Here is a 60,948-nt window from a genome sequence, read left to right as displayed (position 1 = left end):
TTTTCAAACCCCCAGATGGCCGGAAACGGCACTTTCCGAGTGTTTTATGCTGCGAATACCCAGCCCTAAAATATGGGTCTCAAGCCTGCAATTTCTCAGATTGCACGTAAAAGTCTGTAAAAACATTGTAATTTGTATATTCGATGGTTTTTAAGAGAGTAGCTATTACTCGTAGTGTACTCGCAAAGATGTTTTTGAGTGTAGTAAGGGCAGTGGCGGAGCTAGAGTATTGGTCAGGGAGGGCAAGAATGGTCTGTAGGGGCGCTTTCGACACTATCTAAGCGGAGCGCCACCACAGGTTGGCGCGGAGCGTACAGAAAATTTTTGAGTAAAGATACTCCCTAGATTGCAGGAAATGACCCTTTCCGGGGCCTTGCTAATTTGCAGATAAACGGAGAATAAATAGGTGTCGTCGCCATTTTGTCGGAAAATTAAATCAACAGAATATGACAAATGTCAATAGGTATATGAAAGCGCAATAAAATAGTCAAAAATCGCGAATAAGTAAAAAGTAGTGAAAAGCTGAAAAGGGCGCCAGCAGTCCATTTGAGTCCGTCAGGGGGGGGGGGGCATCCGCCCCCTGACTGTATATATGGACGCTCCGCCACTAAGTAAGGGGATGTTGGAGAACTGGCTGAAATGAGGCAAGTCATTGGCCTAAGACGAAGTTGTGTTACGCTTACCGGTACTCACACTCACTGCTTCCACTTTTCACTGCTTCCAACCGCGTGAAGACGCGGTTGGGGTGACAATGTGGTCTATAGCCAGGGGACGGGCCGAGGGTCCCCCAGCAATTACCAAAATTATTACACCTATAGAGTATACGTGTGCATCGGACAGATCGACAAGTATGCATTGAAAAATGGGCAGATGCACGTTTCGGAGCCTTGGTAAATATTGGGGGGGCTTATCATGCATTTGCCCCCTCAACTTTTTTATTGGGGGGCTGAACCCCCCCCAAGCCCCCCCGGTTCCGCCGCCACTGCGTTTGTCAGCACTGCTTATAGAAGATGTTTACCAATTATGCATATTAACGTTTCAGTCCTGTCAGTATATTCAGAGCTCAATGTAAATTACGTTATGAGATAATACCTCCCTGCGTCCCCCCTTCCCCTCAAGTAGCGAATCAGATTTTCTATTTCTTATATGTAAGTGTGCAGTCTGTTTGTTACAACAAATCTCATCGAAAATAAAACATTTGATCATTACAGCGAGTCTAATTCAGCTGTGATATTCCTTACTAACCTCACGAGACTGTGTTTTTTTTTCTAGACCTTCTCCGATTCTGTGCTGCATCCTGACAAAAAAGAAAAGAAAAGAAATTCCATTTTTCCATTCTAACAGGATGATTCGAGAGAAAGCTTCGGATTACCTTCATTGCCTTCTTCAAACTATTGTCCGATCTTCTTCTTACTTACAAGAGTTTGTAGGGAGTATCCTAACTTTGTTATATTTCAATACACTTTTTGATGTAAAACGTTCAACTATTGGGTATGCAATTTACTACAACTGCTATTACAGAAAAATAGTGATGGCCATTACTTGTAACAGACTCCCGCCAGAGGTACAGGTAGTAATGCATCTCCAGATCGATTCAGTGAATAAATAAAGCTTTTGTTTTGTTTAGCCAGACGCCCTCTATTTACATAGTAGTAGAAGTAGTAACGGGAATGGATTTCTGTACTGATCTCATTTTGACATTTAATTTATTGCTATGAAATATTCAGTATAATTCATCGTATTAATTTGAAATATTGTTGACATTTTGATCTCAGTTGATACTAATGATTTAATTATACACTACATGTGTTCCCTCTGACTGATGGGTGTAATGACTAGATGTTATGTAATATGTGTGTTGTCTCTACTCTTCAACATTAAAGGTATCAATATGTGACAAAAGGAGAAACCAAACATTAGTTTTAACGTATATACAGAGATTCTAAACAACTCAGCAGAGAGTCGATTTGTGAGAACTTTATAAAAGTTGAGCGACTTAAACAGATTACCATATAATAACACAAAACACCACCCAACTTAATATTTTCGGACAGCGTTCAATATCTGATTTACTCCATGAATAGTAAATTTAACTCTATTGCACATTTTATGACAGTTATGTCAACTGAGATAACATCATAAGCTTCAAATGCTCAACAGAATATCTCATCCTCGTATAATATGAGCGCTGAGATAACATCTGAGGCTCATCAATATAAATGACTGGACTTTCAAGTCTAATATACAGACCATTAGTTCAGTTCCTTCAATGTAAACCAAAACTCAGTGTGAAACATAACAATGACAAATTGTACTGGATGTCATTCAGAGATGTTATGTTGTTTATATCAAGTTATGTTAATGTTTATATTGAATATTTAAAAATTAAATGCCGAGTATTGGAAAATAAAATGGAATGATGCCTTACTTTTGACATTTTGTTGGAAATGTTGAGGAGTCACCTCACATCCACGTAAGTTCATCTTTATTAAATACCTACGCCGTTGCTATCATGTCGGTTTGGTCTAAAGAGACCCTCATTGTAACTTACCTGATGCACGTGATCCCTCAGATACTAAAACATTAATATTTTATATTGTTTCTAATTTCCTAATATTTGGTATAACAATTAACAGCTTGGTTTGCTTACATTCCGCAGTGAATGGTTTCTACTTCGAGTTAGTCATTTCATGCCACAGTAGACGCTCTAGTATCACAATGAATATTAATGATGATATAACTCAACGAATACCCTCGCAGCCCAGTAATCTGGGTACTCACAATACCAATAGAGCGGACTAGTTTATCTCTTCAATTTCATTAATTAATGTGTTCCTGTTTGACGGGTATGTGATGATGCTTACATGCACACTTTATTGCTACGTTTACCGAATTTATGTGAGAAGCTCAGCTCCTCCTTAGCCATTCCCAACCCTTCCCCGACCTTGGAGAATGATTCTAATGACCTCATATTATCAAAGAATACCGGAGTAGAGAATACCTGAGTAGAGATTTTTGGGAGATTTGAGTATAGACTTTTAGAATTAGCAGTTTTATTTGTGTGTAGAGAAATTTGTTACACTATGGTAACACTGTTGAATCGTCTTCTGACATTTAATAATGTGTATATATATATATTTTTTTTATTTAACAAACATTCCTTTCACAGTCAATAACCTGTGAAAAGTTGCTTCGCGAAGAAATGAAAGAACAGAGGATTTACTATAAGAAAATTAAAAATTGTTTCTTTGATACGTTTTGAACATAGTAACGAATAATGATAGCCTATGCACATCAGCAGAGTGAAATGAAATAATCACTAAGCATTCAGTGGTGGGGGGGGGGGGGGGGAGTGGTTGGCAGCTGAATTTTAATAATTATGTTTTTAGATTGTAACACACCAGAACATCTGACTAACCCATCTAGTATTTAAATGTCTATCCGTTTTTTTTTTTACAATTTCTCTGAGTTGTGCGCAGAAGGAAGAATATTTAGGCCGCATCCAAACTTGACATTGAGAACAGTGCTATCATCATTACGAGATATAAACTTGTAACTGCCCTATCTGAATTCCCTGTTGAATACACGACAATTATAAATCTTTCCCCCTGATAAGAAACAAAGTCTAATACTCTTTCTTTTAATTTCCGTTTCATATTAATTAATACCTCTTTGTCTGTTATTAAAGTTACCGTTAACAATTAACAGACACAATAATCTATGTCTTTCTTACCTCTCCTCTAAGTAGATTGCCCTTGAAGTCACAGGCCTGAAAGGAAAAGAAATATTATATTCATGAGATTTTGAAATTGAATTTCAGAAAAATATAACATGGCGAAGCAAAAACTAAATAAGTTAGAATGATATATCTTCAGAAATATCACAGTAAACTATTCCTGGCAGGTAAACGCACATCTACATTGAACACCCTAAAGTCAATAAAGGAGACAGACTTGTCATTGTAAGATACACGGACTTAATAACATGAATATCAACATCAGCTTTAAAGGGAAGACATAGTTAGTTTTAAACCCGTCATCAAACACTGAGTGACGTCATTAAACACCGAGTGACGTCATAATGATGAACTTCTCACGAGAAGGGAAAAGAGGTCAGTATTCAAAGATAGACCCCAGAACATCGTGGTTTGATCGATGTAATGGCAAATATAAAGCAAATATTGTTTAGCCCACAAAGCATCATATTAGTTACCCCCTTCACCCCCCCCCCACAACCCCATCGCATCTCCATTCGTCTTAGATATTCTGTTTATATAGTATTGCTGATCGTGAAGAGAAATCCATGACAGTTAAGGCAATTCAGTTGTATGATGAACACATACATTTCGAGACACAAGTGGAGAATTAAATAGACTAGTCTAGATCTGTTAATATTGAAAACAAAATCATGCAATATAATAAACCCTGCACAGATTGCTTATTTCTAAATTTACCTTGTTCGTGTATGTTTAATTGATAGTTTGTACATGTGCACATAATCAGTTTTCCAATAGTTCACTCTTTCTGGCAATGAACATTTAGACCAGGAAGCGGCGGCCTGTAAATTTAGGAATATTTAGAGTGACTTTATGTAACCGATACGCCCTGTGTGTCTGTTAGATTAGTATTAGCAGTAAACGCGTGAGCTCGTCATTGCTGTGTCTCTATGTATTGGCTGGATTTGGTTTGGGTTGCTCATATACTCTATGGAACTCTGTTCAGACTCGAAAGTACCATACTCGAACCAAGTGATCTCGGACTCGGCTCGGGGATAAGGAATAATTTGACTCTACCACATCAGAGTGATTCTCATTCTATAAGATACAGACATATTGAATGGTTCTGATGGAAAGAGTATTAACAACAATAGGTACCATGTGAGGATACAAGGCCCGGATGTTGCATTATATTATCGTCAGCACTTCAATATAATTATGAAGATACAACATTAGTCAATTTGCCGGGTGCACAATTTTACAAAATCAACCACATTACCAGGTACTTTGAACACCCCCCCCCTCTCCTTCCACTCGGGCCCAAGGTCCTACGAGGTAATGTTAAATATATATATATATTTAGCAGTTATTCAAAAGACAAAATCTACAATTATTTTAAAACCACTATAACTTCAGATTCACTGTTGACTTTTTTGTATCAAAATGCTGCTGCTTACTCATAGTACTGTACATACAGAAAATGGTACAAAACGACGTTTCTTGAAAATGAAATAAGAACCTTAAATTTAATCTTTTAGTTAAACTTTTTAAGTAGTCACCTCTCCTTTAATATTCCTAGTAAGTTAAAGTACATCAAGTTGATGAAACTTACCTAAAATCCATTTGTTTCTTAGTTTCAAGTTAAACTCAGATACATCCTTTCACATATAGGCTTGCTAGGACCCACACATTCATATCAGTCACGAATATATATATATATACATTAATCTAAATAAATAATGAAATGTAATCAATATGGATCCCTTAAATCCTATTACAACTCAAAGTACCAGAACTGAGTCACATTTAATGATTGTTGTATTGGACATGTTGTATGGGACAAACTATTTTCTCAATCTAATTAAACGATAAATACCTCACTAGTATAGGTAGCAGTCATGTGGTTGTAACAACATACCTAGATCTCTTAGTTTGTTTCAGGAGTATCCAGTTATGTGTGATTATTATATGGATTGGTCAACCTATTACGTAGCATGCAGCTTTATTTAATTTTATCAAAACGTTTACGCATTGACTTAATTCTCAACATTAGTTGAGTTAAACATTAAGAAAGTATAGAAATCAACTTAGAATAAGTTTTTAGGAGTCATATTCCACATACATCTGTTCCTAATACAAACTTCTAAATTTTCCCCACCTCCATCCTGTGCATTTGACCAATTCGCAAAGTACCATAGAAATGGTTACATTTAGTTTGATCAGTAATTACATGAATCAAGACCAACAATTTAAAGTAATATATCTGTTAGTGTTAAAGTGATGCATGGAAGACCCACGTCTCACACCATCAGAAACAACTAAAAAACCTAAACATGACTAGTTTAAACCAGGGAGCTACGGAAGCGTAGAAGGAACATGGTGATGAAAGAAAACAAACTCGTCAAAACGACAAAATTATTAAATTTGCCGAGATGCAACAAGACGTCAAAATGACAAAAATCTGAAAATTGACGTTTTGGCGAGATACAGTAACTCATCAAAACGTCAATTTTCAAAATTTTGTCATTTTGACGACTTATTGTGCAGTATCTCGGCAAAATGTCAATTTTCAGAACTTTTGTTATTTTGACGAGTTGTTAGACTCGGCAAAACGTCAATTTTCTGAATTTTGTCATTTTGACGAGTTTTATTCTCTTTCATCACCATGGCCCTTCTACGCTTTCGTAGGGAGCTGCTACACTAAGATAAATGGTCAGTTAAACGGACTGTTACGACTGTTGTTATGTGTTATGATGAAAAATTACAAAGAAATGACAAGAACATACCTGTTCAATATGATTTATAACATTCTACTGTTTCATCTCAGAATGAACGTGAAGTTTATTGGATGCAAATTCACAACCTCGAATAATAATAAAACAGCATGTGTCAAAAACGATTGTACAATATATAGCAAACCTGTCCAAAAGTCAATCTTTTAGCTATAACTATATGTTTGCAATATCAAACTGACATGGACATTGTACGGGTGTGTCAATATAGAACTGAACGCTGAATGATATTATTTAGATCATGTTTGCACGCAGGATTCCATTGGATCTCTCCACAACCCCCATACCCCTCCCCTTACCCCCTTGGAAGTAGGAGCGGGTAGGTGTCTGAAAGTTCTTTCTTTACATGGAAACTTCAAATATTACCAGCAACACGTAACCTTTATAGATAATGTATCACTATATTGATTTATTTTTACTGACTGGGAACTGAAAACAGTGCTAGGGCAGCATAACGCAAACAAGCTGACCAGATTTGCATTATGAGCAATAGCTGAATGAAAGGTGATGAAACTCTTTACCTGCCATTGACCGGTTTGTAGATTTAGACGACGAGACCTGCCAAAGTCGATTTTATTCCAAACTGATGAAAAACATAAAAGAGAGATATGTAAATGATAAGTGCATACTAAATCATTGTTGGTCTGGAATGAAATCATAAACATTATATTCACGAGATTTATGTTGGCTCTCAATGATAACTTCATATTAGCTAAGTAATCAATCTAGTTGATTCCTTAAGTTTGATCTTATTAGTTTACTATCATGATCATATCAGTAATATAGCTGATCAGCTAACAACCCTTATATATTAGTAAGACTACCGATCAGTTTACTATCATTATCATCTCGGTTGTATACCTGATCAGTTTACAACTATTATGGGATTAGTTATAACATTAATTAATTAAGTTAGAATTAATTAAGTTAGAATTGTTATCATCTCATTAACATATCTGATCAATTATACAATTATCCTATATGAAAGCATATGCTCCCTTTCAAATAGAATATTGGACTAAATTAAGAAACCAAATTAGGATAGTCGAGAATTCGATGCTCAGATTAAAACTAATAATCCATGAGACGATGAACGGATCAGAGAACAATAAACATCAGTGACGTCATCACAAATCACGAGAGCCATACTTAAACACTGCTAAAAAAAAAAATTGTCAAAAGAAGAAAAGGGAATTTGTTTAATAGAAATTTAAAGTTATATTATGTACGTAAAAGAATAAACAAAACATTTTCATAACAACGTAAACAGTCTCTATGTTGAAGGACTGCTGGATCTAAGTGCATTCCAGTTCGGTAAAGGAAGGTTGTTTGTGTTACACTCAGGGTTCTTTTGTTTAATATTCTTCAAACTGTACTAAGGATAAAGCATATGTGTAGGAACACGGTGCAGATGACCACGGATACCTCACTTTGCAAAGTGGATATGAATGAGGAGGGTGGGGTGGTGTGAAGGGGGGGGGGAATAATATGTTATGAGAGTGTCCGAAAATGAAAATACAAATTTAAGTTTGATACACTTAGTTACTAGCCCAAATATCAACGTTTCCGAAAACTAATTAAGTACTGCACAAATTTATGTTACTTTGACCTCATATTTTATGAATCTCTCTCTCTAAGCTGTTATCACGAGATAATTTAGTAACTATTATCGGGGTAAATGCGTTGTTTACACTAACTACTTCTATCTTTGAGATTGATCAATGATGACATCATCAGCAGTGACGTCACTCCACCATGAACAATGGGAATCTCGATGTGTCCTTTAAACGCAGAACAGTGAAAGAGCGTACAATGTGTACGAGTCTGAGAAATAATATTGAGGGGTGGAGATAGCTTTGTGTGTATTAACATAACTATTGATTAAATAAAATAATGAATTTAGGTAGAATCTCAGTATAGATGAGTTATTCTACAGAGAAATGAAACATTTGATTGCTCTGTCGTGGTTTGTCTTTCAGAACATCAATAAGGCCGTGACAAAGCTACAACACAAACTAAACAGAAATATCAGCAGCAATTGTATACAATTACAATACTTGTTGAATTGAAATAAAACATACCATTGCAACAATTCTTTGTTTCTGTTTGTTTACATTTTCTGATTCCGGATTTTGAATGCGAGCCGATACTTTTGCAGCCGATCTTAGAAATGTATTATAGTTGCATTGCGCACTCTATAAAATAATAACCCGTTTTACCGGTTGAGATCTACCCATCTGCTATAGCTAACTGCACGTCCCTATCTATGTTTACGGTTAAGATTCGGTAACAATACTGGTGACGATATGACAAATGCTCCTTTACATTAAACTCAAGAAACACGTATCTAATTTAAATAACCACGATAATTCCTTTTTTCACAAGAGACTACCATAGCCTGCAGCATGTGATAATTAACATGATCCGAGCGAAGGATGAAAACTTTCTCTTGAGCATTATTTTTATTTAATGAGTAAGAACATTCTAGGCCAGAGTCGGTTACCTGGGTACCCGACCGAACATTCGTGTACCCGAATCGAAAACACACAGAACGGGTACCCGTTTTCTGAGGGGGGGGGGGGCGGATGGGATCTCGTAACTGCTACGGGAGTGCTTTCATGATTTCATGTTTTGATTATTCAAGACACGCGAATGCGGAAGATTAATTTAATGAAATAACTTTCTTGTAGTATAGATAGTTGTTTTAATTGCTTACTATTTCCAGTTTTAGCCATTCGTAATGGTTCTTTTTCCTGTGTGGATAAAATCACTCAACACTGAACACGAAAATATTATACCGGTGAAAACTACTCAAAATTGAAATCTTTAATCCATCGCAGCAGCAACTGTGTACGTACGATATTATATTACCTCTTTAAAACATAGCACATACTTTCCAAACAATTGGTAATAATATCTAATTGAAAATTGTATACATGGCTACTTTTTTTGTATGTGCGTGTGTGTAAAACACGATGTGGTGTTAGGCTAGCATGTGGTCGAAGATAGCAGTTATAATGAACGTATTCCATGCATAGTTTAGTTCCAGCCAACTGCCTTACAATTTGAGCAAATAAGCAGATTCTTAGGCTAGATTTCCTCATTGACTTAGGCTGGTGGTTGACTACCATGTGGTCAAAGATAGCAGCACTATGAAAGTTTTCGGTGAATATTTTAGTACCAGCTAACTGCGACACAATTTAAGCGAATAAACAGATGGTTAGGCTAGATTTCCATGTTGACTCTTTGTGATTTTAGGCTACCATGTGGTCGGAGATTTGTGGGGATTTTACGCAAACATAGTTTGTCGAGTGCACGTGTCTTTGATGTCATCAAGCAGCTAACTCTGGTAGTCCATAGCAAGTGCTTTCCTCTCATAGTTGTGGCTACTGTATACGTTCGTGCATGCGTAAATATTGGAATTCTCAAAATTGCTATATTTTTTTATTCACTTATTAATAGAAGGAAAGACTGGCAAGGAAATTTATGGGATGTTGAGATGGTTTATAGACGGGATAACAAAGCAAAAATAATCGCACTTTTACTAAACGTTTATTCCAATGCGAATGTTTTAGCGATGAATCGCGCTACACGGTCACAGCCGTTATGTATGTTTAATCCACGTTGAGAGCTGAAATTTATTACGGGAAATCCCGTCTAGGCAACTTTTGACATGCGGGATTTGAAATCAAATTGTGTGAATCGCACATTCCCGCGGCTCATGCGAACCCTGGATCGTAGTCAAAGAAACAGTCGCAAATATGTTTTTGCAAGGTTTTTTCTATATTTTATGTCCATTATATTATTTATTATACATCAAAAGATGAAACTCCAGTTGTTCGTAACAACAGGAGTATCGCTTGAAAACGTGTATTTCGGAGATGTAATGTAAGGTGGCATAGTGATCTTCCATTTATGTACATTTTACATTGTGTTTGGCTAATGACGTACACAACATTAAAGTAAGTGTCACGAACGACTTTATTCATTGTACGTGTATTCAGTATATGCTGGTCAGGGTGATAAGTAGGTCACACGTCGTGACTGACAACTTGTGCGTTTTTTTCTCGAAGCGACCAGAAATGATGGCGCTATTCGGTATTAGCGATCACAAATTTCCAGAATATACGGGAAGTTATTTTTAGCAGGTGACCGGATATCGTCGACCAATGAACGTTGAACTATCAGTCGTATCTTCGAGACATGGATGATTCTCGATGTTTTTCCGTCAGGATTCCTGGAAAAGAACTTTCGGGAGATTAAACCCGGCTATATATAAGAAGAGATATTTTCGGTGATTTAGGAGTTTAGTTTTCCGATCTATTGTGAAAAGAAATTCATCTGAGATAAAAGATTAATAATCGAGGGGACGGACGGAGGAACCGGTGGACTGTTTGTTTATTAGATTGGTGCGTCGTTTAACCGGGACAGGCGTGACTTCGGCAGAGTTTTTTCGGAGTTCACCCAGGAGGAAGCCATCCTTGGGATACAAACGTTGAGTCGAATTGGACCAGCGGGGAACGGTTTTGCTCCTGACCAAGTCACGGGATACCAGCCTACGAGGGAGAATCCCGACATCGTTGTTGGTGACGCAAGGAGGTCAGAACAGCTACGAAAGGAACCGAGAGCCGGCACGCGCCGCGTAAGATAAGTTAAGTAATCTTTTAAAAATTTAACGGCCGTATAATATTGTAAAATCTGTCTGTAATATTCCAAATTTCTAGTACCAATAATCCTTGTACAAATCAGTAGAGATCGTATCATTGTAAATATATCGTTTTTGTTAACTTTCAGAAACATCTCAGTAGTCTTTTGGTCCTTTGAGTTTACTTCCCTGAAATCTATCTAAAATTGTATTTTTATCGGCTTTGAAGGCCAAAGGAAAAACCCGGGGTCGCAACAGAGGGGGCGCTAGAAGGTGCCATTTTGTACGCACATATACTGTAGCTTCTTAGTCAAATCACCCCACCCCCACCATAAAAAAGAGATACCATAACAATTAACTTGTAAATATCACATGATCAAGAAGCGCGGCGTAAAATATGAGTACCCCCCTCCTGCACTCGAACATTCAGCTGTATTCGTTTCTTCCTAGTAATGCGTTCGGTTAGTTTTAACTAAAATATTAAGTAAAAACTTCGACAGATAACACGTGTAAAATGAAATCAAGTATACTTCGTTACCTCATAAAGTAAATAATACCGATGTAAAACTGTACTGAATCGATACACAATATGTAATATTGATGGCTTGAAAATTAAACTAGTAATCATCTATAGATGTGATAAGCATATAAAGCCTGTTTTATGCACATTTCGCTTTGTATGCAGATTTACAGACCAAACATGTAAATTATATATTTTTCTTTGATAATTTAATGTTATTAAAGGGTGTGATGCGAAGTCCCCTGAAGCTGCAGAACTTTAAGATAGGGTTGTCAGGAAGAAGATTAACCGCAAAATTGTACAGAACGTTTCTGAGAGCTCAAGCAGGGTCGAGGGGCTTACTTTGGAATATATTTCAAGCCCTGGCTGGTTCCACTAGGGGAAGCCCCCTGAAGTTTTGGCATTTGGTGATATCCCTTGTTCTCTCGCATAGCGAGTTTAAAGTACTAAAACACAAAACAGATGTAATCAATAAATGATAGTTATCTTTAATTTATTCCAAGCAGGCTGGTGGGAATCCGCTGGACTTAAGCTGCACCCTTTGAAGGTATTTTTCGTTCTCTTTAAGAAATTTGGAAACACAGAAATCTATCTATGAGAAGAACTCAATTTTCAGCGGATAGTATTGTTATGCCCCGTTCTGGGGGGGGGGGGGGTGTGGTCAGGGAGACGAAGCCTTTGGAAGTAGCTTCATTCTTTTAGCCAAATATTATCCAAATCTGTGGAAATATAGACGTATGGGAGTAACAGACAGACCGATTCAGTTTTCTTTTCTTCGTTATTGTATTATAACTGTACTTTTGTAAGTATATAACTAAAACAACTCACATTTTATTTCTAGTATTTTTTTTCAAGACAAATCATGCATGGATGTTAATGTTTGCCAATACATGTATATTGTACTCTTTTCAAGCGCCGATCAAGGGGGTAATGGGGTGTTTCCCCAGCCCCCCACCCCACCACCACGCATTTAAAATTAACTTAAAATAGTTAAAATACAATGTTGCATTAGACTTAGGTATTGGACATAAGTCAAGTCATATAAGTCTTACCATGCCTCAGAAGGTATCATTTGAAGTCTAAAATTCTCATTTTTCTGGGGAAAAAAGTTGATGTGTTTTAATTTGTGTTTTTAAGGGGGGGGGGGGTTGACAGACTCCGAGGGGCACAACATTACTTCAAAACCTTACACAATCATTGTCGCTGTGTAATTAAGTTTCCCAAAGAGTATGATACCACTACTTTTTGGAAAGAAATTTAAAGCATCAATTGATGTAATGGCTGCTCACAAAACATCTTATAGTGCAATGATCTCGAAAAAGCGAAATGAAAGGAACATGACTTATCTCTTAAATCAGCTAAGCCTAGCAATATTAGTTGTTACATTTCTATTTATTCAGTTCGTTGTTTACTATCACAAGACTCTGTTCTGGGTGTCTCCTTCATATACACTGGCAACCATATGTTGCTGATTCATTACTCTCTTGTATGTGAATCAACAACAATCAACAAGTCAAAAGAAATTCATATAGTTGGTAAAGCCTTAATTAAATTAAGAAATGTTAAGTGTGTCCATTGTGACGTCATTGTGACAATACCTTTCACATTTCTTGATTTCAAGGATGGTGGAATGGATCCAACCGGAATAGTGTCTGGCAGATCGTACCAATTAAACCTATGGAGAGAAGTAGAGTAATCATCGTGTAAGATGTAGAAGACGTAGAGGAATGTCCTCCTAATCAGGTTTATTGTTAACTAAATCAATGAAGATAAACGAAGTAGACAATAAATAACAAGGAAATAAATCACATCTGATTGATCATTATCATCAGAATTAATTATGATCACAAGTCTTGTGTTTCAACGATTCTAAGAAAAATAAATTAGAATGGATATAGATAAAAATTATGATAGTTGGAACTGCTGTATGTAAATTATATCCGGTTGATAATAATTGTGAAAAGTATAGCCGTCCACATTATCAGAATTGGCTACATTGTTTATATGTTTAACTTTACAATTAGTATAAAGTTGTTCAAGCATATATAGAAATACAACATTGTAAACAACAATCAGAGTAGTACAGGTTCCTTGTAACAAATGCTCGAATCACGTGGTTTACATCGTATGTTACTTTCGGTAAATTAATTTATCTTATAGTTCGTCTTTGTGAATCCTTCTCAATATATATGAGAGCTAAAATGTCTTTGATTGTTAGAGGTCACTGGTAAAATATAAAATCTTAAATCTAAAAATTATGAATCTTAAAGATTAAATATTGTTTTTGAATCTTAAAATAGTTTAAGATGCTACATATTAAATGTTAACTTAATGGATGTATGACAAACCTGCAAACACTTGTACTGAAACGGAGAAAGAATTCAAAGGAGGGGGATAGGGGGGTCGAGGACTTAGCAACATTATTTAATGGGTGCAACAACTGGTCCTCCCGGGTTATATTGCACTAGAAAGAACACAAAATGTTACTATTACATCAAAGATGCAGATATAACAAAGTTATCTACGTATTTATTCAATATCAACCTTCAATAATGTTATCACATTGTACGAGTTGTTATTTTGTCATTGATCCAAATCAAATTGTACAAAATTATAACATATTTTGTGGAGTTGATAAGAGTTTCCTTAACCACTATCAATTTTTCGTATTTAACTATGTTCTCAATGAGCTGAATGTGTCCAAAATATCCGACCTTCTTGATAACAATGAGTTGTTACAACTTCCTGTACTTTATTAAGAACTACACTAATACGATTTTCTTTGATTCGCAAAAGAAAAGTTTTATAGAATATGTTTTTAGAATAGTTTTAGAATATGGAGGCACAAACACTGAGGGGCAGGGAAGAATGTGACTTTGATTTTACGCAAGAAACCACTAGACTGTCAAATTATCTGAAACCTCTCAAAATTAATACTCTGTGCATTATTTTCCACCAATTCCAGTATTTGAATGTTTTCAACAAAAGTTGTCTTTATATCATTACTTTTGAACTGCATATTTTATCATTAATAATTTGAAGCCAAATAGTAATCTTTTAGACATGAAAGCACTTGTTACAAAAACACAACAAGAGGGCACTTTAAATTACAAAGTAACTGGTAAGTTCCATTAACAAAGGGAAGCCACTTTTCAGGGTATCCAGAAGATAAGAGGAGCATGCTCACTATCAACTTCCCCCACCCCCACGCCCACTCTCTGTCACGGCTCCGTCGCCGCTGACACGGTAAACGGACGGTTTCATCGCAAACAATTGCAGTCAAGTTTACACAAAGTGCCTTCATACTGGTAACTTGACCTACAAATAAATACACCAAAGATATATGGATCGTGTTGTGGGGAGTTTACAACTCTGGTTTTTACCTCTTTTTCAGCAATGTAGTTTGGTTTTGTTTGGTCATATCTTTCTAAATATTATTATTTTCTGGCAAAACCATCAAATTTAGACCACAAACAGATCTTGCAAGGGGCCGATATGAATTAACCGGGCTGGTGCTAGGGGTAGATGGAGGACCGGTGTGAAACCTTGAACCTTTGTGGTAGCATATGATTATTCATAATGATTGTTATGATTGCTATGAGTTTGGTGAAATACATACATTATTAAGGAGAAATGCATTATAGTATCACCCTCCCCGTACATTATGGCGACTCATCAAGCCAAGCACTATTTCAGTCTGTCTCAACTAAACCAAATGCCGATACCTTAATACTGAAACCAGTACAGTATGTATTATGTGAAATGAATATTTGACAGCCCTGCTAATATGTTGTTCACTTGGAGTTTGGCGAGCATGAAATGAAATTATCTGGTTTAACCGGTAACAGATAGTGCAAATAACCAATTAATATGTTCAAGTCTAGCTCAATATCGTCCTACCTTATACCTGCATTGTACATCTCTATGTAAGACACCATTCCGGCCAATGGAAAGAAAATATATAAGTTGCGTACCTTGTATCAAATTAGCATAATAAACGTATATTTACTGAACTGTTGCAATATTTACTTTCATGTCAATGGTTAAATTTATAATCGTTTGTTTTCTGTATCTATTCATTGACTGGTTGCAAGATTCGCTTTGGAATATTTCATTAATATTTTATATACTGTAAGGGCTAAAGCGGACATAACAACTCGATGTACACATGTAGTCAATATAACGTAAGTATTGCTGAACTTTAAATTATGTATATTGCTACAGCATTGAAAACTATGTATTTAAGGTTATATTTTAAGAAAAGGGGTCTCCCCGTTTAGACCCTTCCCAACGGACGCAAGTCATATTTGGAACCCCCTCCCTACCTCCCCCTTCTTCCCAAATATAAAAATGGGACAGAAAGTAGACACTATAATGGTGCTGCGAAAAGTCATATCAATGTAAACAAAACTTAAGTTTTCTGGCTATTGACAAAAGACGAACCTTTTCCCTCACATCAATGAGGCTGGTAATGTGACTGGTTGAAATATCAATAAAGTAAAATATAAATGATGTTAATGTTTTAAGTATAAACTTGGGAAAAACAACCAATATCGGTAAGAAGTATATTACAAAGCGTTGGGAATTCATTTCAGTCTTTGTATCAATGTCGAGAGAGAAAACTGGACATTTTTCGAAAAGTACTATTTTAGTATAGTTTGCGTGAAAGATGGAAAGGTCTGGTCGATACAGTATAGCCTTTCATCAAGTTAAGCCGTCATGGTCTTAGTTTAATTGGATCATAATTCTCGGCTTCTTCACACCCTATTTTAAATTTATCTTACAAAATTACATTGTTTTATATTAAATAATGCGCAACTTTAGACCTAAACTGAGGTGAGCGTGCATCGGAGTGGCGAGTGGCAGTTTCATGCACATACATATTCCCCTTTAATGATGTTATGGTAGTAAAAAATACAATTTAACTTCATAATTATCTCCATTAGAATTATTTATCTTCTTTTTTTATATCTTTTATTTATGAACTTATTTTGAGTAACTATTTATTATAATGCGACAATGAAAACTGTTTTATTGGTTGCTCGTATAAATCCCAGTTTAACTAGAGAGTACAGTATTATAGTCTGATCACAATGTGTTGGGTTTTTAAGTAAAGATTTATATGTTTTTGCTATTTTATTGCCATCATTTTACTTCTTTTTTAGTACTAACGATTTTCAATCTCTTTCGTTGAAACAAAATCTTAAATGGATTGTACATTATTGAAAAAGTTTCAGCTTGAGAAGTCACATTTATTACTTACAAACTCAAAACACTATTTTAAAATGTTCATTTAACTCTTTACATTTTTTAAATTCAAACTACTTGCGTAAATGTATTTGGTTTTGTCCTAATAAACATTCCTGTTATTCTAAAACTTAATTCTTACTAAAATGTTAACAATAAACTGAACAAAGAACGTTTTAAACATACCCCACCCTACACCACTTTCTTACCAGCACCCTCTTAAAATATTCTCTATTAATCCATTATATGTTGTTTTATTTCACAACATCCTACATAATTCCTTTTACGATGACCTAATTATTGAAATAATCCAACTAAACTAATTAAATTTAATCCAGACATTAAAATACAGCAGACTTTACATTCTCTATTGTTTGTTTAATATTGATAACTTTTATTAATTAAATTAATTCCCAGTTTTATTGTTATGATGATTCTAGCATCTACACCGGAATACTTACTGCAGCTTCGTCAAGATTGTACACTGTGAGGAGTAAGACAAGATGGCCGCCCACTCTTCATTAGTTAGTTTCCTGTCTCCCTCACCGATCCACAGTTTCTGGAGAGAACTCAGGATAGAGAGAGAGAGACCAGACTGAAGGATAAGGTTCAGACCAGACTCATCAACTCTAGGAGAGCAGGACTGTAGCAACACACAGGAGATAGGAATCTAGAATGAAAGAATAGAGTTACTGATAATAGAGTAGATAGAGATAAATATATTTGATTTGATAAGGATTACAATAATTATTATGATATTATAAATAATAAAAATAACGAAACAAAGAAAAAGGCAAATAAAGCGATAAACTAAGACATTTAGGTCGTGTTTATTTGAGAAAAAAAAGGAATAAATAAATGAAAAGGAAACAAGGAATTGATTTTAAAGGTCAAGTTACACGTAGACTTGACTTTACATAATATTAAACTTAACAATTCTTACATTAAGAAAAACCCAACACCGCGATTTTTTTCCGTCTCCAAAGGGGTAGAAATCGGTAAAAAGTACTATTACGTAATAGATTCAGTGACGTCACGGGGGTAGCGCAGAAGAGTACAAACTGTATATGTTCTGCGCAGTGCATTGGGTATGTAGAAATCTCAAACTTCTCGAAAATATTACCTTTTTTCAGCAGTCTGTTACAAGAAAGTTAAGATTTGGATGAAGATGAAAAATCACAAATTGATACATAAGACATCGAACAAAACATCTAGTGACATCTTTTTTTCATAAATTCCTTGCATTTTCTTCCTATCAAGCAACATAAACTTCGCAAAAATCGGCTAGATTGACTCGTTCAGGGAAAGTCGAAAACAAATGACGTCATTTGTTTACCAAGTCGAAAGTGCATGATATCGTCGCATGGAACTGCTTAATGCTACTACATACAGTTTCTATACACGCACTGTAGTACGCATATATACACAGCACAGCATACACAGCATAGCTTATACATATCGCGAAATGGCTGCCGGTGGCATTGACACACAGTATTCAGATAGCAATTGATAGCGAAGAAGGCAGGGAAATGGAGGACATGGTCGACGATCGTGGGGAAGTTTTTCCCTACATGTTCGAACCGGAGACCAGCGAAGAGGAAGCGGGATCGGACAGCGATGTCGAAATTGATCGTCTTGGTGGAACACAATGGTAACGTTACGCCTAGCGTTCTATACTGTATATGATAGTTGTGTTACTAAGTTAGGCCTAGAACCGATAAATGTTTCCTAACTTTGCTCATACTCTTAGCTAGCCAATTTGTTGATGGCCCAGCAAAATTAACATGAGAGTGGGGTTGAGTTAAGTTAAGGAAGTTACTATTTACCTTAAAAGTTGTGGCAGCACATGCCCCAGGAACATTTCACACAGACATATTTCATTTGGTTAGTAGATTGAAGGAGCCAACTGGAAGGGTGCACAACAAATTCAGGGGTGGTCTATTTTTAATTTCCTAGCATTTGTAGTGGCAAATTAGTGAAGTTACCACAAATCAGGGAAAGGGTGGAGGAGGGAGAAGGTGGCACCTCACACCAGCTTTTCGTCATTTCCGCTTAAGCTAATTTCATAACCAGATTTTCTCAATCTAGGGAATGGATTCAGAAGTGGGAAAAAGAGTTGGAAACGAGGCAACATCGGCCTGTTTTTTTCTATTTTGACATGTTAGTATGCCCCAATAATTGAGGCCGGTAAAAAGTCATTGAAAATTGGCTCTTTAGCATTTGAACTGGTTTGTATTGTTTACAGGTGTCATTGTGGCCAGTGTGCAGCTGTGATGCCTACAGCAAGGGAGTGTAGATGCTGCAGGGAAATAGAAAAAGTAAGGAATGTGATGGATGAAGGTGCTACGTGCATCACCTTACACCCAGGTTTTGAAGCTGTGTGCCTGAACCCATGGGTGCAACAGACAGCCTACTACGTGTACCGTCAACAGTATGGTGGCCGTGCACATGAAAATAGCATCCATGAGTAAGTAGAGAATACATTATTTTTGTTGTATACCTTTATTCAATGCTCTGACCTGCTGTTGAATGATGTAACAATACCGAGGGTGTGCTTGTATTCATAGTTTAGTTTTGTTGTGAAGGATAAGATATAGATTAGATCAAGAAAATGTGTGCACCATGTTCAAAACCTGCTTCTGATTAGGACATTTTGTGCAAAAACAAAAACTGGTGCTATATCCTTGAGGTTAACCCTTATCATGCTGACTGACATAGTAGTCATTAACACTGAGCCACGGAACCAAATGCCACACAAAACATGTCCAGTATGCTTGGGCATGATCCATTTACAAATTTGAGTCACCGAGATTCAGTGATCAGTTTGTGTAAATTCCATAGCTAGGCCTAAACTTTGGGGGAGGCAGATTTAGGGGCCAATCAAAATTCTGGAAATCATATGGAGATTTATTTTAAAATTGACGTCCCCAGATGGCTACCAAGTTTTTGTGTGTCTTCATCTTTCATAGCTGGTTTTTATATGACTATTTTACAGGAAATACAGACACACAGCATACAGACAACTTGTACGGATGTGCTGGCAGTTTTTAGGGAAGGAGGTTTGTGTTGTTCTCCCATCCTGTGCAGTAAGGAGGATTCGAGCAGCTTTTCCATCTGAACAGTATGAAGGGTTGAAATTACCAAGACTGTGAGAATGTGGACTTTGTATGCCAAGTCAAACTATCATTTCTGCAAAGTTTAATGAAACAGGGTTCAGTCCTGTCTGTTTTGTGGCTGAATGGTGAACATTTTGGAATTCCAGGATACATTTTCTGGTTCATGGTATTAACTTCAATCTTGGATGAAATTTTACATTTTCAAGTTTGGGAAGTACATAACAGTAATAAATAATAAAAACTCAAGTTAATTTTTTTTTATGTATTCTCTCTTGTAACAAAAGCTGTAACTTTTAGTAGCCTGCCAACAAAATCTGGATGATTGAAATCTCAAATATACTAGGTTAAAATAGAAGAACAGTTTAAATAAAGTAGCCTAAACCACTATGTCAATGGGATCTGGAGAGCTCAGGCTTTCATTTTAATAAAAGTGTAATGAAAATCAATCTGAAATTGTTCATTAATCCATGGAATATCAAGGTGACTTGATCATAAATGGGACAAAAAAAAAATCACATTTTATCCCATGCGGGGAACAAACAGCAAATTTCTGTCAATCCATTTCGAGAAACAAAAAATTGGCAACATGTTTGAAACACCAAATATTAAGTCAGCATGAATTTGATATTTATGAAGTCTAAGCTCTCTAGAGAGGAATACTTGTCTTTGGAACTTTTGTTTAAATATAATGTAGCGACTTGTTAATTAACACTACCTTGCAGCTGTACCAAAACAATATGTGAACAGACAATTTACAATGTCGATTGCTCCCCACTACAATGAAACAAAATTAGAAATTGGGAGGCCATCAACCACTTCAGCAAAGCTTTTGAAATCTGCTTCGCGGTTGTTTTATGGCATGCTCATTGTTTGGATGAACACAGGAGCTTGCAAGTGGTGGTGGCTCTTTTCTGACAGGAACAGGACACTCCTCTCCCAGAGTTCCACTTCTGCAAAAGTTGTGCAAGCAGTCAAAAAGTTCCCATACGTAATCTGTAGAACAGTAAAGATATGAAGAATAATAGTTCATAAAAACATACCATTTAGATAGAGGCATTCCAATCACTCCATTTCGGTCAAAAGTCATGGCACAATGCACAGTTGACAGTCAAGTCTTTGGATGCCCAACTAAGGCGACAGCTGATACACCTCGATTGGTGTGGATACATGGGTCAGGTTTTACCTGACAACTTGTGCCTGAACAATTCCAATATATTTTTGACTGATTACAACAAAAACCATACACCTGTTTGTGCACCTAATATTATGGATTATGTAATCTTCAGGAGGATGTGTAGTCATTGTCTCAGTAGATTAACCAATGTTTATGTAGTAAATGTAAACATGTGGACAGAGTAACATCCTGTCCCATCCCCTTGTAATCCATGGTAAAAGAGTGTATAGGACATGGTTTCCCAAACCTGGGGTCGCGACCCCAACTGGGGTCGCGAAGCAATTCTTGTGGGGTCGCAGGCTTGTTTCAAAATATTAAAAAAAATCCGAGGGTACCCAAAATTTACCCGAATTTGAACGTTCGCAGTCAAAATCCTACAAAATTCACCCTGAAAACTCATATTTAGGGTTTTATTAGCGGCCGTTCTAGCGTTTTTCCTGAGTGAATCTGGCGTTTTTTGCTCAATTGTCGCTGGCCACCCTGCTTCTGTATATTCACTATATTGTTTTCACATACAACTACAGTACTGTACTACAGGTACATGTGGGCCTGCACAACTTCATTATTCCGGAGACACAAACTTGGGGTCGCGCTCGGATGGCGCTACATGAAATGGGGTCCCCGCCTTGAAAAGTTTGGGAACCACTGGTATAGGATGTAACTTTCACCATTTGTATTCAGTAGCAGATATCCAGCCAAGTGAAGATATAATATACTCTGTTAAATCTAACTACTTGTTTGTGCCTTTATTTCTTGTTCACATACCGCTGTGCCAACTCTACCAGATACAGCATGTATACGCTAATTGAAGTAAAGACTGATGGCCTCACCACACATTCCAGACTGCCCCACAGTGTTGGTGTCAAAATTAATAATGATCCTCTTTCCAGAAAGTGATAGCACCAATTGATTTGCCAGACTAATCTACTATCAATCTTGAAAATTGCCTTGAAGCGTCATCTTTGTCATGTTCAGATTCATCAGATGAGTGAACTGATGGAGTGTAGTCCGGACTACTTGGCGGTTTTTCGGTGTATCCCGATGAGGATGCCACAGCAGCAGACGGACCATCATTGCCACTGTGAGATGGCCCTGGTTGCATTGATGGTGTTTTTGTCTCTGTTGGTCCAGTCAGCAACTTCAATGGTGGTAGGGGGACCAGTGAACACTGGACTTCTACATGTGTTACATTCACTGAAAATTAGAATAAACGCTTATTATACCACACACATACAGTAGGCTGCTCTTGAACAGGGGTCAGCTGCCTAGATGGTTCACTTGTCTTTTCTCAAGGAGAGCATATCCTCCTACATTATGTGGCTGCAAAAATATGGGCCACTCACACCATGAGCATTGCAAATGACGAACAGCTTGGTTTCATATAGTATAACTACAATCTCCCTTCTCTCAGTAACTATAGATGTAGCCTATATATTTTCCTGTGAAGCCATCAGGCATAGCCTCCTCAACCATTCTCGTCAGGCAGGAGGATATGATGGATAAAATACAATGTATGTTATCCCCTAGTCAGCCTGCCCCGGTGTGCAGTTTTAATTGCTATTTTGCTTTCAACAAGTACTGTTTCTAAAATTTTGGCCCCTGTACTCACTTCTGCTATAGAATACTCTATAGATGTATGAAAGTTTTCCATTCTTCCTTGTATTACCCTAGTTTACACTTCTCCACCACATTTCCACCCCCACCTCCCCCCATCCATCACTCTATTTATTCCTATTTATGGGGACCTTTTGGGCGTAATACTGCTGCCTCCTTTTTGTCTGGTAGCTTGCCCCCCATTTACATGCCTCGATGTTTTACTGGTGGAGATTCCTAGTATCCCGTTCAAAACTGACTACTTAAATCTTTAATGCCTGTCACCACCCTCCCATCACCCATTTCCCAACTGTTTTTCGGTAATTACAAGCACATGTATAAGATCATGCTACCTTTAGATGGAGATGTACATTCTGCAAAATCTTGTCTTTGCATTTTCACTGCAGTTGGTTGGGGAACAGCTTCTAGATTAATCTAAGTAGTAAAAATTGGGAAAGAAAATAACAAGGAAGTTATGAAAGTGCATTTAAAAAAGCAGTTTGATTATTTTTGAAAGCATGTGCACCTGTCACAAGCGTTTCCTCTTGTAACAAAAATTGCAGCCCTACCACCAAAAATGGCAAAATACAAGGATGTCATTTACTGTGCAACATATGAGCCATGACTCTGAGTATGAAGATAGGTGGGAGCACATTATTGGGCAAAATGACATGTAAACATCTGATGCTTGTCATTCTGGATTCTTCATGATGTACCACTTATCAAATGCTTTAGTAAGCCCTAGCCTACGCCTCACTTTATCGTCGCCATACCTAATTTAGGGCCTAACTACCTGAACGAAATTATAAGAATTAACCTACTGTAATAATACTAAGTTAGTCCTTGTAGTAGGCTTAGGCCAGAAAATACACTTACTCTTTTCCGATCCAGCTTCGCAACTACTGGGCTACTTGTTTCTATATCTCCTCGAGATTTGAAGAAACTTTCTCCAAATAGAGAAGTAACGGCATTGTCTTGTAGAGGGCGAGCTGTTGGTGTTCCAAATCCAAGTTGCGCGGATAGGCGATAGGAAACGAAACTTTAACTAGTGAAGTGCGCACTGCACACATAAGATTCGCTCGAAGGTCCAAGCCAATCTTTACTTAGGCAGCTAGGCTGGCTGAGTGCACTGGTACTAAGCTATCGCTGTATACAGTGTTTGACGAACACGAAACTTTCTTGTACTGTTGTGCACCCATTCTCATATATTTTGTTTACTGTCCGTGACATATTGTTTACGGCTTTGATCTCGGTAAGCATATTAGGCCTACTTAGTTTTGGTAACATTGGCGGTTCCCCCGTGACGTCATTATCTTACGGAATTAGCTTGGTTATTAACTTAATTAAAACAGCAAAGAAACAATCGTGGAACTCCAAATTTGGAGTATAGGGTTTTGATATGTAGCTTCTCAATTTGTGCAAGTTTGAAAGGAATCTATTACGTGTCACTTGACCTTTACAGGGGAGTCAAATACAAACAGAAATAAATGGATTCGATTAGAGGTAATAAAATCGGTAATGTAGGATTAAAGGATTAGTTTTGTTGTTTTACGATAACATGATGAATTAAAGGTTTTATATTAAGTAAGGTTTTATCAAATTAGAATCTATGATGAAATGAATAGAATGAAGCAAGTTTAATTTATTAATTAACTGGAAACAAATCTCAAAGACGGGTTGAGAATTTTACAAAAATTGGCTAATCAATATTTGAGATTATACTTTTGAAGGAAAATATTGATGTAATAGGTTGTGTTTTTATTTAGAACTTTCATTTGGAAATTGTAATTTTGAATGTGAATGTCACTAATATAATATGATTTATGAAAAGGAAGCCTTTATTTCAAATATTGCAATGGTATTAATAAAGTTTAAGGATTTTTTTCAGAATTATATTTAAATAAATAAGTTGTTACTGATAATTTAGATGCAATTTCGAGAAGCAGATGCAGATCAAATTCATGTTTCAAGAGAGAAAGGGTGATGAGGCTTAAATTAATATTTTAATTACCGAATTATTTAATTATTGAACTTTATTTACTTCCAGTTAATAGGATTGTTTAAATGATGTATATCTGTGTTTAGATCTCTTTCCTCTAAAAGCTAATAAATTTTAATTAAATAACATCATATGGAAGTTACCGATAGTCTCCTGAACTATCAACTTCATCCCTGAGTTACGGTTTGAGTGTAACTTAACTTCTAGTGCATTTCTTCGAAATATTACATTTTTCTTTCTATGTGTTTGTAGTTATTCCTAAATTGGGTAATGTTTATGATTTTAACTTTCTAAAATTAATCGGTCTTTCAACTATATAACACCATCCGCTTTTAACATTTTCTTTACAAATATTATTGTTATCTTTGAAACATTTCCTATGCTTGGGGGTTTAATTATACAAATTAATTACTACGTTTCAGTTTAATCGGGTTGATGGGATCTTTATTGTAATATCTTCTGTTATGATGGAGTTCAGCGGGTGCAAACAGTTAGCAGACAAATGTAGATTAACAAACACAAGAGATAGATCAAGTGTTTTATGGGAAGATGGCGCCCTTTTAACGCTAAGGGACGGTCAGAGCTATACGGCTCTGATTAACGTCTGCTATAGATTGTTGCAGGGTAAAACAAGTGGCTCACTTTCAATGTTAAAACCATTTTACTTTTTAAATTTCAAATGACCATAGCTCTGATGGTTGGAAAATTACTTCAGACAGCCTGTTCAGTCAAAACTGCAGGTTTCTTACATAACTGGCTGAACGATTGAGTTAGTTAGGTCATTACAATAATCATTGTGGAATGTTATAGATTGGCACAAGTATGAAAGCCCATACGGCTATGTTATGTACGATTAGGCACGAGTTGGACCATTCCTTTGTGATTTAAGATGTTTGGAAGGGATAACAAAATCCTACATTTTGTTTAGGAATAATTTTGCTTAGCTATAATGCAGTAATTGTTCTCGAAGTATAGCTTAGACATCAGCTTACCGAGAAAGTTAGGCGCTGGCTTATTCTTCGCTTAATTTAAGAACCTTAAACAGAACTCAGTTCCCGATTGCTTTTAATCAATTCTTTTATAGTAAAGATATGCTTTAACTTGGGCATTTCTGAAAATCAGCCAACAGTTAGGCTAAGATCTTTATTATTTATTACTAAGATTCATCGCTAAGCATGTCCTCTTTAAATTCTAAGTAGTACTTCTAGATTTAATTGACAATATTTGAGATGACTAAAACGCAGAAAGCGCGGAAACGAGGGGAATTTGTCAAAAGATGGTGACGAAGTCTTTTGGGCGGATTTCAGCCTATATGCGCCAGGGTTGCTGGTTTTAAGCTACTTCACTGAATGTAGGTCGAAACGCCGAAATCTTAAAGTTTACAATGGATGAGTTAGATTATTTTGTCAAGGGAGGTAGTTTTGTGAGCGCTTTTCAGCCAATTTTCGCAAGGAGGTGTGGGAAAGGGCTTTTTATTTTTTTACTAAATGCAAATCGAAATCGCGGAAATGTTTTTTACACGATGAATGACGAAACTCGATGATTTTGTCGAGGGAGGTGAACAGTTTTTGGCGCGTTTCAGCCATTATGTGCCAGGAAAGGGTGGGGGAGCGCTGGGGTTATATTTTTGTTTTCACTAAAGGCAGGTAAAAAACGAGGTTTTTTTCATAATGGCGGAAAGTCTCTTAACGCAGGGAAAGTGAACACATATTTAAGGCATATTTAAGCAAATATTATACAAGAATTGGTTCGGTTTGAAGCTTCTTTTCCTCACGAAATGCAGGCCGAAAACACGAAAAAAAAATTATATTAAGGCGAAACTTGAGGATTTCGTCACGCAAGGGTGAAGTTTTTTGAGCGCATTTCATCCATCATGCGCCTGGACGTGTTGGGATTTGTTCACTAAATACGCGGAAATGTTTTTTTTTTTACAATGGAGGAAATTCTATAAATGGAGGAAAAGTGTAAACAAAAAATTGGCGCATTTCAGCCAATATTTGTCAAAAAGGAGTTGGGCATGAATCTGTTTTCACTAAATGCAGGTCAAAAAGGCGGAAATGTTTTACAAAGGTGGAACAATATATGTGATTTTATCAAGGGACGGAAAAGGGTTTCGGGGCGCATTTCAGCTAATATGCTGGAGGTTGAATCTGTTGTCTCTAAATGCAGATCGAAACGCGGATTTCATTTTTTACAAAAGCGGAATTTGAAGATTTTTTCAAGGGAGGGTGAGAAAGCGATTTGGGCACATTTCAGCCAATATGCGATAGAGAGGGAACGGGGTTGTCTCGTCTTAAAACAGGTGGAAAAAACCGTGGAAATATATTGGTTTTTATCAATGCCGGAAATTCTGTAGATGCAGGAAAGCGATGAAGTGTTTTGTTAGCATTCCATCCAATATACGCCGGGACGAAGCTATTTTCTATAAGTGCAGGCCGAAGACGCGGAAATCATTTTTTAACGATTTTTGAGAAAAAAATATACATAAAAAATGCAAAAGACAGTACCAGGTTGCATCTACTGTAAGGACCCTTAATTATTTGTTAAAAGTCAAAGGGGAAAGGGACATCCATCCTTTAAACCCCTCCCCTGGGACGGCGATAAAATTTCTCTCGAAATAGGGTGGTTCCTGAGTGGAATAAGGGACCGCTCTGTTTACACTATATGTTTTAGTAAACATATATTTTATCGACCTAGATTAATGAAAAGAAGTCCACTCGTTTCTGACGAATATTGGCTGAAATAAGACGACCAAAATTCTTCTGCCATCTTTGCCGCACCTTTATTATTACCAACAGGGTGGCGTCATCTTGGGAGGGGTGAGCGGGGCAGCAGCCCCCTCCCGTCAGGAGATCTAGCCCACTGGAATATATATATATATATATATATATATATATATATGATTTCGAGTGATTACAAATGTGATTACACCCATCAATCGAATGTTCGACATCGATCAATCGAATGTGTGGCACCCATCAATCGAATGTGCGGCACCCATCAATTGAATGTGCGACACCGATCAACCTATATATATATATATATAAAAATATATATATATACTCAAATACTACTATAAATATATATATATATATATATATATATTTATATATATATTACGACTTTCATTTATATATATTCATTTGCCTTTGTCGTTTACCTCCATTTCATTAACAGTAAGTCTGTTCAAAGTATCTCTTTCAAGATCCGGCTTTAGGAATCACAAATGATTTTCGAGTTGGTTAGCATCATGTTTGATCTCTAGAGTAAGGCAAAATATGTCACCAAAACAGTATTGTTCGATACAGGTGACAAAACGCCTACAGTGGAATTACGACCTACCTTACCGGTTTAGAACCTCTGGACATACAATCAGCGTCCATGGCCTAGTTGGTTAGGGTGTCCGCGTACAAAGCGGGAGGCCCGGGTTCTAATCCCGGTGGAGGCTGGAAGTTTTTTCACTGTTCTTGATTTTCCAACTCCTTACGATTTTCATTTATATATATATATATATATATATATATAATATATATATATATATAATAATATATATATAATGTATATATATATACATAAATATATATATGTATGTATATATATATATATATATATGTATATATATATACGCATGATGAAATGTTCCACATGTACCTAAGTATTTGCTCAAATATCAATCATACTAAATACTGCTAGTAATACTGTTGAGAAGATAACAGGCTACATATTTCCACACAAAGAATACACTTTGATCATTCACCTCTCTCAACATTTCCTGATATGTATTACCATACCATACCATGTATTAACGATCCTATTTCAATTTGAAATAGTAATGTCAGACGACCAGGAATGATGATGATGTATTACTATATCGGTGACATCACTTATATGTCACTCACAACATATTTTAATGAATTCGTTACCATGCAATGTGTGAAATTATACTTTCTTAATTGGTGTACTTTTTTGGCTCTTTCACTTCAATTATACAGTTTTACTTTGATAGAAGAACTACCAAATGACTGTTTCGATCACCACATTGTAAATTATCGGTTACCGACTATGTATTGGTATTAATGATAACTGATGTTACATTATGTTAATGGGGTACCTTAAACGATAAGACAATTTCCTCCAACATATATGGCTTGTTGTTCCAGGTTCAATTCAATCATTCGAAGCATTTAATATTTATTTAAATTCTTTGAAGACTAGCGATTTATTCGTAACAAAAGAATCTGAAATTCCAAACATTAACACTCCATGATTTTATGTTGAAGTATATGTTCAATATTCTCAATTCATCATCAGTTTGATTAGAGTTTTAGCTCAACTTAGCACTTGCAGAGAGTATTCTGATTGGTTTAAATATATGAAATCATTTGCAATTATTCTCTATACACCACTGTATATTCATTAGCTAGGAAAACCATCCGCATTCTGTCAATAGACTTTACAATAACGAAAACAAAATCATTATAAAATAATAAACAGTTCCTAAATTAGGTGTAGGAAAAAATGGAAAAGATTTTTTTTATTAGATAACTTACATGATTTTTAGATGCAATCTCCAGCAACTGTGTCGTCGATCTTTGAAGAAGAGCGCTGTCGCCTTTCTTTATCTCAACGCGACGCGAGCAGAGCTCTTTCACCGAATCCATAATGTCGTTGACGTCACCAGTTTGTTCCAGGATACAGAGGATGGCAAACTTATCCCCGCCTGGTAATCCCTTCAAATGGTTGATGAGTTTCTTTCCAGCATTGGGATTCAGACCACAAGCGAATCTAAACAGGTACTGAAGATCAAATGGATCTAAGAACCTGAGCATATCAGAGAGATCGTGTGCGTTCTTTACAAGAGTGACAAGGTGGTGGGCTGCATACCATTCACAGAATAGTTTATGATAAAAACGGACCATCGTTGTAAACAACACATTGTCTCCAGTAGAATCATCGCTCACTACATCTTCCTCCACCAAAATGCCAATTAAAATATACTGGTCATATAATTCTGGCCCGACTCTTTGACGAAATCTAGTCTTAATCCATGACAATTGTTGGTTTTTCTTGTTTAATCCTACGAAAGCTATTTTGTCTAGCTTATGATGTTCCATTTCATGAAGATATAACTTGTTGCTTCTATTGTCTTTAAATTTCTGTTTCAGATGGTCGTAAAAACATATAATCATGTGTTTGAAGAACTGTGTGACAGACTTGAACTTCATGAGGTCTCTCTGATCATGAGCCATGTGGGCAAACATCACGAATATGAGAGGCACCTGGCAAAGATCAGCAAGGATGGAGTTTTCATTGAGCCGTTGCTTTATTTCTGCCACTGCCTCATCGTTGTTACCTACTACGGCCTTGCAAATGTACTCATCCCTAGCTTTGTCATCGAACCCTGTTAGTTTGGCCCTCTTAGTTTCTTTTCTAAGACTTTCTGGAAGATATCTTGTGGTTAAGCTGACATCAAAGTCTGCAAACAGTTCCATCTTGATGATCCTGTGTACATCGTCATTATCATTGCTGTCCCTGCCAGGATACTCGTCATATCCATCCAAAATAATGTGGACGGACGAGCAACTGTGAATGATCTTTTCAATCTCATGTTTGCTAACACGGGGTTCATTGAAGAGAAGAAATGACTTAATCGCCCTGTAGAGAGATTTTATACTTCCAAGTTGTCTTAACCGAAGAAGAATTAGTATTTCTACATTGTTCATCGGGGAATCAGATACGTCATTGCACCAATCGTAGGCCAGCTGAAGGGTTAACGTCGACTTACCATACCCGGGCTCTCCTTGTATAATGCGTCTCTTGGATTTAAACCGAATGTCAGTATAAATACTTTTGTAAGATTCCAAACGCTCCCATGATCCTCCTGTGCCTGATGTTAGCTCCGGTGCCAGACAAACTTCAACGCCCCCTTCTACAAAGACCTTGTCCACACAATAAAGTCTATCTTTTATATATGGTAGGGGTTGAATCGCATCATATTGGCCTTTATATGTCCTTTTGAGACCTTCTATCAGAAATATTTTCTTCTCTAAACAAAAAACAGAAATAATATGTGTAAATGTTACCACTTATGACTAAATGTTACGAACAATACATTAATGACACACATGGGAACACGAAAATGTTAATTGTTAATTCGTTATTGATATTACAATTTTGTTACTGTTCTATGTGTTATTATGACGACAGAGGGGGAGGGGGTTACATTTTTTAACGAAATAAAATAAAGACACGCAAATGGCAAAGTCAGAGTTAAAGGCAACTACCTTGAAGATCAGGATTCAGCTCCATTACCATTTGATTAACTTCAGACAGTCTACGAAGCGTAAAGGGGTCGTGTCAGTAGAGCCCCTGTCCATCGTTTCCGAGAATCTGTTTTTCTTTTTTAAAAATATGAGCAAAATAGGGAATCTAAATAATTACATCGTCCCGTTAACCGTCAAGGTATATACTGCATTGTTTTGATGTTGCATATGATTTGGTTCAATGTGTTGTTAATGAAAAGGTGTTGGGAGAGAATATTGTATTTCTAGGAGGTGCAATGATTAGTACGTGACAAAGAGACACAAAGACTATGATTCCTAACTCTATGCTACGTGTTACAATCATTAAAATTACTTACGCGCAAATAATTTAAAAATATTCCATACAGTAATTTCCATCAACCGGAATATCTCTTACAAGATAGTTAAAGAAGGTAACGAGTGTTAATTTTATGTTGAATTACCATCTTGTTGAACCTAAAGAGAAAAGTAAGTCAACTGAAACTGACTTACGATTTACCCTTCATGTCTTCATCTAATCATTGATCGTGTTGTTACGAGTCCATATGCAGGTTTGTCCACCTGTCAATTGAATAGGAAAATTCCTGTAAATAGCCTTGCCTGTGTTAAGCAATGAACTCAACTATATCATAAAATTCATTTGATTGTGTGCCGTATAAAGAAATTGAAATTCCATGGTCAGTACACTTGCAACTGACATATGCGAAAACGTGTACCACGATACCTAACATCATCATTACGGTGATAATGTGAAAACTAATTTAGTACAGCAACATGCCCGATACCACATGTACGCATAATGTACAACGTATGATTTTCCTAAGCGGATGTCATTTAAAACAGACATGGGCTTTCAGTATATCTGTATAGTTGCTGCTAATTTTTCAGATCAAGGTTCAAAAACACATTGTATTAAAGTGCAAAGTCAGTTCGTTTTACAAAGCAAAGTTTTAAAACTGTTTTGCGTCCGCTTAGAAAAAAAATCTTGCGTCCCACCAGTCTTCCATGAAAAACATTCAATTTAATTTACCTGTGTAGGAACACACAATACCTAGCTATAATGACCCCATACATTACATTCAATTGTACGCTAGCCTATAGTGATCGATATGCCTAGGTCTATAATATGCACAAAAGTAAAAAAAACAAATGATGAAACCTATAACTAAACTACAAAAACAAGTGATTGTCAAGTTTCGAAGCGGGAAATTGTGCCGTAGACTAGCTACAGTACCATATATGATGACCTTGACATCACGCATTGTATACTACTGTATAGTATAAAACTCTCTTCCATAGCGTTTGCGATAATATTATAGTCTATGAACACGCTGTGGTGTTTGAAATCAATGTTATGTAAAACAAAACTTAGAGAGAAAATTAAAAAATATATAAACATTGGAAATTTAACTGATTTTCTTAAGCCCTTAAATTTAGTAGCAAAAAAAAATCTTAAAAATCCCGACGACACAAAAACACAACATTTATGAACCCTTCATACGTTACCATTAACAATTACCCAATGCAATATTATTTGTAAGTTGTATTCAAAGTTGAATGAAATTTTCCTTATCTCCGACCACTATAGACAAGTCGGCGCAACCCCAGCTCGAACTGACCCCATTCCAGTTACAGTATGTGTAAATAACTGTTTACGCAATGTCGATTAAAATAATCAAGCTTCAACGACTTATTGTAACGATGTATGAACGTTGCATCAAAGACATTATTAACCGTAGCACATGGTCAAAAGGACAGGGAAATAGTTTTCAACGGCAAAAATAATGGGAGGACATTGATAGTGCTGAGGTTTCTCACCCGGGGTATGTTGTGTATCGTCAGGACAGAAGGGATACTCATAATGGGGTTGGTGGGGGAGTTTTACTGTATGTTAGGGATGACATTGTAAGTGTTGAGAAATCTCAGTTGCAAGGGGCTTTTGTTAATTCTGTCTGGTGAGGTCCAGGGACGTTATCACTGTGGGTGTTGTTTACCGCTCTCCTAACAGCAGCGATGATAATGATGTAGTGCTGTTTGATTAAATTAGAAAGGCTGCTAAAGGTGATGTTGTTTAAATGGGCGACTTTAAGTTTCCTGACATTAATTGGATAGATGGCTCTAGTAGTAGGAAGGGTAGTAATTTTCTAGATGTTGTGCAAGATTGCTTTTTACATCAACATGTTACTTTCCCTACTAGGGGGATAACATCCTGGATCTTGTTTTGAGTTGTAATCCAAGCAATGTTGTTGATTTGACGGATCGAGGAAAACTAGGAACTAGTGATCATGATATACTAGCTTTTGATGTTGTTTGCAAAGTCGTAAATTCTGTTAGCAATGAAAAAGTCCCTGATTTTTCGAGATCAGATACAGAGGCAATTGAAACTTTACTAAAGGGTACAGATTAGATTAATTTGTTTAGATATATGAGTGCTTCTAAGTCTTGGATTTGTTTTGCTGAAAAATTAAAGGTCATTATGGAAAATCATGTTCCGTGGAAGAATCGTCGTCGTAAAAGCAGTATGCCTCACTGGATGAATAAGAAAGTTAGATGTGCAATTAGGCAAAAACGCAGAATGTGGAGGTTGTTTAGGAGGACTAAATCTGAATCTCTTTTGGCCAAGTTTAAAATTCATCAGCTGAAGGTAGAATGCTTAGTCTCTGATGCAAAATTTAATTTCGAAAAAAGCATTGCCCTGAAAATAACATAGGATAACCCAAAGGCCTTCTTTTCTTATGTCAGGTCAAAGCAGAAAGTTAAAGATGCAATTGTTCTCTTAGGGCACCACAGGCTGATAATATAGTTACTGATAGTCAGGATCTTGCAGATCTTTTGAACAACTATTTTGTGTCGGTTTTCACAAGGGAAGATACGAGTAGTATTCCAGATTTTCAGGGGGGAAAGTGATAGGCCTAAACTGGATACGGTCTTATTTTCGGATGAGGTTGTCTTAAAGGAGCTGCTTCTTCTAAATGTTTCTAAAGCTTCTGGACCGGATGCAATCCATCCGTATTTGTTGAAGACTTGTGCACACCATTTCTGCGTTCCACTCTCGTTGGTTTTTAGTAAATTTATGGATGAAGGTTATGTTCATAGGGACTGGAGATGTGCTAATATTACCCCAATTTTCAAGAAGGGTGATAAGTCTAAGCCCTGTAATTATAGGCCCGTTAGTCTCACTAGTGTAGTTTGTAAGGTCATGGAGTCTATTGTTAAAAGGTCTATGGTCTGTCACTTCAGCAGTCAGTCTTTGATCAGAGAGTCTCAACATGGCTTTTGTCAAAAAAGGTCTTGTCTCACTAATATCCTTGAGTTTATGGAAGATGTAACAAGTTCACTAAATAGGCAGAGGTCTGTAGATGTTGTGTTCCTGGATTTCCAGAAGGCCTTTGATAAAGTTCCCCGCCAGCGTCTTTTACTTAGGCTGAAAAGCATGGGTGTCATAGGGAATTTACTGTCTTGGATCGGGAATTGGCTTGGTAATAGGGAACAGAGGGTGGTAATTAAAGGCTGTGCTTCTTCTTGGCAGAACGTTACTATTGGGGTTCCACAAGGGTCTGTATTAGGTCCCGTGTTGTTTGTTGCCTATATAATTGACATCGACGGAGATATTTTGTGTAAAGCTAAGAAGTTTGCTGATGACACCAAATTGTATTGTGAGGTCTCTTCCAAAAGCGATTCTGAGAAATTTCAAGCGGATTTAGATAAGATTTTTTCCTGGTCTCAGGGGTGGCAAATGCTTTTTAATATTGATAAATGTAAGGTAATGCACATTGGTAGTAGTAACCAAAAGTTTACATACAATCTAAATGGTGTGGAGTTACAGGAGGTCTCTGTTGAAAGAGACCTAGGTATCTACATTGACTCACCTCTGCAACCTTCTAAACATTGTCTTGAAGCTGCTAAAAGAGGTAATAGGGTTTTAGGTATGATCAAGAGGAACTTCAGTTTTCTGAAAGAGGACATCGTAGTTAGGCTTTATAAGCAGTTGGTTAGGCCTCATCTGGAGTATGCTTGGAACCCTTACTTTGCTAAGGATAAGAAAGTACTTGAAAAGGTCCAGAGGAGGGCTACTAGTATGATTAGTTCCTTAAAGAGGGTTCCTTATTATAGGCGGTTACAACTGTTGAATCTCACCACACTGGAGCTTAGGAGGTTACGTGGGGACTTGATCCAGGTTTTCAAGATTGTGTATGGTTTCGACAATTTATCCTTTACCGACATTTTCTTGTTTGCCAACAGTAGTTGTACTAGAGGTCATTGTCTTAAACTCCAAAAGTCGCATAGTAGGATTAATGTTCGGCATAACTTTTTTCTAATAGGGTTGTGAATGAGTGGAATGGTTTGCCTGAGAAAGTTGTACTTGCAAGTCGTGTGAATGGGTTTAAGAATGCTTTGGACAAGCACTTTAAGCATTGTAATCGGCTCTGAGTGTCTGTGTCTTCAGTTTTTTTCTTCTCTCTCTATAGGGTCCTTGATGGGGACTTAAGTGTACCTCCTGATCCTTTTTTCTACTAAACTAAACTATAATGTGGTAATAATGTACTTTTTACTTTACCAACTCTCAATGCAGAGTGAATAAACATACTGTGAGATGAGAGTTGTTGTTATTTTTTCGCAAAAAAAAGTTCAATTTCAAGTTATGAATTGCTCTTAAACTATTGCTCCAGATACTTGATCGTTTTAAAGGTTATTATGCCCAGTCCAAAAGATACAAAATACGATTACAACGATTACAATGCTTTCCTGTAATATATTTGCAAGTTGTGCAGCTATCAAGTTACTACTTCATGCTGCGATTCAGCACTAGAAAGGATTTGATGCAATTTACTTTACAACTTAACCATCTGAGAGCTGTGAGGGTACTTAACTATAATGTTTAGTATAACGTTCTTACAACTTACCAATTTCAGGTTTCTAGCTTGTCTCAATATTAATTTATGAGGTTTGTTAATTGCTCTGATGTAGAAAAAAATGTCGTTTGACAGATAACTGTTTATTTAATAGAGGAGGTAATGTACCACCCTGTTTGTACACACACTTCAGGAGGGTATTTTGCCTTATTTTAAAATGAAGAACCCACAAAGTTTAGGATATTTACAAATGAAAAAACGATTTTCCTGTTGTGATGTTCCATATTTGTGTAAGCCTGAATATTTTACTTCAAGTTCATTCAGTTAAATGATCTGCAGAATCCAATGTCATATAAACAAGTAATAGTTGCAATGAACATGTCATCTTCTGGTTTAATTCACTTAAAATACATTAGTATACAATAAATGTCAATAGACACATACATGTACAATGTGTATTAGAATTTGCAAACTTCTCAAGAAAGGCAGAAAGTCAATAAAAAGATATTTGTTCCAAAGTAAAAAGTATAACCTCTAGGTATGTAGTTTGTAAACAATTTTTTGTCCCTCCATTACATGTCCAGAAGAGTCAGTTGAACAACATAATTTTAAGGTTGATTAAAAATGAGCTCCTGTGCCAACTTGTTCTCAAAAAAGCAAATCGGGTCATTCCGTGTCAAATCACGGATGGCTATTGCTAGACACTATCCAAAATATTACCACCTTCATTGCACGATCAGAGCGCCAGGAATACGCATATTCTATTATTATCCCACTTCGAAATTCAACAATTTGTAGTGTGTATTAATGTTTTTAGTTTGTAAATTCCACTAAGGGATATTATATTGTTTATCTATACAAAAATGTACATTGAAAGTTCTTTGTTATGGTACTAGTTATATTTGTAATACAAAGGTGAAGTGTATATTATAGGCCCTGAATAAGTGAATAAAACCCATGGCTTGGGTCGATGGATATCTAATGAATATATGGATCAGGGTTTGGTCAATATGCTTATACATTGAAAATAACCCATATGCGTGTGGTTGTGAATAATGACGTTCATTCAGTTTGCCTCAAATATTGGTTGGAAGGGATCTAATCAGTACACTGGGTCACTTTTTTTACTGCATTTCCCTAAAAAATTGGGAAAGTATCATCTGCAAAAGGACTAGAATTATGTCGCGTTTTACAAGATTAAAATTTGCTCTTGCCTTAATGCACCAGCATCGATAAAAGAGATAAATACATTTTTTGCGGGTAATTTGTGTCGAAGGTAAATGACAATGTATTGAGACGAAAACCAGCAGTATAGGATCAGGTTATATTGAGAGATTCGAGGTTTTCATCAACATTTGCTATAACAGTCATCAGGTTAAAAGAAGATACATTATAACAGATTACAACACACTGAGAACACCACAATATTTTTGCCGTATGTATTCAAAGTATACGTGGTTCCACTATACACGAGATGATATATAGGATCGACTATTCAGCATCCACAATAACAAATCCACTATGCCTGATTCGCGATGAAGATCTATTATAAACAATCCACTATCCTAGATACACTTTACAGGATCGACTATATATGATCCACTATGCTGGATGCAATATTAACGATCCACTGTGCTGAAACCACTATACATGATCACTATTCTGGATCCACAAGGAAAGATCTACTTTGCACTATGTACGATCCTCTATGATGACAGATGAAAGATTAAAGATACACTATAAAGGGTCATATATGTATTGCTCAGTATACCCGATCCACTATGCTGGATCCAATATACAGGATCGACTATATATAATCCACTATGCTGGTTGCAATAATAACGATCCACTGTGCTGAAACCACTTTACATGATCCTTATTATGGAGCCACAACGCAAGATCTACTGTGCACTATGTACGATCCTCTATGCTGAAAGATGAAAGATACACTATAAAGGGTCATATATGTATTACTCACTATACCCAATCCATATGCTGGATCCACTATGCACATTCCGCTATATACGATCCATTATAAACGATCCACTTTACACGATTCACTATACTGGATATACTTTTTAGAATCCACTTTACATTATCTAATATACAGGATCCAATATGCTGGATCCACTATGCAAGATCCAGTATACATGATCCTCTTATACACCATCGCAAGTGAATACTGCTTGGGATCATTGTATCTTACGTGAGGTTTTATTGTTATCTTGATATACCCAGCCCTAGAAAACAGGAGATTTATGAAGATACAGAGACCTACCCTTACTGATATAAGTTTACAGAATATCAATTGATAAAAGTTATCAGACAGTGGGTAAATGTGAATTTTCTTTGCAATGTCGTTGCTCCACGGACTAGAGAATATCCAGGTATTTTAACATATAACGAGTATCTGAATATGAAATACTGAACTTTGTAACAATCCAGCTGACGTTGACGAATTTCAATCGTAAAATAACGTTCATATAATTCGCTTTCAGTACTGTATTTAATATTGGACATTCACTACCACAATATCTTATCTACTCGGATCGGATCATTAAGACATTCTGCTGGATTCCCGTCGTCGGTTTTCTTTTTAATTACATCTAACAGTGTGTCAAATAACGTTATACTTGTCTCCCGAAGAAGAAAAAATGTCAACGTGTACACAATTAGATATTTTGGCAAAGCAAGGCGAAAGCGAACACAAATGATAGTTTACATGAAGACTCATATAACTTCCAAACAGTTTCCAAACTTATAGAAGCTCATGAAGTTTTTTGAGGTGTATATATATATCTTGAGAATATATAACAAATGTGACCGAACGAGGTTACCAGATAATTCCAAGTAGTGAATTACCTCTCACCCTTACTGCCTTCCCGTTAACTAAGTTTCCGTATATTCCTACAACGCTTTATATGATGACTACGGAAAACTATGGTTGTGTAGGGTTCGCTACTAATAAGATACAAATTATTATTGCTATGCAATGGCGTGTGGCTATTTCTACCAGAATATATGACGTTTTGTATTGCTCAGTTTTATGACGCATATGGAATCTACCATTTGTTGCTTAGGGCAAGTTAATATCTCGTCGAATACTCCTGAGAATTACGATTATGGAACGGTTTCCTATGATTACATATACATATCATTAAATGCATCACGTGCGACCTCCAACAGTGATGCAGTCATTTGTTTGACAACACAATAAACAGTTTAATACTTAAATTACCAATTCACCTTTACTCGATCGTTTGCTAATGGTTAATGGTGAGAACTGATTGAAACTATGCAAGAACTAGTCAATCGTAACGTTGATCTTTGTTAAGCCTCGCAAGCCTTAGTATAGAAAGAAATACTAAAGGCAGTTGTTGGTTCACCAGTGACCACGCACTTTTTCACATACTCCATTTCCTTTTCTCTTACACGTAGTAAAATAATTAAAATATATGAACTTCACAGCTGGATTTCCATAACACACACCAATAAGTTCTTTAACGTATCACGTATCACATAGCATACAGTAGGCCTACTGTGGCATGTGTGTGTTTCATACGGGGATTTTTCGTGGATGTCTATAGTGGTCCATGAGTATAACCTGCCAACAAGGTAAAACTTCGGCGGAACTTAATTGTGAAAAGTAAAACCAGCAAAGCGGAGCAAACCCTATCCTAATTTGTTGGGGGAATATCCATAAAATGCCCATTGTTACTTATTTTTGCGAGGTGTTTGATCCGAGAAATCCCTGCCATATATCCCAGGTATTTACCAATATATACAGAGATTAAGTCATAGTACACTAGTGCGACACGTTTTCTATTAGATATAGCACACATACAACAAACTATGAAACTTACCAAGACTGCGCTACCACCCCTGCCTCCTCCCACACCTGCAAGTGTCATTTTAAATGATATACCAGAGAGTTGGAATCGATTTGAAGTATCAACCTAACTCAATCTTTTTCTGTCTATTCTGAGTAGAGCGCTAAAGGGAAAAAGAAAAGATTCTAGGCGTTGACACACATACGTCTAATCAAACCAAGGCAGTATCTGGATACAAATGAAAGTGGTCCTTGCAAGAACGATATTTTGATGCTGAACATCAAGTTAACACATTTCACGAGTGCAAACTTAATTTTTTTTTTATCTACGAACACCTAGATAGTCATTGTTCTTGCAATTGCACGATCCGAGAAAATTTGACTATATCGGACTATATCGGAACAATATATTTTGGAGTGAACAAGAGACGGCATATGAAAAAAAACAACAACAACAGATACAAAAAATCTTCCAATTTATGCTACTAAGTAAACATGTACAAATAAGAATCCAAATGTTTTCAACTGAAAGAAGTGTTACGATATTTTCTTTATTTGAATGATTCCTAATTCCTACTTACTGCAAGGCAATTGCTGACGTCGCCCAAATCTAGTCAACCTAACATAATTATACAACGTGTAAGGGTGCCAAGACTGGCAGAATGTAGAAAAGTTGCAACAAAGCAAAAGTTAGTTACTACTGTTTGTAGCGTCAATGGTACGTACTTTGGTTGTGTTTAGCGAAGACAACATCAACGTATAATGTCAGTATTAAGTCATCATAGTTTATGTTTAAACAACTTTTACACAACACATATATCTCCTACGATTTTCATTCATTTTAACTGGTAGATCGATGATTATAGTAGATTCACGACTAACACGAATCACATATTACGTCCATAGACCGATGAAGACGGTAAAAGTGCTCTATTCAAAACTTCTACCAGTTAAATAGGGTTCCTAGGGTAAGCGGAATCCTAACCTCTAAATTATTATATATCCCACAGTTAAGCAGTTATATGTACAGCAGAAATTGGAAATATGAAGGAGTCATAATTTTAAAAGGGGCACTTCTCACAAAGGGAACATTATAACACTTCGAAGCGCTATGAGATACAAAGACAATATTTGGCCAAACTGACTCCCACGTTGCAGGAAATGAACACTCATGAGAGTATTGTATTACGTATATGGGCTGACTTGTAGGAACCAAGGTGAGAAAAAAGGTGTCCCCAAATCTCACAATTTTTATCTCAAAATTTTTACTTTTAAGTTCACAATTTGTTCACCTTTTATCTCAAAATTATGAGTTTAAAAGTCCCAAAAAAATGTCAAAATATTGACTCTGAAAGTCAAAATTTTAAGATTAAAAGTCATAATTAAAAGAAAAAAGTAATTATTTTGAGATACCATGTCAAAAGTTAGAGATTTGAGGACATTCGTTTCCCTTCTTATGTCGTGATCGAGTCTACGTACGTGGCAGACGAACTTTCAGGGGGAAGATTGAGGAGGGTCGCTTAGCTTCCTTCAACCTGATAAGAGTGCTTTAGTGATACTTCCTGCTTTAATTAAATTACATTTTCGGGGTACTCAAGGGGTGGGGTGGGGTGGGGTTGGGGGAGGGAGGGGTGGTAGGAGCGATTGCTGGGTAGGTCCATGTTATACAGTTAAGTATAAGAATATGTTAGGATGGAATGTCTTGCTGTATATTAATGGAAGCGATGCTATTACCTATTGACAACGTCTTAACTAATGTACAGCCGTTTTAGCAATTCAGTGCATAGTTCTGTTATATTTATACATAGCTTGAATAACAGCTAACGGTAAAAATATTGGTTTTCAGAAATGTAACACTAAATTTGTCCTTAAAAACTAATACTGCTTAATACATACAATAAAAATTCATACAACCCAGCTAACCACGACCAGTTCCTTCATAGTGTGCAGTCTGTCTTAGTCAATGATGTATGGCGGTAGCAAGCAACAATGGTACTTAGGTGTTATTTCTAAATCGGTAAGTTAAACAAAGCAGCACTGGTATTCATCGCCCACGGTAACGGAGACAATCACATAGAAATTATGTTATGGTTCCGACTTGTGTGTTATAAACAGCACACTATTACACGTGTATATTGCAAATCGAAAGTAAAACTTATAGAAAACCTTATAGTACACACATCACACGGTGTGTGCTCCCATAACATATGTTCACCGATACAATTACATCAAAGTTTGTTGAGTGCGACATTCACGTTCCTGATAAGTTGAAACCTATATTTGCCGAAATGTGTCCTATTTTCAAAAACACAAATATCTCCCGAGAAAACATCGGTGAACATATGAAACAATTTGCGGAGGAAAATAAAATAATGCAAAAACCTAGACGAAGTCTTATAGGTAGCATGTTTGGTAACAAAATACTTTTGGCAACTCCTCTTATCAAGTGGTATCTTCAACATGGTTTAATAATTACTCGTATTTACCAAGTCATTGAATATACCCCTCAAGCATGCTTTCGTACTTTTGGTGAATCTGTGTCGAATGCTCGGCGAGTAGGTGATCGCGATCCATCAAAGGCTATCATAGCAGATACCATGAAATTGATTGGCAACTCTTCTTACGGTAAAACTATTACCAACAGGGAAAGGCATACACACGTTAAAATGGCTGATGCTAGTTCATCATCCAAAATGATCAACTCACCTGCTTTTCGAGATTTGAATTTCATCGTTGATGATTGTTACGAAGTAGAACTAGCCAAAAGTAGTATTAAGATGGATCTTCCAATTCAAATTGGCTTGTTTGTCTACCAGTATGCCAAATTACGCATGTTACAGTTTTATTACGACTGTCTCTGTAAATTTTTTGATGTAAGTAAATGGGAGTACGTGGAAATGGACACTGATTCGGCGTATATTTCCATCGCTGGTAACAGTCTAGAGGAGATTTTGAAACCGAACATGAATGAAACATTTCGCAAAGAAAAACATTTATGGTTTCCACGTGATGATACTGAAGAAAATAAAATGTTTGATAAACGAACCCCTGGATTGTTTAAAGTAGAATGGCAAGGTGATGGTATTGTTGCTTTATCCAGCAAAATGTATTACTGTTTCGGTGGGGTCAAGGGAGATAAATTTAGTTGTAAAGGGGTAAATAAAAAAAGAAATAGCATCGATGAGAAAATATATAAAGAGGTTCTTACAACAAAACAACCAAAAACTGGAGAAAATAAAGGTTTTCGAGTGAGAGACAATCACGTTTATACATACAGGCTTAGAAAGGATGCCTTCACTTACTTTTACCCGAAGAGAAAAGTCCAAGAAGATGGTGTTACGACTACATATCTTGATATTTAGTGAACATTATGCAGTATGGAATAATATTTTACTGTTTTCTCCTGTCTCGTGTGCTTGTGCGTGTTTTGTATAACTCTACATATAGTGTCACTATAGCTGCAAACACAATTTATTCACCGATCTATGTTAAGAATACTCCTATATATACAGTTATAAGTTGTTGTTTTTTATTTATTTTTTATTGTTATTATTTTTTTACATGAACTTAGTGTACATTTTCTCTTTTACATGGCTAATGTTTGGTGAATATAATTAATAGTTGATTGAAAAACGTTTTGTTTTAAATTTTTAAATGATTTACCCCATTTTGTGACTTTCCTCCTTGATTTTTATATTAACCAATGTTTTCTCATCCTGTACTCTTTTGAATTTGATCTGGAAACCTATTTTATAAAGTATGATAACGGGTTAGGAAGTATAAACCAATAGAATATGAACGATTTTAACCTTTATCGGGTACTTTACTTGTAAGACACATTTACTTTGTAATCGAAAATGTATTGGCGTAATACATTTCACTGTTGCCTGGTATTTTTCTCTCTGTTAATGTATAACTTTCAGACACATTGTAAAATAATTGTTCTGAAACATAACTGGAACTTTGTATGTTCAATAATTTCTTGAAAGTACTCTTTAAAAAGAAAATAAATGTTTAAAATATCCCAACATTTTGTTTCATCTGTTTTGTTTGCGTTTGTTTTGTTTTAACAATCATGAAGTTTAATAAGCTATTATTATTATTGTTATTATATTATTTTTTAATACTTAAATAGGATAAAGCAAAGTTAAAAATAAAAATTATAATAAAAGCAATGAGTGCATTGTTCGCCCCTCTCATGGGGCGTCAGCACCGAAACCCTACATGAAGGACGCCCCCAAATTTTCCACCTCATCCCGCCTCCAAAAGGGGTGCGAAAAGGGCATACTATACTACATCCTGTACATCCTATACATCCATCATATAAATTCATCCTATCTATCATAAACATCCATCCTAACCATCCATCCTATCCATCCATCATATGCATCCTATATATCATATACATCCATCCGATCCATCAATCCTATCCATCCATCATATCCATTCATCATATCCATCCATCTGATCCATCCATCCTATACATCCATCCTATTTATCCATCCATAAAAATCCATCGAATCTATCCATCTATGCTATACATTACATCCATCTATCCTATGGATCCATCCTATCCATCCATCCTATCCATCCTATCAATCCATCGAATATATCCATCCTATCAATCCATCGAATATATCCATCCATCTTATCGAACCATCTTATCCATCCATCCAACCCATCCATCCTATCCATCCATCCTATATATCCTATATATATACATCTGTTTCCATCTAACCTATGGTGACCGGACAACTCCCCCTGGACATTTACCCCCGGACAATTCCCACCCAGACAACTCCCACCCTGGACAATTCCCACCCCAGAAAATTCCCACCCAGACAATTCCCATCCCGGTCGACTCCCCCCCGGAAAATTACCCGCTGGACAATTACCCTCCCGGACGATTTCCCCCGGACAATTGCCCACAGATAATTGTCAATCCGGATCACCCAATTGGGACGATTTTTTAACGCTAATTACCAAAAAACTGTGCGTGTGTACGATATTATTTTATATTAGCATAACCAACAGGCCCAACTCACCTGAGAAAAAAAATCGCGAAGTTAAATATACGAACAACGAAACGAGTATTTTTGTGCGAGATTCTCGTGCATTAGTGATATACTTATTTCCGCTTTCTGTGTGTAAACCATGTCTGCCCTGTAGAGAGTGACTTTCGCTTAATTTTTTCCACATAAAGGTGTGAGATATTGGTTTACTTTGGTCTACTTACATAGAGATCTGAATTACCTCTTTCGTCCTGTCACGCTACCAATTTAATAATTTTGCAATGTAGTAAAACATATATGAACACCGTTGAATTGAAAGCTTTAATAGCAAAACGACTGTATTTAGGAGACAAAGTACCAAAACACTTTCTTGTTTCACGTACATTGTGTATACTATAGCTAAACTGACACAATGATAATATTTTGGGCGTCAATTTGGTAAATTTTTGGAAAAGATAGATTTGGCGCGCTCTGCGCGCACTAGCTGCATTGTTGCTGTGAGAATTAATCACTCCTTGCACATGCATGATAGCTAGAAAACCTTAACATTTTCTGTGCACTTCGCGCGCACTTTAGCTGCATTTGTTTCCGGGTATATATTTCTTTGACTCTTTGCCAGAGGCAAAAGGAATATATGCAGTCACGCATGTGTGTGTGCGTGTGTCTGAACGATGCAAGATCTGATCGGTCTCACACTTGGTGAGTAGGTTACCCATAGTGAGTAGATGGTCCCGATTGTTGTTGGTGCCAATCTCATTAATATTCATAAATGGACGGATTCTGATGCTGATGTCAACCGTACCGCACTGCGCGTATACGAGAGCAATATTTTTTCCCACGATACTGAAAAAGGAGACATTTCACACAATTTAGATTTTTGTTTAAAGAATATACAAAGTGTAAAATAAAGCATGAAATAATATTTCAGAAACTTCGTTAAATCAATGAGATTTCAAACTGGCGAACAATCGACCACCAGCTTCACTGGGTCTCAAACCCGCATGGACGTTCTGCTTATGTGCAGGCTCCTTTTTTCTCTTATATTGGAAGACGAGCACACTGGCTCGCCCATTAGATATACATTTACAAAGTGGTGTTTGTTTCCCGATAAAACTTTTATAGCTTTTAAAGCTACACTTGCAATTAATGATAAAGAAAAAAAAAATACGTATTCAATGAATCAAATAAATGAAAGTAATATAGTGATATACTTATAGGCTAAGTCTGAATGATAAATGTATCTATTGTTTGATGATTTTGATACATATATCACTCTCTAACATAAACAAATTGAAAATCAATCTAAAAGACTGAAAGTAAGGACCAATGGAAATTTGGATTGAAAAATTTGAATTGAGTATGATTGATTATCAATAATTAAATTGAAATTCTCTAACGTTTTCCAATTGTAATTTGATTGGGCACTAGTTTCGATCTTTTGCATTAAGAGAGCACTCTTCCCAGAGTTCGATAAACTTGTTGAAATATTTATTCTTCGAGCAGAATGGCGTACTTTTAGAGTGGTACATTATGACACGCATAGGTCATGTTGAAGTGCCGAGATTGCTGGTGTAGCCTACATTATATCTTTATCAAGAATGCATGGAACTAAGGATAAAAACGCACGCGAAGCGCGCAAACATCTATTCTAGCAAGCTACCATGCATGCGAAATGCGTAAAAATATCAAAGAAGAAGTACATTTTGTGCGCGCCTTGCGCACAGAGAATGTGTAGTTGCTAATACCATGCATGGTCAACATAATGAGCAAATGAAAGGACTATGACATTAACAGTGCAGCTAATGCGCGCGAAAGCGCGCGGGAAATTATGTGGTAGCTAGCTAAAATGCATGCGAAGAGAGATGAGAGCTATCACAGTATCAACCTAACTAGTACACGCGAAGCGCGCGAACATTTCTCTGGTCTAGCCATTTATCATGCATTCAAATTGCGCAAAAACTAACACAGCATAAACGCTGAATATTATAGTTCTGTCGAAAAATACACATGTGGATGCAAGAACATGGCCACTGATAAAGACGCTGTAAACGTGCGCGAAGCGGGCAAATTTTGAGGTGATGAACTGGAACGATATTTCCAGGAAGTCATATACACCTCATCCCAATCCCTACCAATATGTAACTTTTTAACTTTTTATCGACTTGTGATTGATGGGGGGCATGTGCAGAAATTTCCACAGGGGGATCAAAACTGGGATGAAATGTAATGATCGTAGTCCTGGGCGAGGGGTCTAAGTGGAGGGGGTGTTACCCTCCCCTTTAAGAGATATTTTAATAAGGAAGTGTGCTTAGATGCACACTGGTGCAATTTTACCATTTTTGTAGTAAATTATCTTCAGGTTCTAGCCAAATTTTCTAGCAGCCCCCCCCCCCTACCTGCACACGCCCCTGATGGTGCATTCAACAGTAGCGGACTTCCGTCAATGTGTATTTTCAATAAGCTAGTTTGATTGTTTGGGGTCATGTTTCAATCCTCCCATAATATATGTTGAGGGTATCAAAACCAATCGTTAAAGAGTTGTCACAGAGCCTCAATGTTATCGTTGTCGTCCATTTTGAATTTAAGTTAATTGGATATAATATTCAATGGGGACACAACAACAATAACCGTTGAGGTTTCCATTACTTCAGTGCACTAGACTTCTGGTTGTTAGTATAACCAGAACTAGCTGTTACAATAGAAATGGCCCGAACCATCATGGGGGGAGTCCTAAGCATATACAGTACCTCACTACTACTTTGAACCGCTGCTCGATTAGAGCGACTTCGTACATTTTCCCATTATTTATCTAGTCTTTTAGCTGCAGATTGATGCGCGAAAAATTATTGCTATTACTCCATTACACTGCCTAAATCAAAGCGATCTTTTACGCAATGAAAATCTGAGGTTGTAAGAGCATCTATCTTCCAAAAATCCTAGCAGCAACGTCAGCAAACTTGTCTCAAAACTCCTTAATTAAGTTAAATTGTTCTATACTTTCGAATAATGACATATAGCCGATAGGAAAATTGCCTTAAAGAATATTTAAGGAGATGTTTTACCATCCGTGCATGGTATTCTGACTAGTATACTTCACGTTGTTGTGTTAACGAACCATATTCTACCCAACCGTTGCTGGCCAAGACAACATAAAATTGCTCACAGACCTAGCCAGGTTTGTTCAAGTTGTCCTATAATCACAGTGGCGCAGCCAGGTTTTTTCAGTGGGGGGGCGCTGGGGGGGGGGCTTGACCATTTCCTGGAAGTGCGTCTTGTGTCTATCTAAGCGGAGCGCCACCATTTGGCGCGCAGCGTACCGACAAATTTTAGCTATAAGGCAGATCGTTGGACTACTGTAGTGTCTTCTCGGCCTATGCGCTATGTCACGTCAGTTTTTTTTTTCACACGCCCTCCCCCCGTGGCTACCCCACTGCATAATCATAAACGTGACGAAAGTCGAACGGTACTTTTAAGGCCTATAGCTATGCTGAAACTGGTGGAAGAGACTACACATATTGAGATCAAAAGCCGATCCTGACAAAAGCTCGTGAACTCACTGCCAAACTAAGACCGTTTTACACAATTATTTCGCATTGGTCATAGTAAAAAATCTAACTAAACGAACTGCTAAGTTTCATAAACGCTGCCTGGTCACAACGAAACTACATCCAACTTGAAATAAATACGACGGAAACGTCCAAAAGAACCACTGTACCACAAAGAGAGCGTACACCCTTTGCACGCAAAGTAAGGCTTCCGAGCGGCAGGTTGAAGCTAATACAAATATGTTTGAGTTTACAGTTTTAGATTCTACGTATGCTTATAAGCTCACTTCCAATTGCCAATAGCCCCCTATTCGTATAAGACGTAACGCACATGTTATATGATAGGATGGTCGGTGGGAGATACGGTAGCTTATAAAACAAGGTTTCCACAGTTTGGCGTACAGCGACTCAAAATGACCTTTGACCTCAATAAAATCTTCTACTGAACGTGTAACAACTACATACTACATATGAGATTCGTCCAACATTTCCTTCTTGAGATATCGTGTTTACAAGGTTTACACAATTTGACCCCAAATGACTTTTGACCTCCACAATAAACTAGAGGCTTTTGCTACTAAATGTGGTCCTCCTACTCACGAAATATGAGATTGGTCCAAGCTTACATCCTTGAGATATCGTGTTTACAAGGTTTTTACTATTTGGCCCCTGGTGACTCAAAATGACCTTTGACCTACCCACAAAACACTAGGGTTCTTTTACCCAATGTGTTACTCGTGTACACCAATATTAGATTGGTCCAAGCTTCCCTTCTTGAGACATCGTGTTTACAAGCTAGGCGTCCCCCCCCCCCCCACAAACACATACATACGTACATACACCCTACGCCTGCATGAATTCATAGGTTACGATTGTCATCGAAACCAATACTGAAATCTTCTGTTGCACACCCCCATTTTTACTGGAATAATAGCCTTAACCCCACCTACATCGGCTGTCAATCCATCGTCGAAATTTCCGAGGAGGGGGATTGTCCGGGCGGAAATTGTCCGGGGGGCAATTGTCAGGGTTGGGAATTGTCCGGGTGGGAATTTTCCGAGGGGGGATCGTCTGGGGGTAATCGTCCGGGGGGAAATCGTCCAGGGGGAATTGTCCGGGAACCCTAACCTATACATCAATCATATCCATACATCATATCCTTCCATCATATTCAATCATCCATCTATCCTATCCTGCCATCATGTATCTCCATCATATCAATCCATCGTATCAATTCATCCGATCAATCCTATCCATCCATCCTGTCCATCTTTCCTATACATTCCATCTCATCCATCAATTCAATACATCTATCCTTCCATCCATCCTATCCATCCATCCTATTTATCCATCCTATTCATCCTATCCATCCACTTATATCCATCCATCCTATCAATCAATCCCATCTACCCATCCTATTAATCCATTGTATCCCTTTATCCTATACATCCTATCCATCCATCGTATCCATCCATCCTATCCACTCATCCTATATTTCTATCCTATCTCTCCATCCTATCTATCCATCATATCCATCCATCCACCCTATTCATCCATCATATACTTCCTATCCATTCAAATATATCCGTCTATCCTATTCATCCGTCCTATCCATCCATCCTATCCATCCAACATATACATCCAACCTATTTATCCATGCTATACATCCATCCTATCCATCGATCCATCATATACATCCTGTACATCAAATTCTATCCATCCATCCTATCCATTTATCCTATCCATCATATCCATCCATCCAATCCATCTATCTTTCCATCCATCCTATCCATCCATCCTATACATCCTATACATCAATTTATATCCATCCATCATATATATCCATCATATCCATCCATCGTATCCATCAATTCTATAAATCCATCATATCCATCCATAATATCCCTCTATATTATCTATCCATCCAATCCCTCTAACCTATACATCCATCCTATCCATCAATCGTATTCAACCTATCTATCCACCCTATCCATCCATAATATCCGTACATCATATCCATCCATCCTATTCATCCATTCTATCCATCCATTCTATCCATCCATCCTATAGATCCAATTATATCCATCCATCCTATATATCCATCATATCCATCCATCCTATCCATCGTATCCATCTATCCTATCTATCCATCCTATCCATCTATCTTATCTATCCATCCAATCCAACTATCTTATACATCCATTCTATGCATCCATCCTATCCATCAATCCTACCCAACCTATCTATTCATCCTATGAATGAATTGTATCCGCGTTTTAAAATGACAGTTACTATGGACACGGTATCGCATTTGCAAGACGCTTCGCCAAGGTCGTTTATTTGGAAGATCAGAGATATGTGATGGAAGACAAGGAACATGCCATTTGGAAAATATGATAAATATATACAACGTGAATAAGGAATGAATGTTTCAGTTTCGGTATTTACTTTCCTCAGGAATGTGTCAGTATTCTATTTATTCTACGAGGAAATGTAGGTTTGTGATTTTAATGTGTCTAGCATAAAACGTCGTATGTAGAGTAGCCGAAATATCGAATTACACACCACTGTAAAAATTAATGAGCCATACATTGGTCGTATTCAATGACTACACACAGATGTTCGTAGGATTGTGTACGGATTGGTGTATTGTTAAAACAAGAGCAGCAACGCTACAGAAGCTCATGTAACAATATATTTGATATTATTGTTATTTCTTGTGCATTAGACATACGCGAGATAATAGTGTTTATTCCTTTTCTTCCATCTCCTCTCCCCATTGCCCTTATGATCCTTTTTAGCAGCCATCTTTTTTTTTTATTATAGAAGGTTGTAAACATTTGTTTTGAAAAAAAGACAAAGATTTTTTTATTAAATTATTGCCATCTCAATTAGTACCTTACATAAGTATGTATGTACCGTATTTACAGCATGTACGCAAGCTCACATGTACGTCATATATCTGGTACCTTCTCAGAAAGTAAAACTATATTTTACATGCGGATCGTAGCAATGTGCCATTCAACCTTTATTTTTGTCGCAACATTAATTTTAAATGCACTAGTTGTTGTGAGGACGGCTACATCGAAATAGAACTTGAGGACATGTAGTTAGGTATAGTATTTATAGAAGCTTTAAACTGCAAATTCTGTGAAGGGACAAATACACGCACATAATACAGACAGCTTAATACAGAGGTTACCACAGTGAACACAAAAGAGAGATTCTATCAAAAGTCTTTACAGGGGATGTTATTCCCCATAATACGTCACGCTACAATATCATTGGGGTAGTGGTGAGGAACAAATTACAATATGTTGACTTCATATTCTTTCGAGGTACCTGTGCAAGTATAGGTTTTCTAGTTGTAGATAGCTGTCTCATCCGACTGGTGACACGTGACCTATGTACTGTAGGAAGTTGTGGGTACGTTGACTTACTTTTTTAATTCCTTAATTGATTAGAATATATTTATTGTTAAACAAAGAAGAAAGCACACCACATAGGAGAGTTCAAAATCAACAGCAAATGCAAGTCACATACACACAATGTACCTACTATGGAACAACTCAGATACAAATTGCCACTACATGGGGTCTATATACAGTCTAGCGTGTCTGTTTTGTGTGTGTGTAGGGGGAGTGGTGGATTCCAGTGGCGGAGCTAGGGGTATTGGTCAAGGGGGGCGAGAATGGTCTGTAGGGGCGTTCAACACTATCTAAGCGCAGCGCCACCCCAGGTTGGCGCGGAGCGTACCGACATTTTTTGAGTAAAGGTACTCCCTAGATCGCCGGAAATGACCCTTTCCGGGCCTTGCTAATTTGCAGATAAACGGGAATAAATAGGTGTCATCGCCAACAAAATGTGACAAATGTCAATAGGTAGATGAGAACGCAATAAAAAAGTCAATAATCGCGAATAAATAAAAAGTGGTAAAAAGCTGAATAGGGCGCCAGCAGTCCATTTGAGTCCGTCAGGGGGGGGGGGGGCATTCGCCCCCCCTGACTGTATGGACGCTCCGCCACTGGTGGATTCCCTCTATGTCACCAGGTCTTGCACTATACCCACCTCACCTAATTCCTCCATTTATTAGTACAATCTATTAACCTTATTTACTCACCTAATGATGGTTAAATTGGATGTCCTTTGTTCTGGTGTAAATAACATTGACTCAACGACCTTTAGTTTCAATAATATGGGAGTTCTTTATTGTTATATTCAATCCTTGAATTATTGGTGTCGAATGGTCCTGGAATGGGAGGTGATTTCCAACTGTTTGTTTCTGGAAGAGGTGATGAACACAATGCCATAGCAATATATCAAGCCTTTTTAATCTAAGGACAATGTGACTGTATCGGAATTCCTTTACAAAAACCCAGTCAATATATCCAAGTTGTGCAGACATCAATCCGATGTACAAAGCTATTTTGAGAAACACATCCACTACTTCGTGTATTACCGTGATCGCCGTGTTAAACCTGTCGTACAACTGATGTGCCATACGTTCTGATTTGAGTAATTGTATCACACTTACATACTGTTTACTTTTATTTCAAAAAACCTTTAAAATATGGGTCCTTTCTTCAGTAAACGTTGTAACATAACAAATCTATTCATAATTATCCAACCTAGGCAGAGGTCATACTACATATACTTTAGTAGGGAAACGTCAGTTACTATATACTGTATACACTGATGACGTGAAAGCTTTTATAACGCCTTTTAGAATCGTCCTGTTTTAAGTAACGCTTTTTGGTTATGACACGCACTTTGCATATGGGTACGGTTCAATGAGATTCTCGCTGAATTGAACCTACTATAACGGTTATATTTAGAACTTAAATCACATAGATCATCGTACTATGAAGTCCTTGCCTAGCTAAGTGTTAGCTTGGATCAAGTACTAGAGCTCCTTTGTACTTGTCGACGAGCCACCCGACAATTACTCAGCCTTCGTCGTATACGTTAACCTTGACCAAATATTTCAATGCGGAATCGCGTAAAAAAAAACGTTCCACTGAACGCTTGTAGTACTCATTGAATGTATTATAACGCTGTCCGTTCCAGTTATGTTGTAGCGTAGTCGGTTGGTAAGTAATGTGTGTGTGTGAGGGGGGGGGGGGTTGGTAGGGATAGAATCGAGAACACCGTTGAATAAAATACACTAACAGTGCATCCTGAGATTTATAAGTATATGTACTTGTCTTTTTACACTGTACCTGTAGTACATCTTTCCCAGTGTGACAAACAAATAAATATATATAAGTAGGAATACCCCAACGACTAAAACACGACACACGGATAACGTACATAAACTAACCCTATCCCGGCACAACTATTCTGTAATGCGCAAGTTGCCTAGCAGCGCGTTTAACTGTCGGCATTGCGCTATAGACAACGCAGCGCAGCAAATGATGAATTCGTCAAAGGCAACGCAGCGCAGTTAACGATGGACCGCTTCAGCCCGTGAACCCTACGCTGCAACGGCCTTGTAACCGCACAAGCAGTGTGCGCAACGCAGCTGCAGAGTGCATCAATCCGATCCATATGTCTTTTGCAGAAGCCCAAAAATAACCTTGAAAACATTGCCTCTGACAAACGCTATAAAATTCGGCAAGGATTCTGCCTGGCAACTTGTTCATAATGTATACCAAATTAATGTATAAAAACGCTACTCGCATAGCAATATAAACGACCCCGTAACTGTGTAGAAGCCTATACACGAGTATCTGACCAATTACGACATATCCGATAGCATTGACATATATCAGAAAACAATAACAAGCCGCTCAACGCTCTCTACCCTGCTACATATATGAGCTGAACCCCGCCCACGGTATATCCGTCTCTTGTTACTTCCCCGTATACTAAGTTCAGAGACAAAAATGTCCACCAGACTGTTAACATAAACCCCGGCAGCAAGAACCAACTCTCTTCCAGCCAACAATACATTGATACCCCTAGATACACAGACTATCGCACATACCAGGGACCCCCCCCCCCCCTGCTTAAACATTAAACCAGGGTTTCCCTAACTTTATTCCCCCACGAACCCCCTGTGGATGTCACAGTTGTCCACGAACCCCCAACTTTTCGAGACACGATCTGAGTCATTATTATACTATAATACGCATAACAGCCTGTGTCTGTTTCATAATTCAGTTATTTATCACAAGTCATATGCGTATGGAACGCGGAAAGAGTTGGTCGATAGGTACGACCTTTGTAAATACTAAATTATATGGCCCTACTATAAGGTGACCATACTTTCCTGACTGGAACCAGGGACATTTATTGCGTGACTGATATGGGGAGGGGTCTAAGGGGAGGGGGTGTCTTAGATGTAAAATGGTGATACTTAGAAGCACTGTTTTAATCAAGTTTATTTTCAAAAATGTAGCTTTTTCTCACATGAAATTCACTTACTTTACGTGATTCTTTGAGAGCTTGTGAGTGGTTGTGCTCACAATATAATTGTGGTTGTGTCGCCGTAGTTGCCAATTATACGGTCGAAAGAGTGCTAGGCTAGATCGAGCTAGCATATTTTAACAGTGTTTCTACTTTACACTGGCCCACCTGAATACTGGTTATAAGTTCCGTTCTGCGACTGCACACTTGACTAATTTTTTTTTATACAATTATTTTACTAATAATATTTTCGAAATTCCTGAACATTTTGACGAATCGGAGACATTTTCGGGGGCACTTGTTCATCGGGGACAGCACACTGTAATCGGGGACTGTTCCCGAAAATCGGGGACGTCTGGTCCCCTTACCCTACTAAAGGTTAAGTAAGCCGCTTTCAACTATAACAGAAAACAAAGACAATTTAAGGTGCATAATGTTGTGACGTGATAGGTTATTGCACAATCAGTACTTTTCTTTTTCATAACTAAACTCAAACATTTATATCTCAGCAACAGAAAAGATGTTTCTCGAATTCCCCGCCCCCACCCCATTTAGCCTTCTTCAGCAGGGTGGGATACTACTGTAATCGGTATTTTGCTTGCAAGTTGTTATAACTTCTTAAAGCAGCCTTTTGCGTTTTGTCGCCGTTTTCCCACCCTATTGACATGTCCGTCGAGTGTTTTTACATAAATTCATCACAAAACATCAAACTAAAATATTAGCTAAGTTCTTCCCTACCTAGAGCACCAATTGGCGAGTAATAAAGGACTTCTGCAGATATGAGTTAAGAGTCTTCCGACAAATTTCTCATTTAAAAGCAATCGCATACAGTTCCCTAAATCCACTAGTTTGAATCCAACCAATGAGTGAATAACTGACAAGTTTATTTATAAGCTGTTGCTTAAAAAAGATTCATTCACAATCCGAAAAAGCTGAGTCGTTATCACAGCCATACTCAAGGCACATAAATAGAGCATGGTGTTGTAGTATATATTGGTGTACTGGATTGCTTACGACGTCGGCAAAGTGATATTATTTACCTCATTATTCAATGCCGTTCAAATAATTTAAATATTCATGTTATAGGCGGGGCTTATTGCGAACTTAACGGAAAATATCATCGAGAGAAACAACGTTCAAATTTGTAAATCATTCGACCTTATACCACCATTTGAAGTTAGATTTGAATAGATAAGCTAGGTGTGTATGTCGTTATGGCACCGTGGGGTCAATGCGGTTGAGAAAACCATAGGAAGGACGCAAAAAGCTGCTTTAAGATTTAGAAAAGTAGACCTCGATCATTCTCCTGAAAACACAAAATGATATTTTTTTAGCGTTTGGTTCGACTGTGTAAAGAATCTATAAGTAAACATAATTTGCGTGACAGACATTCAACTCCAATTTCAAAAGAATTCGTTCTTTTAGTCCCTCCCCAACTGCTTGCTTCCTTAGATTTCTAGTTCAATAAAAAAGTCAGGAACGACGAATGCAATGACTTTTGTTTGTATCCCATGAACCGTGGTGGGGATCCATTGACCACAGAATACAGTACTATCAGGTATTTCGTGTTTTCTCGCAGTGGTTTTCTTTCGTGTTTGATCCTAACCACACCATGAATTTACGTTCCTGATACAAAAATAATCTTCGTAAAATTCGATTAATGACTAGTCTATGACAAGAGTGATAGCATATCAGTGGAAACAGTCCTCCCTGAAAGTGTACACTATATATTGTAAGCAATGGTGATCAGTGTGGATTAACGTAGTTCAGTGTAGGGAACATGACCAGTAATTGAGAAGACCTCGATATGTAGGTCTGGATTTAAAGCTTGCAGAAATTAATCTTACAATAACTGTATTCACATTAAAGACATTTACATAGCAGTGTACAATATCTGACATAGCGAAGACAGGGTACTTTTACAAACTTAGTTGTCGGGTAAGTTTCGTATGCAGAAAATACTTTATAAACTTGAACAATTGAAACCACTCATGCGAATTTGTGGCCACAAAGAGACAATACTTGTAATATAGAAGTATAGACACAGTGACGTCAGATGGAATAATTGTAGCATGGCAACCGTTACGGAGTTTAGGCACTTTATAGTTGTTCTTGCTGTTTTAATATACGCTTCGATGAAAAGTAAATTTTCTTGAACAAGCCATAAAACCCATGACATGTTTTTTTTTCTATATATATATTTTGATGGGAGGGTACTGGGGTACAAGTCTTTTGCCTGGCTATCAGGTCTTGCACTATCCGTACCTTCCTCAATTCCTTCATTGATTAGTACAATATAATAACTTTATAAAAGTCCAAGGTACTTTTACAAGTACAGGGTTTGTTGTACAGGGTTAGTTGTTGATATGTGCCTTACCAAACAAAATGCACGTGGCCTATATAATGTACGGCGGATGAGTTGGGGTGGGGGGGGGGGGGGGTAACGTTAAATCTCGAAGGGACCTGTGAAACTTTTTTTCCATATGTTTCTAGACACAAATAAAAAATAAAATATCTCTATTCTGCAACGGGAATGCAAACGGGTTACGTGTAGAGCAAGAAATGATCAGAATTAGTGCAGGTAGTTGAAAAAAAAGAAGAAAGTGAACCACATAGGTGAGTTCAAAATCAACAACAAAGGGAAAACACACATACACAAACTCACTCCAAAATGGAATAACTTGAATACATATTGACACTAGATGAAGTCTAGCGTGTTTGTATGTGTGTAGGGGGAAGGGGGAGTGGTGGATTCCCCCTTTGTCAGCAGGTCCTGCACTATACCTACCTCCCTTAATTCCCCCATTTATAAGTACAATCTATTAACCTTACTTACTTACCTAATCAGAGTTTAATTGAATGACCTTTGTTCTGGAGTAAATATCGTTGACTCAATCACCTTTAGTTTCAATAAAATGGAAATCCTCCATTGTTATGTTCAATCCTTGATATTGGTTTCGGTATCGAATGTTCCTGGAATGGGAAGTGATGTCAAACTGTTTGGTTGGGGAAGGTTTGATGAACATACAATGCCATAGCAATAGATCAAGCCTTTCTAAATCTAATGTCAATGTGACAACATCGGAATTCCATTACAAAACCAGTCAATATGTCCAAATTGTGCAGACTTCAATCCGATTTTCAAAGTAATTTGGAGGAACACATCCACTACTTCGTGTATTACCGTGATCGCCGTTTTAAAACCTGTCGTACAACTGATGTGCCTTACTTTCTGATTTGAGTAATTGTATCACATTTTCTAGTGTTTACTTTTATTTGAAAGCTTTACTAAAATATGAGTCATCTCTGCAGGTAACGCAGTAACATAACAAATCTATTCACATCTATTCAACCGAGGCAGAGGTCATACTATATACAATAGCAGGGAAACACCAGTTACTAAATTTATACACTGATGGCGTGAAAGCCTTTGTAACGGCTTTTACGAATGCGCTTGGTTATTACACGCACTTTGAATATGGGACTGTTCAAATGAAATTCTCCCTAAATCAAACTTATAACGTTTTCTATTTAGAAGATATTCACATTCACCCTACTGTGAAGTCCTTGCCTAGCTAAGTTCTAACTTGGATCAAGTACTAGTTTCTAATTGGTAACCCGAAAATAATCTAACCTCTTGTCGACGAGGCACACGACAATTACTCAACAATAGGCGTGTACATTAACCTCGATCGTATATGTCAATGCGGAATCGCGCATAAAAACGTATACTAACCATTGTGACCCCTTGTCCCTTTTGACACTCGACTCTAGTGGTTCGCCTTGAATGTATATGATTCTACAATAACTGAAGTCATGATCTTATAGCTACCACACTCTTAAAATTGTTGGGCAAATTATTGCCCAACCTGGGCAATTATTTACACAACCGTTGGGTCCGTATGCCTCCTGGTTGATATTGGGCAAAAAAGTGCCCAACTAAGTTGGTTAATGATTTTGCCCAGCAAACGGTTAAATAAATACCCAACACCTTTGCCCAACACCTTTGCCCAACGCCTTTACCCAACAATGTTGGTCAGCGATTTGCCCAATGGTTGTTTAAAACCTTTTACCAATGGATTTTTCTTTACCCAATGATTCTTGCCCAACAGCTAGTTAAAAATAATAGTGGTTGGTTAACTAATACAATACCAACATTGGATTGTAACATTTTTCATACAACTGGGTATATTTAATAGGTTATAAAGCTTAAACAGAGAATGATAAAGAACAAACAAGTAATACATGTTTTTCATACTTTTATTTTTTCTGGTCTTAGCCGACTTCAGATTGTTCCTCCAGTATGAATTCTCACAGCATTCAGTGCTTGACTTTTATTTACCTAGTTAAATGATCTGTGACTTCCATCCAAAGCAATAATTTCATAAACTCACAATGGGGATAAACACATATCAACAATATTAAAGCTAAAAATATTAGCTATCCATATTTTGCCATTGTTTACTATATTCAGTTCTTGAAATGTGTTGACCACAGAAGACCTCCTGTATGTTGACATCAACTACACAAGGTACAGGTGCAACACACAATCATGTACAGCTTAATGTTGGTCTCTTTCAAGCAACTCTGGTTTTAATAAGTGAATGTAATATCACTGATAATTTCTAACATATAGTCAATTGAAGCTAACCATTTTATGTTTTAAACAAGGACACACAAACCGAAAAAAATTGATACACCATTGTATCTGCAATTGCTTTAACAAGGAGCCAAGGCATATTTTGCTAACATTTTGATTGTGCTTAGATGATTGATGAACTGTAAAATTTAAACATCTTTTCAAACAAAAGCCAAATGGTTACACATCCCACATTGATTCTACATACTAGAAATAAAAGCAGTTTCAAGATCACAATTATAAGTGATCATAGGGACACTGCTGGCACCTGATCTGTTAAACACACAAAATTAAATGTTTGTTTGATATACCAACCCTGCCTCAACCTTTCACAACTGTATACAATAACAAATCTACCCCCACCCCCCCCCCCCCAAAAAAAATACAGATTTTTTGTAGGTACAGTTTGCCAAGGCAAACAGTTACTATTTCCCTTTAATATGTAAATATATATGAAACTAAAGCAACCTTAAAACGTAAACATGTCAGGTTAATACCGAGAAACCATTTGAAAAGTTTGTTGCAAGACACTTTGACCCTTCAACACTTCTGTTTGCTACGAAAGCTCCAAAGGCACTCAGTGAACGACTTTTGATAAAACCAAGTTCATATACCTTAGCATGGAAAAACTCCCAAACCCCCTTACATTGAGTTTGGAAGTTAATGTCCAACACATAATGACTTTAAAACAAATAGTCTACTGCCGTTAGGAGTGAGGACTGCATTATTGGATGTCTCTCAATTATCACAAAAAAATGCTGAGGGGAACCTTTGCTCTCTCCTAAGCACAGAATGAATGGCTGTGGTCGCTCATCCTTCGATATTGTCTTGCAGTAGTCCTCTAACACTTGTCACCGACTGCAAATTAAAGAAAATAAACTCCTCGAGTTGCAAATAAAATGTAACAAAAACAGGTGGATAGACAGAGTTTTAAGACTTCTGCACAATGCTATGATACTGTGGACCAGTATAATTAAAAGAAAAAACAGGTCAGGAAAGTCAACATAGTTATCTTGACAAGGTTTTCAAAGTGTAACGCCCACCCCATTAATGTCAAATGACCTTTCCCTTGCACTATCAAGTACCGGATCACTTCATTATTATGACCAGGTTTTACATACCGACGATGAAAGTTATTGAACCATCCCCCATTTCATCACTAGTGTAATTAAAAAAAAATTGCCCTGGTGGCTTCTAATGACCTCTGACCTCTACTATAATCAATGGGATTCATGTACTCATGTTGGCAAACCTATATGCATCACATATGAGATTCATCTAACTTTCACTCTTTAAGTTAGCATATTTACAAGGTTTTAAGTGTTTGGCCCTTGTTAACCTCAAATGACCTTTGACCACTAGCACAATAAGTAGCATTCTTCTGCTCACTACAAACAACAACACACCAAGTTTATGAGGTTAAACAAACTTTCAGCTGAGCTGGTATGAACCAAATGGTGTACCACCAAAAGAATACCCAAAAAAAAATATATAATTAATGATTTTGCTTACTGGATGATCGTCTATGAATGCTTGAAGGCAACTAGTCACCGTAGTAG

General features: G+C 37.0%; 3 protein-coding genes and 2 long non-coding RNA genes across 5 annotated transcripts in view; 2 read left to right on the top strand and 3 right to left on the bottom strand.

The window, feature by feature from the left end:
• Nucleotides 1–1,268: 1,268 nt before the first annotated feature.
• LOC139970206 (uncharacterized) lies at nt 1,269–31,173 on the bottom strand. The gene is made up of 8 exons (XM_071975845.1): nt 31,086–31,173; nt 29,352–30,847; nt 17,381–17,589; nt 13,271–13,347; nt 7,029–7,090; nt 3,734–3,769; nt 2,890–3,001; nt 1,269–1,297 (listed from the first exon to the last, which is right to left on the bottom strand). Exons 1-8 carry the CDS (start codon nt 31,114–31,116, stop codon nt 1,269–1,271), a joined length of 2,052 nt encoding a protein of 683 aa, XP_071831946.1. The 5' UTR covers nt 31,117–31,173.
• On the top strand, nt 18,747–20,587 carry LOC139970163 (uncharacterized). The gene is made up of 2 exons (XM_071975803.1): nt 18,747–19,386; nt 19,915–20,587. The coding sequence occupies exons 1-2, from the start codon at nt 19,193–19,195 to the stop codon at nt 20,069–20,071; spliced, it is 351 nt and encodes a 116-aa protein (XP_071831904.1). The 5' UTR covers nt 18,747–19,192; the 3' UTR covers nt 20,072–20,587.
• Nucleotides 20,925–23,515, bottom strand: LOC139969346 (uncharacterized). Its single transcript, XR_011793696.1, has 3 exons — nt 23,156–23,515; nt 22,157–22,403; nt 20,925–21,028 (listed from the first exon to the last, which is right to left on the bottom strand). It is a non-coding gene; the product is annotated as an uncharacterized lncRNA (long non-coding RNA).
• A 10,819-nt stretch (nt 31,174–41,992) lies between the features above and the next one.
• Nucleotides 41,993–43,162, top strand: LOC139970205 (uncharacterized). Its single transcript, XM_071975844.1, has one exon. The coding sequence runs from the start codon at nt 41,993–41,995 to the stop codon at nt 43,145–43,147; it is 1,155 nt and encodes a 384-aa protein (XP_071831945.1). The 3' UTR covers nt 43,148–43,162.
• Nucleotides 43,163–58,581: 15,419 nt separating this feature from the next.
• The window catches only part of LOC139970145 (uncharacterized), a 4,637-nt gene continuing 2,270 nt past the window's right edge, over nt 58,582–60,948 (bottom strand). The window contains exons 3-4 of the long non-coding RNA XR_011794049.1: nt 60,902–60,948; nt 58,582–60,247 (exon numbers count right to left, since the gene is read on the bottom strand). The exon at nt 60,902–60,948 is cut by the window's right edge and continues 69 nt beyond it. This is a non-coding gene — a long non-coding RNA (uncharacterized lncRNA). The remainder of the gene's footprint in view (nt 60,248–60,901) is intronic.

The sequence above is a fragment of the Apostichopus japonicus genome, chromosome 7 (genome assembly GCF_037975245.1).
Source record: "Apostichopus japonicus isolate 1M-3 chromosome 7, ASM3797524v1, whole genome shotgun sequence".
Taxonomy (NCBI): Eukaryota; Metazoa; Echinodermata; class Holothuroidea; order Aspidochirotida; family Stichopodidae; genus Apostichopus; species Apostichopus japonicus.
This window is presented reverse-complemented; position numbering and strand designations above follow the sequence as displayed.

Bases quoted from the DNA above. Each gene is read 5' to 3' on its own strand.
- LOC139970206 (XM_071975845.1), bottom strand. From the start codon at position 31,116: ATGGTAATGGAGCTGAATCCTGATCTTCAAG. The intron at 7,091-13,270 runs GTATTGTCACAA...GTTTTTCATCAG, and splicing joins GAAATCAAGAAATGTGAAAG to TTTGGAATAAAATCGACTTT. The intron at 3,770-7,028 runs GTAAAGAGTTTC...TTTTCCTTTCAG, and splicing joins TACAAACCGGTCAATGGCAG to GCCTGTGACTTCAAGGGCAA.
- LOC139970163 (XM_071975803.1), top strand. From the start codon at position 19,193: ATGCCTACAGCAAGGGAGTGTAGATGCTGCAGGGAAATAGAAAAAGTA. The intron at 19,387-19,914 runs GTAAGTAGAGAA...ACTATTTTACAG, and splicing joins CATGAAAATAGCATCCATGA to GAAATACAGACACACAGCAT.
- LOC139970205 (XM_071975844.1), top strand. From the start codon at position 41,993: ATGTTCACCGATACAATTACATCAAAGTTTGTTGAGTGCGACATTCAC.